At 41.9% G+C, this 72089-nt stretch overlaps 1 protein-coding gene across 4 annotated transcripts; it reads left to right on the top strand.

Moving 5' to 3' along the window:
• The first annotated feature begins 15921 nt into the window (after positions 1–15921).
• LOC147448158 (peptidyl-prolyl cis-trans isomerase FKBP13, chloroplastic-like) lies at positions 15922–49838 on the top strand. Of its 4 annotated transcripts, none has more exons than XR_015189690.1 (6): positions 15922–16331; positions 16447–16539; positions 16623–16683; positions 49208–49263; positions 49488–49554; positions 49647–49838. XR_015189690.1 is itself a non-coding variant. In XM_086524016.1 (6 exons), coding segments are annotated over exons 1-6 (639 nt in total). In that variant the 5' UTR covers positions 15922–15983; the 3' UTR covers positions 49648–49838. The 4 variants fall into 4 exon arrangements, 3 of the variants coding, with proteins under 3 accessions (XP_086380142.1, XP_086380144.1, XP_086380141.1); XM_086524016.1 differs by having other exon boundaries at positions 49195–49263; XM_086524018.1 differs by having other exon boundaries at positions 15923–16331; positions 49488–49838.
• Positions 49839–72089: the final 22251 nt, after the last annotated feature.

Raw genomic sequence — 72089 nt, 5'->3', positions numbered from 1 at the left:
CCTAATTTGTTTAAGTAGCATTGTTTCTCCACTGGCACACACACACACACACACGTATCATGCCAAGCACTAGATTTCATCCACCCTAGATTTAGATTGATCCTTGTTTTTAACACAAGTATATTTGGATTAAAAGCTTTATTAATGTACCCGTTTTCTCGGCTTGGAGAAGTTTTTGCCAAGTGCTCCTCTTAAAGCTATTAGAGAGTGAAACTTGGACCGAACTACTCAGATCTACAATCTCCTTTTGGTCCGCTTGTCTGCTTGGAGAACTATCTATTATTACAATGGGAGTCATGGCGAGCAAACCTACAGGGTGCTTTCCATAGCTCTTTGTATTTACGTGAAAATTTCTTATCTAATACATAGGTCCCTTCACCCAAGTGATAATTTTAATGTCCTCTCAAGAGGCACATACATTTTTACATCTCCTACTTCTATCACATCTCTTGTTGTAATTGCATTGGATGAACTTTCTCCATTAGGAAAGATTTAGATAATATTAATTTACCATTGTAAAAAGGATAGGTTAGCTTTCCATCAAGAAGCACCAAAGAGCAAGCCATAAGAAGAAGTTAAACAAAAAGATTAAGATTAACTAGATAAAACAATGAATTAACGTTACTTAAAACTTGTTTATGTATCCACACATAATAAACTAGCTGTTACAAATTTTATATTAATATTTAAAAAAATTATATATATATATATATACATACACACACACATACATAAATGATAAAATTTATCACAAATCCTATAAACTAATTTATGATTGTCATTTTAAAAATAAATGTGTGTGTGTGTGTGAATATGTATGTGTGTGTGATCACACCCTAGCATGTGGCCACATGCCACCCTTGTGGCCACTGGCGATTGCCACGTGTACCATCGATGGTCGGCAATACACATGGCCAAAAGCCATGGGCTACAGGGCCTCGTGGCCCTGGTGCCCAACACAGGCCTTGCGTGGCTACGGAGCCCACGGACCATGCGTGGCTACGTGGCCTCATGGCCACATGGCGGCCTACGTGCCACACGCCTTGGCCATGAGGCTCGTGGACATGTGTCCACGAGCCCCCTTCGCGGGCCTGCATGGGGGGACCAGTGCAGTGGACACACTCCCCGCCTTTATGGGGTGACGTGTGGCAAGCCAAGTGGTGTGTGGCACCCCATAAAGGTGGCAGTGGCCACCTGCCACCGTGCATGCGTCCTCGCACGTGCACGTGCACACACACACAAACATACACACACACACACACAAACACACACACACAAAATTGTAAAAATATATATTTATTAAAAATTATTTTTTAAAATAAAATTTTATAGAAGGGTTATAGATAGGGGGGACATAAATCATTTGCTCTTCATCTCTTTCTTAAGTTTTATCTTTCTCTCTGTCTCCTAATATCTCTCTTTTCTTTCAAGTTCTAACTCTCCTTCTTTCTCTCACTTTACTGTCAAGCTTAATCTCTCTCTCTCTCTCTCTCTCTCTCACGATATATTTAGTTCACATAAGCTCTCAACTTTCCCTCTTTCTCTAAAGCTTTCATTATCTATCAAGCTCTTTCTCTTTCACTATGAGGACTCGAAATCAATCCAAAGTGGTGTGCAGATGAGATTCCCATTAGTGGCACGCAAGAAGTGCCTACACAAACCACCCAAGAAAGTGATCAATCTCAAGTGGCTAGTTCTCTAGACCGTGTCATGTCCGTTGTGACAGGTAGAGCTGGAATTGAACGATCCAGTGAAGGGTTGGATACTCGAAAGGAAGCTGCATTTGAAGTATTGACACCGGCGATGAGTTCTTTGGAAATGTGGTCGACACTAACATTTCTTTAGGCTGGATAGATGCTCATAGATATTCTTACCATAGCAAACTACTACGTCGCTTACCTCTTTGTCACCTTCTTTCAAACCCTACCATTTGCACGCATGATAATCAGGTAATGGATTTGCAGCACTCCATTGCAGATAAAGGCACCAACCGACCATGGTAAGGTTTATTGTGAGTGAGCGGATTCCCGGCAAAGATTACAGTCGGTATGTTTGTCGTGGCCATTTAATAGAGATCTTGTGATGTCGTATGATTTAGATGAACGCGTTCATCTTATCCCCAAGATTAGTCATATGGCCAAGAGATATTTTGTGGTTTGGGATGAGAATCATAGACTGGACATCCCTGTGGAAGAGTGTGTGCTTGTAGACTTCAAACCGGACGAGAAATAAAAATTTCTACTTGTTTTAGGCATGATAAACATGTGTAATTGATTGGAGTTTATGAATTTGTTTGCATGTTAATTTATTGGGCATCTTGTTTTATTTTTTAGTGTTCAGTAGGGCTACGAGGATATGAGTCCCTCACACTACAATGCACAATATATTTATGATGCGAAAGTTAGGGACAACAGATCCAACGTCACTCCTTGGAAAATTTTCCAAAAGAGCAAGATTAGCGAAAAGGGCTTTTCACTTTTTGAAACCAAATAAATCAAAGTTGTTCAAGTTTCCCATGGCTCTCCTTGCTCAACTAATTTGGAAGGTATGTGATGAAAGCAATGGGAAATGAGACTGTGTGGATCTTGCCCATGTTTTGAGTGCATGTTTTTCGATTAACAAGAAGAATTTGATGCTTTCTACAATAACAAGATAGAAAGTCTTCCACAAAAAGGGAGCGTCAATTACAATTTGGCACTGGAAGCGAATGAGCAGGGTATTGCTTTATCGCTCTCTCAAACGGAGCAACATTTATTCCGTACAGGCGTTGAAATAGCGACAATTGCAAATCCGGAGAATGGAAATGAGTTCTTTCAAAAGTGCATATCATATACCGGTTGGGGGGAGAAGAACACAAAAATAACACCATCTAGAGTGGCAAAAGTCGCATGCGCACGAATCAACACAGAAGAATAAGTTGAGTGTTTTTTTTTTTTTGTGGAGTGATTAAGATTATGACCTCATAAACATTGTTTGATGACTCATTTTGCCAAAAAGTGTCGTTTAATTGACATGCTTCAAGGTTGTGATTAAACCTTAAAGGAAAATGGCATAGTGTCGATGGAGAAGGGTTGGATCCAATGGCTTTGGTACCATGTGTGTTGGTGGAAACTAGAGAGGTGGGAGTATGATTATGTTTTGGTAGTTAGCTTGTTAGAAGTCTTAGACCTGCATTGGTATTTTGTGCAGGTGAGTGCTTGAGATGCTGGAGAAAATGGAGGCTCAAAACCAACATGTTGCCGACCTGCACTTGAAGACTGAAGAGATGCATGGTTGCACACTTGAACATACGATGAAGGTTTATCATACAAAGCACTTTCACAAAGCTTTTAGGAAATGAAATGCGCGGATCAAGTCCACACACGAGCTGGAAGAGCAAACCCACTTTGCTTGCACATTACGATGCTTGTTTTCTAGGTGTGACTTTAGTGCTCATCTCTTTATGCATGTTTTTAAAGTTAACAATTTTTTCATATGTCTATTAGCATCTCACATTGTGTACCATTTTTCAAATGGTGGAGAGATGCTCTAGTCTTCCCCATTTCGAGCACCCTAGTGATGCATGGTGCTGGTCCGAGAGAGAGGAGACATGCTTATATCCAAATGCGTGGATATATGACCTGCGACCAACGATGACTTGGGGAAAGTGCCCCTGCTGGTTGGATTACCCCAACAAGGAATACCCACACAAAGAGGAAGAGTTGTACGCATGTATTGTCCAATATATATTTGGGCTTTGTCATGCCATGGTTAATGGGTTTGCTAAATTGGTTCCCTATTTTTACAGCGGAGCATAGAGGTTCATGGAAGAAGGTCGTTGAGCCAGAGGATGCGCTCTCTCGCAACGTAAGTAAGTGCCCAACTGCAAAGAAAGATACAAAGAAATGCTCCACAATGAACAAGCCATAACCCTTACCAACTGGGCAAAGAAAGAGAAAGAATAGAGCAATGATAGAGGTGGAGAGAGATTATGAAGAGGTGGAGAGTGATCATGTAGAGGTCAGCCATAGTGTTCCGAGTGAATGGGGATCACCATCACTCTTCTTCACCCCTCAGCCACAGCAGGCCACCCATGAGTCACCTTCATCTTCACCATCACATGGTATACATCTGCAAGAGCTCTTAGACATGGCCAACGTGGTTGTGGAGAACGTGGTCGTGGAAAACGCTCCAAGTGTGCTAAATCTCCTGCTATAATAATCTTCTCCTTAGTGTTTCATGCTTAATGAAATTAAATTTATGTGGACCATGTAGAAATACACGTAGCGCCATGCCACCTTGCAATGCATGCTAATCTCAAGAGGTTAAAGTCTTTGGCGGGTGGCCGATTTCTAGTCGAACTTGTCCTCTCAAGGGCGGGCACACATGGGCGCATGGGAGAATTCAACTTAGACTTGGCTACACAAGGGCGATGACACACAACTTCCTTTCATGAGAGAGGGTAGGCCTTTTGACCTATAAAAGGAGGCTTCTTCTACACACAAAAGGCATTGTGAAGTTAATGAAACAAGGTGTATGTGAGAGTGAAGCAAGGTGGGAACTCATTAAGGGTATAATCCCTTTGTAAGCTACTTTTAGTTTGAAGTACTAAAGCTATTGAGTGGCTGCTTTCTCGTGGACATAGCCCACATTGGGTGAACCACGTATATCGTGTGCTCTCTCTCTCTCTCTCTCTCTCTCTCTCTACCCTATAATCTCTCGTGTGTGAAAATTATCTCTATCCACTAAGTAAACTACTCTAATTCAGATCTGCCTTCTATCCCTGAAATCAATCCAGTTGTTTTGCACAACACTATTTCTAGTAGAGTACAAGGTCTCCTTAGGGCTTCAATCTCTAGAATTGAGAGTGATGACCCTTCTAACCATAGAATTTTTGCTTATAGAGATTTCAAACGGAGATTGATTTACCTATTTAGAGCCATGGAATTGGGTTCTTTTTCTTATAAAATATTTGAAAAGTATAATATAAGGATCCTATTTAAGCTCTTGTATACCCTTAAGAACTACTCTTATGAAGATTTGGAGCTACGAGAGTCTCATAGTACTCAACTTCGAGTACTGTTAGGCAAATATCTGAAGTCCAAATGTCCTCGTCTGAAAAATCCCTTGGTAGGAAAGAAAGATTTGTTGATAACTATCTTTACCTCCCCTGACTTAGACAAGATTGGATTAAACTCTATTTTGAGATCTCAAGAAGCTTTGGATGCTCTCCCTCCTTGTGTGAGAAAGGTATGGAACCATCATGTCGTAGCTTTCAAATATGGGAAAACTTTAGGACAAAAAGCTTTCAACTATAGTGACATAGGACGTAATCTTAAAAAGCAAGAGAGGCTAGCAATCTCAAGTATTGATTGTCCTTGTAGTAAAACTGCCTTTTCTTCTTACGTAAATGGAGCTTTGGGTCATGTAGTTACTGCCAATTGTTCTATCCTTCCTTCGGACTCCTTGAAAGACCTTTTCTCAAGAGGTACTAAATATAGGCTCCCTTCCTCAAACGACTCTTGCCTTCTCAAAGCCATAGAAAAAGGAATTTCTAGTTTCGTAGTAAAGTTTGAGGAGTCTTTAGGAGTTCAAGGTATTTTTACCCATTGGGAGTCTGTAATCCTCAAGAAAGCTTCTTTGAAATTAGCATCTTGCTCTCGAACGTTTCTTCAAGAAGGAATAGCTTATCTTCTTCTGATCGTGATGCTCTTAGGAAATTTCATCGTGATTTTGTAATCTCTTATGTAGATAAGTGCTCTAATAACTTTGTTGTTACGTGCAAAAAGTTCTATTTAGATTGCTTGTTAGGTGAAGTAAACTCTTAGACTTACAATGATTGTGATCTTTCAATGCAAGAGGTTATCTTGAAACATCGAGACTTTTGTAAGTCTTTTGGTTTCAAGTGCCATCCTAAATTACCTTTTTTATATACCGTTTGGAAGTTCCACAAGAACCTTATAAAGCCTAAAATTATAGCTGCTTCTTGTAACACCTCTTTGACCGAGGTTTTCAAATGGCTTAGTTATTGTTTCAAATCCATTTTACCTAGCATAAATGAATTGTGGAATAATATGTTAAAGGAAGCAGACGTACCTACCGATTCAAGTTGGATTTTAAATGATTCAGTAGGTGTGATTCCTGTTTTAAAGTTTTTGAACTCTTCAAGAAGCCTTAAGGAGAAATATTCTCCTTTATGTCTCCAAACTTTTGACTTTACACTCTATCCACGAGGCTAAATTTGGAGGACCTTAAATTTAGAGTCAAGTCTCTTATTCCAAAAGTTTTTGCGTAAAAGCTTGAGAAGGATAGGTACAAGGCATTGTTAGTAGAAAAGTCAGCCTTGAACTTTGACTTCTGATGGCTGAAAAATAAGTATGTAGATGTAGACAAAGGAAGAAAGAGATTCACCAGGATTGTAGATGACATTGACATCATATCTTTGGTTAGATTTTCTTTTGGACAATTTATATATAACCATCGGCGACTCTCTTTTCAAGCAAACAATTGGTATCCCTATGGGCACTAATTGTGTTGTTTTTCTCGCTAATTTCTAACTTTTTACTTATGAGTTTGATTTTATGGAGCGTCTTGTCCTTGCTAACACTTGCCCAATATTTTTGCACAAGTTATGCAATGTAAGACGCTTTGTAAATGATCTTTTTGTCCCTGACGTTCCTTCTTTTCAAGATTTTATGTACTTGAATTCGAGTTCTGTAGGCGGAGGAATTTATCCCAAGGAGTTTTGTGAACTTAATTGTACCACAAATAGTGATTGTTGTGCCTTTTTAGACCTTAAGATTTTTCAGACTCCCTTGGGATTAGAAGTAGATATCCATGATAAGCGCCTTGAACCAGAATATGCCAATCTAAAAATCATCCGTATGCCTCACATTTCTTCGAACATTTCTCTTTTAGCTAAGTACGGTGTCATTTGCTCTCAACTATTTAGATTTTCTCGTCTTTGTTCTAGTAATTCTACTTTTGTTGTTCAATCTTGCCATCTTATTTCTTTACTAGTTGAAAAAGGATACCCATTCAAAAGAATCATGAAAAAAGTTCGTTCATTTTTGCATCGTAGTAAATTTATTTTTAGTGTTTCTTCCTTTGGAATGTTCAAGATAATTAGTAGTGAATTCAATAGAAGTGGGGAGCTAAAAATCCCACTTATTGTTTGACTTAATAACACCTTATGTTGTTGTTTTGATCTTTAGCGCTTCTAGTATTTTCACTATAGCTTGACAATTGCTAGCCTTTATCATGGCTGAGTATGCCCATCACCTCCGGAGGGTGATAGAAACTCAGCTCGTTGGTTTTGTAGAGTACGTTCAAAGCGTGAATGACCTCTATATAAACCCGCACCTACTCTTGGGCACTAACGACGTGAGTAGGGATGTCATAGCTGTTGTCCAAGCTATGCATGATAAAGGTGATAATCTTATTCTTCCTGTTTGGACAAGCAATGAAGTTGAGATCACATATTGTCAAGTTTGGTTCTTTGCTCTTCGTAGGTTTGTAGTAGTATTCATTTTTCGATTTCATATTTAGCTTACCTAAGGACTTAAGAATGTGTTCCGTTAGAAGTTGTTGTGTGAAGTTTGATTTTTAGGATTAAGTTTTTAAGATGTCTTATCCTTTTTTTGCTTAAAGTTGAGTACTTGTTTTAAGCCAAGTAACTTGCGTCAACTTATTTTACACATGCCTTTTCTAAAAACATTTTTAACTTAATAATGTTTTGTTTTATCTAGTTTTGTTTCGTAGCAAACAAAGTGATTTAGTTTGTTTGTTTGTTTTTGTTTTTCTTTTCTTTTCTTGTGTCCCTTGCTTTTATAGTGTTATGAATGCTTTATTCCCTCTTATAATTCGTGAGTTCAAACTATTCTGAACTTATGAAGGTATACTCTAATATCTACTTAACTACACCCTTTTTCCTAACAATTGGTATCAACACAAGGTTTCCTCGTAGCTAGAGTATCTTAAGGAAAGGTACCAACACTAGAAGATGCAAATTGAAGACTATCTCTACCAGAAGGACCTTTATTTTCTACTAAGCGGTCTTGCAAAGAAGCCTACAAGAATGGCAGATCTTCATGGATTGTCCTCGACCAAAAGGCATTAGGAGCAATCTAGCTAAGCTTGTCATCAATGGTGGCCTTCTCAACGTTTTGGAGATGAAGACCACGGAGGACTTGATGACGTCACTCGACGGCCTCTACGAGAAATCATCGGCATCTAGTAAGATATTTCTCATGAAGAGCTTGTTCAATCTAAAAATGGTATAGAGAGTGGTTTAGTTTCAGAACACCTAAATGACTTTAACACCAACATAAGTCAACTTTGATCATTGAAGGTCAATTTCAACGACAAAGTGTGAGCCCTCCTTGTACTATCGTTTCTACCGGATAGTTGGGACAACCTTGTGATGGCTATAAGTAACTCTGTCTCTGACACAAAGACTCTTAAGTTTGATGATATCGTGGGTGTTCTCCTAAGCAAGGAAATGCGAAGGAGAAGCACAAGTGAATCATCAAGTGCTGCATTGTCAATGAAAATGAAGGGAAGATCAAAGGAGAGGTTCGAAAATCAAAAAGGTCATGATCGCTCAAGGCGGAGCAAGTCACGCACAAAATCAGTTCTCAAATGTTGGAAATGCGGTAAGGAGGGCCATGTCAAGAAGGATTGCTGGTCCAAGGAGAAAAAGGAGTCTGAGTCTCAAGACAACAAGCCAACATCGGAGGCCAATGTGGCAGGTAAAGTAGAGCAAGGTGCTCTAATTCTCATTAGACAATGTGTCTAATTCCTGGATAGTAGACTTGGGAGATGATGAAGCTTGTGAAATTTTTGGCAAAGATACAGTTTGTGTAAAAGCTGCAAATGGAAATGAATGGAAGCTTAAAGATGTTAGACATGTTCCTTCTCCTCGCAAAAAAATGATCTTTACAGGACATTTGGACGATGAAGGTAACAACATTGCATTCGGAAACAAGCGATGGAAGATCTCAAAGGCATCTTTGGTGGTTGCCAAAGGAGAAAAGATTGGTACACTTTACTTGTGTATTGTCAGCACACAATCTTCAACTTGTGCAACAACTATAGAAGTCGACAGTGCGATGTGGCACTACCAGCTTGGACATATGAGTGCCAAAGAAATGCAAATCCTTCAATCAAAGAAGCTTCTACCAGGTTTGAAAGAAGTGGATTTAGAGTTCTGTGAAGATTGTGTTTACGATAAACGAAAGAGGGTAATACTTCAAAAAGCAAGAAATGAAAGAAAAATAAAAAACTTGAATTGATTTATTCTTATGGTTGGGGTCTTGCAAGTACACCATCCCTTGGTGGCTCATTGTACTGTGTAACATCCATAGAGGATGCAACTAGGAAAACATGGATCCATGTAATGAAGAATAAATACGATGTGTTTTCCATATTTCAAAGGTGAAAATCCTTTGTGGAGAATGAAGCAGATACCAAGCTTACATGCCTCAGATCCGCCAATGGAGACAAATATAGAAGCCAAGCTTTTGAAAGCTTTTGTGCTAGCAATGGTATTTGGAGGCAAAGGACAACCCCAAGGACACCTCAACAAAATGGGATTTTAGAAAGGATGAACAGGACAATCATGGAGTGAGCACAAAGCATGCAACTACATGCAGGTCCACCGCTTCAACTTTGAACGAAATCAGTAAGTACGTTTGTGTACTTAATCAACGGTCACCCTCAACGGCATTGGTGGGGGAGTTCCAGAAGAGGCATGGACAGGTTAACCAATGAATTATGCATTTCTCAAAGTGTTCGGGTGCGAGGCATTTATGCATATAAATAGAAGCCTAAGGTCAAAGCTAGATGCAAAGTCCACAAAGTGTTTCTTCATTGGCTATGGAGTAGCTCAATTTGGGTATCGCCTATGGAATCCCGAAGATAGTAAAATCTTTAGAAGTAGGGATTTAATTTTCAACGAACAAAATATGTACAAAGATTACTTGGAAAGAAAACAAACAAAAGATACAGGTGATGAGTGCATGGAGCTTGAGGACGTGAAGACTCAAGGAGTGCAAGTGGTGACAATGTGCAATAACTTCAACCAAATGAGGAGCCTCAACCTATGCCCTGAAGATCTACAAGAGCAAGTAGACCTCTAGAAAGGTTCGTTCCGTTCTTCAACCATCTCTTGGTATCAGATTCTGGAGAGCTGGAATCATACGAAGAAGTTATGCAACACGAATCCAAAGAAGAACGGATGAAGAGCATGCAAGTGGAGATGGACTTATTATATTGCAACCAAACATGGGAGCTGGTTGAGTTGCCTAAAGGTAAGCATGAACTACAGAACAAATGGGTGTATAAGCTGACCCCGAAAGAAGAAGGCGGGAAGAAAAGGTACAAGTCCAAGCTTGTGGTAAAAGGGTTTTCTCCTGTTGTAAGAATGAACTCAATTAGTCTTGTCGTAAGCCTTGTGGCTGCTCATGACTTAAATATTGAGCAAATGGATGTCAATATGGCATTCCCTCATGGCAACTTGGAGGAGGAAATTTACATGCTTTAACCAAAGGGATATCAAGTAAAGGGTATGCAGATTAAAGAAGAGTTTAATGGTCTAAGCAAGCATCAAGAGAGTGATACTTGGAGTTCAATCGATGGATATTGGATCATGGATTCAAAAGATGCAACTCAAATCACTGTGTCTACACAAAGAATTTGGGAGATGGAAAGTTCATCATCCTAATGTTGTATGTTGATGATATGATGATTATAAGTGCTAACATACATGATATCAAAGACCTAAAAGAGGAGATGTCTAAATCTTTTTCAATGAAAGATTTAGGTGTTGCAAAGCTGATACTCGAAATGAAGATATCGAGGGATAGGACGAAGAAGACAATAAAGGTATCTCTAGAGGATTACATCAAGAAGGTACTAGAAAGGTTTGCAATGCAATATGCAAAATTGGTTTTCACACCTTTGGCTAGTCACTTTAAACTAATTAAGGATAAGTGTCCAAAGACACGAGAGGAGATAGCCTATATGTCTAAAGCTCCATATGCTGCAGTGGTAGGTTCTCTAATGTATGCTATGGTCTGGATAAGGCCAGACATTGCACATGCAGTGGGAGTTGTGAGTGATTCATGGAAAATCTAGGTAAAGAGCAATGGCGAGCTGTGAAGTGGATACTCAGGTATCTAAAAGGGACAACAACAAATGCTTTGCATTTTGGAGGCACTGATATTTTCTTGCAAGGGTATGCTGATGTAGATATGGCAGTGACAAAGATACTCGAAGGAGCACTACTGGCTATGTCTTCACAGTTGGAGGCACAACAATAAGTCGGGCTTCAAAGCTGCAGAAATTGGTCTCACTTTCTACCACGTAAGCATAATATGTAGCAATGACGGAGGCAAGCAAAGAGATTCTCTGGCTTCACAGATTCTTGGAGGAGCTTAGATACAAGCAAGACAATTGTGTCTTGTACAATGACAGTCAAAGCGTCATTCATCTTGCGAAGAATTCAGCCTTTCACTCAAGGACAAAGCACATTGATGTGAGATATCACTTCAATGTACTCTTTTGGGAGAGGGACAACTAAAGCTAGTAAAGGTGCACACAAGTGAAAATCCTGCGGACATGTTAACAAAGGTGGTTAACAAGGAGAAGTTGAGCTTTTTCTCATCTTCAATCGGCATTCAAGGATAAGAATCCGGGAGGAAAAGCAATCACAACTTTGGTGTGGAGATCAGTCTCAAAGTGGGAGATTGTTAAGTATGGAGCCCGATTGACCCTTATAATTTTTAGTCTTAAAAATGCACATTTATAAAACCGAAAAATAAAAAATTTACACGTTTGCAAGAATATTTCTTTTTGCCGAAAAGGGTATAATCCCTTTGTAGCCTACTTTTAGTTTGAAGTGCTAAAGCCATTGAGAGGCTGCTTTCCCATGGACGTAGCCCACATTGGGTGAATCACGTATATCGTTCTCTCTCTCTCTCTCTCTCTCTCTCTCTACTCTATAATCTCTCTTGTGTGAAAACTATATCTATCCATTAAGTAAACTCCTCTAATATCTACTTAGCTACGCCCTTTTTTCTAACACCCCTGAGGGTCCCCCTGGAGTTGATGTGGTTCCACCCACACACCACGCAGGCATCCTCACATTTGGTTTGTACCCTTACCCATACAGGGCACTTTCTCCTCCATTTGGAGCACCTCTTGTTGCTTTCGGTGCAGCCCCTATCCCACTTGTTGGACATTCCTCAACCGCGGATACAGCTTCTGGACGGCCATCATTGGGACCATCCTTGTTTCTAGCACGAGCATTTCTAGCTCCATCATCCTTCTATCGGTCACCTCACCTATGATGTATACATTGAATCACATGTACTTATTTTGAAGCCTTTAAATGTCATTTTAAATCAGTTGTTTCAATAATCTTTCAATGTTGTTCATCAATTGATTTAAAAGGTCCATGTTCAATTGGAGTATTTTGGAATGTAAACCCTTTAGTTTGGCTTCTTGAAAATGATTCAGGTGTATGTATCATTGTCCGCTTGGTTGCTAAACTTATTGCTCAACGTAGATCATGATGTTTGAAAAGAGTGTATTTTCGTACTTGCGTATGGGTGTGCATGTGTATGAGTTGAGGTCAGTGAAACGGGAATTTGACACACACACACACACACACACACACACACACACACACACACACACACACACACACACAGAGAGAGAGAGAGAGAGAGAGAATAAACAGGAAAATCCTAAACTATCAATGGTTAAGAGAGAGAGAGAGAGAGGGGGGGAATCTTTTGGAATCTGCTCACCCGATTCCAAAAAAGTGCTCGCCCAAAAATTATGTCCTACCATGGCTTGAGGCGGGAATGTATGCTAGATGTAGACCCTCGTCCACTTTTATGCATCCATAGCTTCATCCTTTCTCGTGTGGATTCTCGACAAGGCTTCAACTTTTGAGCATGATGCTTCTTCTAATTTGCTCTAAGAGCAACCAATGGAGATAATAAAAGATATACTGTCATCTAATTGAACTGAGATAATAGAGTGTGTATCTTTCATGGGTGTGAAAACAACCCCTAAATGAAAAAATAACCTTTAATAATGTTAAAGGATGCATTTTAAGCCTCCACAAATGCAGCCAGAAAACATTGAAGCTCAAGAAAATTCATGTGTGTGTGTGTATGTACACACATCGCATGCGTGAGTGCTTGAGGAGGCCCAATTGGTGGCAGGAATTGCAAGCGGTGGTAGCCATACCCTATAAGAGGAAGTCGATGCGGTTGGGGGTGGCGTGAGAGACTGGTGGTTGTTGTCGATGATGAGAAGTGGTGCTTCAAGCGGCTCTTGCCCTTGAAGGATGGCTATGGCCATTGATTCCCCCCTTGAGGTGGAGCTCCCACTTGGACTTGTGTAGAGCTTGGAGCTCAAGCGCTCAAAGGTCACGGTGATGGAAAATGATAGTGCTACTGTAAATTGAGAGAGAACATAATGCTATTTTTTGATGTAAGGCTTTAAAAATCTTTGAATTCCAAAGTTTGATGACATCACCGTTTTGATCTATGCATAATCCATGTTATTGAGAGTTCCACTGAATGTGGTTGTATGTATAAGTGAATAATAATTAGAACCCAATAAATTTAGCAAGCATGATTAAATTAAAATATGATCAAGCTTAAAGCACGTAGAAGGAGGACCTTTAATAAGAATCCAACTTTGAAACCATGTTGAGAGAGAGAGAGAGAGAGAGAGAGAGAGAGAGAGAGAGAGAGAGAGAGAGAGAGAGAGAGAAGACACAACAATAATTGGAACTCTAAGAATATATAATAGAAATCTTATAAAGCCAAATATGCAATGAAGAATGACATCATTGACTGAGCCAAGTGACAATGACCTCATTGATTAGGTCAAGCTTAAGAGCTAGTATAGGGGAGATTCCCATATACCTAACAATTTGAAATGTTATACCTTATAAGAGAAAAGCCGAACATGCAATGAAGAATGACATCATTGACTTTGCCGAGTGATAATGACCTCTTTGATTAGGTCAAGCTTAAGATACTAGTATAGGAGAGTTTCCCATATGCCTAACAATTTGAAATGTTATACCTTATAAGGGAAAAATCATATTCCAAGTTTACTATGGCAACAATGCTCTAAAAAGATTTGCCCCTTTATTTTTAAGAGAAGAAATTCAACACTTAAGTTATTGGCTATTCAATGCCTTATTTATCGACCATGAGCCATAATTATGCTACCCAAAATTTGACATTGGCAATAAAGGTCTAATGAACATACAACTAAAAAGTTTCCCTTTGCAATTGGAATAGCTACACTAAAAATATTGATTTTCGACAAAACATTTGGTCTCTATCATGTTATGGTTAGTTCAAAGCGACAAATGGCCTAGCGCTTCTCCATTCTCGATGCCATTGTTAGTGTAATTGGATCATACGTGCTCTAGACCATTTTAGTTTTAAGCAAGTGCTACACAAGGGATGAAGTGAACTATGTGTTCACCCTTCCCTCATATCGCATTTTACGTGTTTGTATCAAATTACATTGTGTGATAAATAGTTTTATATTTTCAAATGCAGAAATGCAGCCATGCTCTTACGTGACTATCAAAGGACGAATTCTCAAAGGGTGACGGAGGGAGTCCTCAATCCAACGGCCTTTAGCCCTTCAGCTTCGGACCTCACTGGCAAAGTTGTTGAACATACATAGAATGATAGTTTTCCGCAAAAGCTTCTCTCACAGAATGGTCGTTGTGTAGTGTGCAACGAAAATTATATTGCCGCAGTGGTGAATCCTCAGTCCTCCTACACTCAAAATCCGCCACACGTCTAGAATCTTGGAGCCACATGAACTTTTCTAGATGCATGTGTGACGAAACCCCTAATAATACTTAAGGGCTAGGTGGCATGCACAATGCTCTCCTCGCTTTCTCATGATAAAAAACCGGATATGCCGGTGATCTAATAATCATCATGTGCGATAAATGCATCGATTTGATGTTCCCAAGAAATTCTCCTGCTGCGAAAAGGGGAGGCTTTTAGCGTTGCGCTGAAAACTTCGCAAGATGACAAAAACACACGCAATGTAGACATTTAGAGAGAGAGCGTCCGGTGCGACGATGACCGAGCAAGAAGCACGATCGCAGGCCCATGCGACCTATAGCCCTAAGGGAAGCTTCACAAACGGCCATCGCGTGTCCCTTACATGGGCGCTCACAAAGTGAGTATCTTTTGCAGTTGGGCACTTATGAATTCACAAATAACTGGACATAAATTGTATTTCTCATTTGAAGGACAACGAAGGTGATTGGCTAGCTTGGTTAGTTCACTAAATTCATCGACACATGGAGAGAGTTCAAATCTATTGGTCCACTTCACTTTTAGAATAGCCTTGCTTTATGGGGGCGCCCATTCCTTAGGCGGGGGGGGGGAGGGTCCCCTTTCCAAAAGGTCTTCACATCCATGACTAGACTGCCACACCCGCACCAACATGCGCCCTTGAGCTTTGTGTGTGAAATACCTGTGGACGCCCATTCGAGTGTGGCTAACTCCTATTGGTTGCTTTTTTTGTCCGAGAAAGACGACAAATCCCTCCCGACACCTGAGCTGGATGGTGGGTCCACAACCAATGAGTTCTAACTTATTACATGGCTCAGATGTCTGGCATATGTTCCATGACCTCCTCCTTGTCTTGCCTCGTCTATAAAGCACAAGGGGTTGAGTGGAGGGATCGATGGCTCCGCTTTAATCCACCGTCGATTATAAATGAACGAGCACAAAAATATGGGGTTCCCAGCCGAGCGTCTAGCCTTGAACCTCAGACGTGCCCTCCCTGCTGCGTAAATCCGACGGCCTAGAAGCCACGCGACGCCGATCATGCGCCCCTTGCCGTAGATCCCACGAGTTGAGTGATGAGACTCGAGAGTCGAGAGTCCTGTGAAGTTGAGTGAGAGTCGAGAGGCCCACGGTAAACCTCGCCACCGATTAATGGCGGTGGCAGTGGGGCTGGGGTTGTCCAGCTTTGGCATTGCAGTACAGAGTGCAAGTATGGTTGTCAGCTGCTGCAGAGCGGCCGGTTCCCCTTCCTGTTCTGCTCAGACTCCATCCACGGTGTGTGTGAGGCCGCTTCCATGCGGTGAGGCTTGCGCTACATCGCGCCGTGACCTCCTCGGTCTCTTGGGTGCTTTCTCATTCACTGCTGGCACTGCAGCTGTGGAGAACTTGGCACTTGCATCGTCACCCTCTTGTGACTTCACCGTTGCACCATCTGGCCTTGGCTTTTGTGACACCTCTCCTGGAACTGGCTTGCCACCTTCTCAAGGAATGCTCATTAAGGTATGCTTAGCATCCGACCCTGTTTTCAGATACATTGTTATATCTCCTCAGAATCCAACGATTACAGGTGAAAGTGAAAATCTTCCTTGTTTTTTTCTTTTGGCTTGATGTGCAGGCCAACTATATAGGGAAGCTAGCAAATGGGAAGGTATTCGACAGCAGTTATGATAGAGGGAAACCACTGACTTTCAAAATAGGTGTTGGCCAGGTACACACGAAGCTACTTATTTCATGCATCCTTTTGAAACTAAACACCGAAAACAGCCCTTTCAAATCCTATCAGTTGTGTAGGTTATCAAAGGATGGGACGAGGGCATCTTGGGTGGTGAGGGGGTCCCGCCCATGCTTGCAGGTTAGCTCGGTATTTTGTGAAGTCTTTAAGGTTAAAAATGGCACATTTGTTGATCATTTAGTTTTGAAGAGTGAGTGTTAGCGCTTCAAATTTATTGTTTGTGATTTTTAAATGTTTTTAGCAGGTTTCATTCAGTTGTTTCCTGGGGCAAAGAATTAGCTTCATAGGCCACCTGGTTCTTGAGTGGGTTTAAAATTTTGTGTACATATGATGTACTTAAGTATGAAAACAGAGCACAAAAGGAAAATCCAAAAAGCTTATCCAATCAATCTTTTCAATATTACCTCAATGTCTTCCATGGTCAGCTTTCGAAAGGGGGGGGGGGGGGGGGGGATGTGCTTGATGTTCAATGATACTTCCTAGCCTCCAATGTAGACCTTGTCTACGGTTTGAAGACCGTCGCATCCTCAGGCGTCGTGAGTAGCCAAGCTGGATGGCTCGATCAAGAAGAATGCCCCAATGAGGGTGTGACTGTGTAACTTGTGGTGGGCCATCCCGAGTCTAAAAAATTTATTGATGTGGCTTTGTATGGATCCTCTATGTGTAGGTCCTCTGCTCCTAAGGGTAGTCTCTCTGAGTCTCCGGATCTGCAGTAAAAAGAGACCTAGGCACCTTTGACCATAGTAATCCATGACGTGGGATAAGGGGTATCACAAATTGTTGATGTGTCAAGCCATTGAAGACCCAACGTCCCCGGGCCTAACCCTAGCCAGCTTGCAAATATGGGCGGAGGGGCCTTAACCCTAACAGAAGCAGAAGAAACAAAAGGACTTACCAACTTATAAAATCTTGTCGAGTGGCCCAATTATTGAAAGAAGGGTTTTTAATCCTAACCCCTAGCGTACCTCGTTTGATGGGGCCTAAACAAAAATAAAGCAACCACACACACACACACACACACACACACACACACACACACACACAAAACTAGCCTTGCATAAAAACTGATGACATGGCGGGCTCTCTCTCTCTGGCATTCTATTGTGTGCAGATGCAGAGCTGAGCCACAAGTGTTGTACTGAGTTGAAGCAATATAAAGAAATACCGAAAGGGGCGCAAGGGTTTGGGGCCGGTGCTCTCGTGGGGTGGATCTCTGCCACTTCGTGTCTCTTGTGCTATGTTTCTCTTTCGGTCAGTTGTTTTGAATCGTCTAAAGTTTGTTTAGTTTGTTGTTTTCCATTGCCACGTGGTGCCCTCTCGTAACAGCGGTATCAGAGCTCCAGTCGTGTGCTTTTCTGAAAGCATACCGGTCCTTCAAAGAGAAGATAGAGAAAGATGTCGCTTCTAGATTTCACAAGAAATTCTTTTCCCTTTTCGGGAGAGAAAGATCCAAGGATCGCTTTACAGTTTTTGCAGCAGTTCAAAAAAGTCTATGCCATGGAGAACTACTCAGAAGAATCAAAGATCGTTCAAGCCACCGCTTTTCTATAGACAGTGCCATGCAATGGTGGATGTCTTTAGCTACCGAGCCGCACACTCCAAGGACTTGGCAAGCTTTCAAGAAATTTTTTGCCCAAAGTTAGATGACATTTGACATCTTCCTCCGAAGTGCAACTTCTGGCAAAGTGGTGTATCCTGAAATGCTTGCGACGGAAACCCTAGCTGATTACAACTTCAAATTTCTTGACATCCATCACCAAGTGTCTCTCCTCGAGCTGGTAACCTTGGAGGCCTAGTGTGATTGCTATATCATTGGATTGCCATCACTGCTATAAGAACACTGTCTGTCCTCGACTATCCAAGAGCATATGGACCATGCTACGATTGGCTACAACCTTATGGAAAGAATCTAACCTTAATTTTGGTGCAAGATGGAAAGCCAGTCGTCATTTTGAGCTCGTCTGACCAAGATACATCGAAAATGTTGTTTAAAGTCTGATTTATACACTTTTTGAACTTTGTTTGAGAATCTGTATGAGAAATTGTTTGAAAATATTGTGCGAAATTTATTTGAAATGGATGTTATCTGTTTTGAACTCGTCTTGGTGCGGATTTGAGATTGCTTGATTCTGGTTTCAATGATTTGTGACATTTGACGTCTTTCTTTGAGTGCAGCTTCTGGCAGAGTGGGGTATCTTGAAATGCTTGCCACGGAAACCACAATAGATTACAACTTCAAATTTCTTGACATCTATCATCAAGTGTCTCTTCTCAAGCTGATAACCTTGGAGGCCCAGTGTGATTGCTATATCATTGAATTGCTATCTCCGCTATAGAAACATTGTTTGTCCAAGCCAGTTTCGACCATTCAAGAGCAGTTCTGTCACGTGTACATGTAACCCTATGTGTACGTGGACAAGCTACTTCATGACAAGGGTTCAATGAGCTTAGCTTAGGAAGTGTTTTGGCACTCTTGTGAGTCTGGTCGCAGACTGTGCATGTCCAGACACTTAGAGTAGATGCATATCCTCTGGTTGCACACAGCATGATCATCAGAGTATAGTCAGTAGCCATCATGAGCATTTTTACAGTGCTCAAATCCTTTTTTCCTATTTTAGCCATTTTTCACTTATTATTAATAAGTGACTTTGTTGGGAAATTGGTTAGGGCAATTTGACCAAGCAGGTATATAAGAAAAGCTAGCGCTAGTGTTTTCTTGCAGAAGAGGCAGCAGAGACCACAAGTCTAACAATGCACCTTCTCAGCAAGACCCCTTGGCGGAACTCCTAGCATTTTCAGCCATGAGAATCAGCCTGGCGTTTTCATCAACTGTAGATCAGCCCCAGCGTTTTGCAAGTTGTAGATCAACATGGCGTTTGCAGATCTCCTAGCGTTTGCTGCAACAGATACCGATTCAGCCCTAGCGTTTTGGGAACAGCTGACCAACCCTAATGTTTGTAGTTTCCGGCGACATATCTTCTCATTTGCATCAGCGTTTTCAGTTTTCAGCAGTCCGATTCCGTACCGCAGCCCCCAAACCTCGAGATCTCACCTTCCCGCAGCAGATCCTCGCTGCACGGTCAGATCAGCCAGCGTTTGCAGCTTCAGCGCGCTATTCGCAGATCTGAGCATCTGCGCTTTTAGCGCATCGTCGATGCGTCGTCGTCACCGACATAAGTCAGAAGATTTGTAGAATTCAGCCCCTAGCATTTTCAGTTTTGAGTCCGTCTCGTCGCCGTCCTCAATGTGGCAAGTCCATTGCATTTAGACCATTGTACGAGATTTGTGCAATCAATAGCATAGACCTCTCTCGCCATAGAGAGTGGGGCCCTTGGAGGAGGGTTTGACAACATTTCGGTGTCGTATTCTTCTCTCTCTATCTCTCAGTCTTAGTACCTTCATGCACAGTGTTTACCCACTTCGTTTGTGATCATTGCACTCTCTCACTTAAGGAACGGAAGGCTCTCCCTTCCGTAAGTAAAAAGAACCCTTGAGCACAGTTCGGAGCACTCACCTTGAGCAAAGTTCAACATTCACTTACGTTGCACCTTACATTGGTATTAGAGCTTTGACAGTGTTCTGTATAACTCAAGGAAAGAACCACAAGAATTTTTTTTTGCTTGTTGCGGTCGCACGTAACCCAAGTCCACTTAGTCGTGTCGCTTCCTAATCGTGTTTATAAAGAGTGACAGGAAACCCAAGAAAGAAGGGCTTGTCCAGCCTCCCCTTGTTTCTCTTTTCACTCATTGAGAGCGGACTGTGCACTTAGCGGCGGGCCAATCGACGTGAGATGGGAAAAAGCAACCTTGGTGTGAGTGCCAGGTCGCCAAGGGTGCGGCCCGCAGGGAAGAGTAGAGCTCAGGTAAGAGAAGATCCTTCTCTAACACAGATTGCAAGCTAAAGAAGAACCTCAAGACCTGAAGAACCTGAAGCACTGAAGACCCTCAAGGACTCAAGAACCTCGAGAACCCAAGAACCCAAGAACCACAAGAACCCAAGTTCCTCGTGAGCTCAAGAACTCACGACTTCAAACCAGGAGGTTTTATCGACCCTCGCTCTTCCCCATCTACGAGGATTGCACCAAATCATATGGAGGCTTTGGTCCAGACCATGATGGACATGATGAGACAAGAAGCGCATCGCGCCGCCTTGGAGCGCGAGCACAAAGAAAGAACGGCAGCCTTAGAGTGTGAGGGCGAGCAAACGCGTTTGACGGCCAAAGAAAGAAAGGCAGAATCGGATTGCGAACACGAAGAAAGACGAGCAGTTAGAGCGTGAGGTGCAGAGAGACCAACGCATGCAAGAGTTGGTTCTACATGTACTCACCTCGAAACCCGAGGCGGTCAAAGATGTTGGTGGTTCATCAAGTGGCGCAAGCCGAGATTTGGATTCCAACAACCCCGTCACTGAGAAGTTGACATTTAGTAAGTATGATGGTAAGATGGATGCTAATGTTATTCATTCTTGGTTGCATCAATTTAATTCTTATTTTGCGACAACTCAGAAGACAGGAAATTGCAAAGTTTTGACGGTAGCCATGTATCTTGCCGGTGATGCCGTTAATTGGTACCAAGCATGGCAAAAGGAGCAATTGGCTGCGCACCTAGAGGAAGCCGAGGTAGGCGTGCCCCTTTTTATTAGTTGGGTTGACTTCCAAGACAAGCTCAAGGCGCGGTTCTTGCTACCTCAGTACCTAGTGCGGTTAAAAGAAGATTGGCGGAATCTCAAGTAGAATGGTACTCCAGTCGTGTCTGTTTCTAACCGTGTTTTGTAGCTTGGCACCCAATTACGCAAATCGGATGCGAAGCGCAAAGAGGCTTTTATGTTTGGGTTGGACGACTATATTAGGTTTGATGTCGAAGTCCTCGACCCCGTAGATCTCAACAAGGCGGTAGCGATTGCTCTCGCATAGGAGATGAAGCACAATAAGGGAAAGCCTAAGGAGAACAAGACTTCGCAAAGTTCCTCTCAGACTTCTCAGAACCCTCAGAACCGTAAGGACGGTAAAAATGGTAACTCTTCTAACCAATCTTCATCTAGTCTCTCAGAAAAGAACTCACAAAATGAATCTAAGGGTAAAGCTAACACAATTGCTAAACCTAAGCTCACTACAGATGAAAAAGGAGCACAAGGAATTTTAGGAGGATACATCACGTCAGAAGAACAAAGCATTTATTCTAAGGAAGGTCGATGTTGTCATTGTCATATCAAGGGTCACATAAAAAGAACACGTCCTAAGCTTGAATCTAACGAATCAAAGGAACCCACAGAACCCACATCCTCTATTAATGCCATAAATGAGAACACTCGTGAGTCCCAAGTTTCTCATGACCCTCCCATTGATGAGTCTCTCATTAAGTGTTATGGTCATGTGAATGGTCAACACATGGTGGTCTTGTTTGATTTTGGTAATATGCATGATGTGGTTAGTCTCTCTCTTGTCGAAAGAGCCCGCTTGGAGGTTAGCAAGAGTTCTCCTTTCGAGGTGTCGGGCTTCGCTCCCGAAATGGACTCTCTCATTACAAGAGAATGCCTTGGTGTGTTGTTCATTGTTCAACAAGCGTCCTTCCACAGGAAATTTGTAGTATCTCCTTTAGGATGTGATATGCTTTTGGGCATTCGATGGTTTTGTGAGCATAACCCTCTTGTTGATTGGGCGGATAATACGTTCACTTTCAATGCCAAAAGTGACTCTCTCATTGTCATTCGTGGAGAAGAAGTTGTTCATTCTTCATCTCTCATTTCTAATGTGCAGACGAAGATTGAAAAGAATCAGGAGAAGAAGACTCTCTCAGTCTTTTCTTCTCCAAAGCACGACACACATGATTTTCATGATAAAGATGTGATTATTCACAAACATGATGATTTGCATGATAATGATGTGATTGTTCACAAGGATGATGGTTTAGTTGATACTTTGTCTAGTGAAGCTAACCTCATTGCAGATTCGATCAATCACGAAGAACCGATCTTGGCTCTCGAGTCGAGGTTCCAAGAACCCCCACAGGAAGTATCATGTGTGCGCATGATTAGTCAGCACGCATTGTTCGAGTGTTTCATTCGTGATGGTTTCCTGTATTTTAATCACCGTCCTTATGTGATCCCTTTTCATAGGCATGACATATTGTACGATGAGCACGGTTGACTCATGAATGAGCATGGATATATGCTGATTACTCATGAAAAGATGAAATGTTTGTACCGAAGGAATTCACATTCCATGTCTCTTCCTTGGCATGACACAGTATCTGAAAGAGCACAAGAAGGATTGAGCATCAAGTATCGGCATTTCCATTGTGATTTGCCACAGTTGATCGATTTAGATAAGAAAGACAAGTTTCGATTCCATTGTTTGCGTGTGTTCGATGAATGGTTTGACACTCCGTCTATATGTTCATCTACATTGCATGCAGAGTCTTTAAAGAAGACTAGAATTTTTCCAGTCACTTTATATGGAATGGGTATATTCATGTTTTTGTGTTGGAAGTGGTTTCAGGAATTTTCATCCTCGGAGATTCTTAAAGAAGGTAGACACATGACTATAGACAAAGATGAAGCATTGAAGGAGCCACAGATGACTTTGTGTCGCTTTCGGCGTGGCCCAAAGAAGCAAGCGTTCTAGACCTTTATGAATTTCAAGTATCACATGACCCACGCACCGGAGTGGGCCGGCGAAGTGTCCTTCACAAGATTCCAGACACTGTTGGCAATCTCCCTTGACGCCATGCAGCTCGGTACCAGTACCTCACTTTAAAAAGGAGGGGATGTCACGTGCACATCTAACCCTATGTGTACATGGACAAGCTACTTCATGACAAGGGTTCAGTTAGCTTAGCTTAGGAAGTGTTCGGGCACTTTTGTGAGTCTATTCGCAGACCGTGCATGTCCATACACTTAAGAGTAGATGCATATCCTCTGGTTGTACACAACATGATCATCAGATTACAATCAATAGCCATCATGAGCATTTTTACAGTGTATAGATCCTTTTTCCCTATTTTAGCCATTTTTCACTTATTATTAATAACTGACTTTGTTGGGAAACTGGGTAGGGCAATTTGACCAAGCTGGTATATCAGAAAAGCTAGCGCTAGTGTTTTCTTGCAGAAGAGGCAGCAGAGACCACAAGTCTAACAATACACCTTCTCAGCAAGACCCCCCGACGGAACTCCTAGCATTTTCAGCCATCAAAATCAGCCTGGCGTTTTCATCAACTGGAGATCAGCCCCAGCGTTTTGCAAGTTGCAGATCAGCCTGGCGTATGCAGATCTCCTAATGTTTTCTTCATAGCAGATACCGGTTCAGCCCTAGCGTTTTGGGAACAACAAACCAGCTCTAGCGTTTGCAGTTTCCGGCGACAGATCTTCTCATTTGCATCAGTGTTTTCAGTTTTCAGCAGTTCGATTCCGTACCGCATCCCCCAAACCTCACAGATCTCACCTTCCCGCAGCAGATCCTCGCCGCACGGTTAGATCAGCCAGTGTTTGTAGATTCAGCCCGCTATTCGCAGATCGCAGCATTTGCGCTTTCAGCGCCTCGTCGTCATCGCCGTCGTCACAGACATAGAGTCAGAATTCAACAGATACAAGATTTGCAGATTTCAGCCCCTAGCGTTTTCAGTTTTCAGCCCGTCTCGCCGCCGTCCTCATCGTCGTCGACATCGTCGGCAAGTCCATTGCATTTAGACCATTGTACGAGATTTGTGCAATCAACAACATAGACCTCTCTTGCCATAGAGAGTGGGGCCCTTGGAGGAGGGTTTGACAACATTCTGGTGTCGTATTCTTCTCTCTCTATCTCTCAATCTCAGTACCTCCACATATGGGGGCCAAAACCCATAGCATGCAACAATTCTGCACTGAAAGATCAGCTAAGGTGACCAAAGGCTTTCTCTGAATCTACCTGAACCATGACGACCTATTGATTGGCCGCTTTGAACATTGAGAATATTATGCAAAATTTTGCACCCTTAAGAAATCCATGTTGTGCTTGGTAAATGACTTGTGTCAAAGTCCAATGCAAACAATTAGCAATGACTTTCATAAACATCTCATAGATGCCTCCCGTTAAGGAATAAAAATGTATTTTATAGGGTATAATAAGGGTGTGTTCACACCCTTATCATCAGTTCATACAAAGGGACGAAGGGACTTTACACCCAACAATCTCCCACTTAATGGCCCAAAGTGGTACCTTTGAGCTAACCAACTCCAACTAAACGAAGACAATGCTCGTGCTGAGCCTTTGCAAGACTCTTAGTGAGAACATCTGCGGGGTTATCTTGAGTTTTGATTTTGGTCAGAGTGACAAGACCATCATCCAAGACTTGTCAAATGAAATGGTACCGAACATATATGTGTTTGTTACATGTATGGAACATGGCATTCTTAGCCAGACATACTGCACTCTCGCTATGACAACCAAGCACTGGAACACATGCAGAAATACCAAAATCCCTACCCAAACAGCCAAGCCAAATAGCTTCCTTAGTACTCTGTGGTATATTCAACCTCTGTAATACTGTGTGCCACAATTTTCTGTAACCTTGAGTTGATAGCCCCACCAGCTAAAGTAAAAACATACCCATTGGTAGATTTCCTAGTGTCAAGATCTCCTGTCATGTCTCAATCACAAAATCCCTGCAACTCTAGTGTACCCTTTCCATAGCATATACACTCAGTATCCCTATGCAATAGATGACTTTCCCGACGCATACGGACACTTTACAAAACCTGGCGAGAATCTGCAGCACGCTGAATTCTCTGTTTTCTGCCCCGAAAATGCGCCAGATCACTTGTACAGCGGTGCCCCCTCGTCCCCGAACCTCCTGGGGGTATTAGGGACCGTTTAGGGCCGAAACCCTAAACCTGCAAAAATACACAGCAGGCTGTAATTCCCTGTTTTAGGCTCCGTTTCGCGTGCCGGTCGCATCTGTAGCAAGACCTCAAGCTCCCGCACTTGTAGGGCTACTTGCCCTTTGAATTAGACGAGATTTCTCACGTGAAACCTCTCCGAATTCACATGTACCTGTGGGGGATTAGCCACTAGCTAACCCAATACCTGTGCAAGAGGCTCTTGCGTTGGCAATCGCGTATGAACCCACATATCTGTACATTGGTCAAATGAAAAGCCCACTAGAGGGGCATAACATATACTGCTCATAGGGGAGAGAGAGAGCAGTGCGTAGCGCGTAGGGCATCACTCCTGGCACCGCACTATACATAAGAGGGAAAGGAAGCACTCCATAGCTCTTAACCTGTGTGACAGAGAAAAAAATGAGGCTCTTCCCAGCTTAAAAATTCAGCGCCAACTTTTTTGGAAGGGGCAAGTTCATGAAATTTTGCCACTTGGCACATTTACAAGCATTTTCCCGTTTCGGGTTTGCCGCCTAAAAATCTCTCGACTGGTTGCTCAGTTTACTTCGCGGCAGAGTTGTAAAACGTTCCCCTAATCATACCGGAGGTAATGACGCGAACACATTTCATGGCCCAAAATAGAAGTTTCCTAAATTTTAGGAAATGATTCCGTTGGGCTCCCTGTGGTCATCTGACCATCTATCCTCATTGGGACCGCATCCAAAAATGCAATGTGTCCCAACTGTCGGATACTTTCTGTTGGTAGTCACACCTTGACTTTAGGCCTTTATTGAGTTCACTTCCTAGTATCCACCAACTTGCTAAGTGCGACGAGGGGACCTATATGATCTTGCTCTGAGCCTAGACATCCTCTTACCATAGGAATTCCAGTGCCGACCACTACCTATCTGCGGGTGAAACTATCGTTCACATTGGCCATACAATGTCCGACCGTTTGCTACTTCAAGAAGAGGGTCTCAAAAATAAAACAAAACCCATTGGGAAGAAACCAACAACTAAAGTTAGCAGTTGCCACGTCCTTGTGACATAGTTAACAGTTGCCACGTCCTCGTGTCAGTAACTCGCCTAGCAGGCCTTCAAAGAAACAACCAGCATGTGTGTGAAGAAAATCTTGGCGTTCTTTGTCAAGTTCAGACATGTTCGTTCTATGCTCATCGTTCAACTCTTTCAAATAGATTGAGTGAACAAAGAGACTGGATTTCATTAATTTAGAAAATGGCCGAACACGATACAATAGGGACGGACTCGCCCTTCCGTTTTACATCAAGTACAATTTTTCGGCCCTTTTCATTTGTCAAAGTTGCTTTCTTAGCCCGATAGTCGACCACAATATTGTTCTTATGGTACCAAGGGACTCCTAGGAGGACGTCACACCCTTCCAAAGGCATGATTTAAAAGTCCTCGTGTCCTAAATACCCCTGACAATGCAAACGAAGTTTGCCAATGATAGGCGTAATGGCTATATCCCGTCTGGGAGCCGCTAGAACTGCCTCTGCTGGTGGTCCCATCCTTTCAGGTGTAATCTCGAACCGCATCGCCAATTCAAGTGAAATGAAATTGGCCTTGGCTCCTCCATCGAAAAAGATAAGGGCTTCTTGATCTTTCACTTTGTCCCAAGCTTGGCAAAGTTCTGTACTTTCATCGATCTGGCTTGGGTCAGTTCCCATGCAATCCAGTACTAGTGCTACTTTCATCTTGCCTTTTCTGCCACGTTCCTCTGTTGCTTTAGAACTCTCAGGCCTGTCTTCAGTCTATCCTTGCGGTGCCTTTTTGGGGCACTTGTCACAAGACGGGCTCCACGTGCCAATAGCAAAGAACAGATTGAGCAGACTTTTAGCACTTCAATAACAACTGAATTGAGAGAGAGAGAGAGAGAGAGAGAGAGAGAGAGAGAGAGAGAGAGAGAGAGAGAGAGAGAGAGAGAGAGACGAGTGGCGGAATTCCACCCTAGAGAGTATTGTCCCCAAACATAGGCGCCCCTTTCGGTGTTTCTTTATATTGCATCAACACAGTACAAGCCGGTACTTCAAACTCTGCACCTTTTCCAGGAAGCATGCCAAAGAATGAGCCCATGGCCTCATATTGAAAGGCCCTAGGCCCCAAATGCAGTTTTACATGAAAAGCCTTTAAACTCAAAAGCATCGATCCAAAAACAATGCCCAAAAGCTGTAAGCGTAATTTACGGAAATCCGTACAGCCTGCCATGTTAACATGTCAGCGCAAAACGCGAAAATCCGTATGACTTGCCACGTCAGCATTGTCATCATAATTTCCAGAGTGCTACCACGTCATCAATTGCGCGCGTGTGCGAGTGGGTTCTGCTTTATTTTAATTCCTTTATGTCACTAGGGCCCCATCGGACGGGGTCCCCATAAGGTAAGAGGACTTCTTCTTCTGTTACTTGTTCTTCTTACGGTTTAGGCCCCTCGGCCAAGATCTGCAAGTTGGCTCCATTCTTCAGGGCTTTGACACGTCAGCAGTTTGTGACAGCCCCCCTTCTTGAAAGAAAGTAATCGTCTGCGATTATAGCATATCTCCAAAACAACTCAAGTTAGCTCTAAAAATTTCCGAGGGGCAATCAATTTGCTCTTTTTTTTGTCAAGGAGTTGGCTTTTGCTCTCGGCTCTTTTGATCAAGGAGTTGGCTTCTCTTTTCGTCCAGTTCACAACTCTTGATATTCCGGCGTAGTAAAATTAGCCATCACAGCGAGACTGCACTGATCTTCCACGGGTGTCTTGATGCACTAAAATTACATACCCAGGCAATCTGATCCAATTAAAAATATTCAATTGTTGGCACATCACAATGCAGCACAAATGCTCACATATGCATGTTACAATACATGAAACATAAAGACATCGATGAACACTCCTCCCGCATAACCTAACAAGGTTCGGGCCGGGAGATATAGAGGCCTTTTACAACCAAACGCCCCCCAGACCGCAGTCTACGTCAGTTGGAGGTGCTAAGAGTAACCACTGTTCAGACTTCTTAATACTCCTCGCGCATAACCATCCAGGTTCGGGCTAGGAGTAACAACAATAATATTTTTCAAGCATACAACCAAACGCTCCCTAGACATCCCGTCTACGTCGTTTGGAGGTTCAAACAATACCAAAACAACATTTCTCACTACTCCACCCGAGAGTAAAATCACCAATCATTGAAACCAGGTATTAAAACGAGAGTCAAACATTTCAAATCGGCACCAAGACAAGTTCAAAACAGATACCATCCATTTTAGACAAATTTTAAACAAATTTTCAAACAATACTTTCTAGCTATAAAGAAAAACAAGTAGAGAGTTCATTCGAGGTTTTGGTCGGACAACCAAACTTTGAGGATGACTAGCTTGTCCTTCTGCATCACGGTGATGATTCGGTTCCGAACCTGGAGAGTCGCATCATTCTTGTTGTGCCAAGACATGCCCAAGAGAACGTCGCAATTGCCCATGCCCCGTGACTAGCTCAGCTTCAATTTCTCCACTCTCTGCATCATAATTAAAGTGCATCTGCTTTAAGAATTCTGTCACAAGACGGACACCACGTGCTAGTAGAAAAGAACAGATTGAATAGACTTTTAGTACTTCATTAAGAATTGAACTGAGAGAGAGAGAGACGACACGCGACACGGAGTGGTGGAATTCCACCCCAGAGAGTATTGGCCCCAAACCTTGGCGTCCCTTTCGGTATTTCTTTATATTGCATCAACACAGTACAAGCTGGTACTCCAAACTCTGCACCTTCTCTAAGAAGCATGCCAGAGAATGAGCCCTAGCCTCATATTTAAAGGCCCTTGGCCTGAAAAGCAGTTACAGTAAAAAGCCTTTAAAACTCAAAAGCTTCTGGTCCAAAAGCAAAGCCAAAAAGCTGCCAGCGCAATTTACGGGAATCCGTACAGCCTACCATGTCATCAACTAGTGCAAAACGCGGAAATCTGTACAGCTTGCCACGTCATCATGTCAGTGCAATTTTTGGAAATCTGCCACGTGATCAATTTTTGCGTGTGTGCGGGTCCTGCTTTATTTTAATCCCTTTATGTCGCTGGGTCCGATCGGACGATGTTAGGTGCAGCGGAATGAATGTTTGCGCTTTGCTCAAGATAAGTGCTCCGAACTGTGCTCAAGGTTCCTTTTGTTGTTATGGAAGGTAGAGCCTTCCGTTCTTAATGAGAGAAAGCTATGATCACAAACAAAGTGAATGGACACTGTGCGTGAAAGTGTATGAGACTGAGAGATAGAGAGAGAAGAGAGATACGACACCAGAGACGTTGTAAAACCCTCCTCCGAAGGCCCCACTCTCGTTGGCAAGAGTGGTCTACTTATGGTTGCACAATCTGGTACAAATGGTATGCATGGACTGATGCAAGTCTAGGCTATGTCGACGATGATGACGGGGATGACGAAGTCGACCTAAGGGCTGAAATCTGCAATCTATCTACTGCTGTCCAAAAACGCTATGGGCTGAAATTTGCGACTAGTCCAAAAACGCTGATTTTGGGGGCTGTTTCTGTGGGTCTTTGTCGCTGAAATTCTGCAGGGTTTAGGGCTGAAAATTGAGGTTTCTTTAGGCTGAAAACTGATGGTCTTTCCGGGTTGAATCTGCTACTCTTTTAGGGGCTGAACTTGCAGGTACTTCATGGCTGAAAAACGCTGCATTGCTGTGGCTGAAATGCTGCAAATCTGCAAACTCAGTGATCTGCAAAAACGCTAGGTTGCTGGGATCAAAAATGCTGGGTGCTGGGCTTCTGTGGCGATGAAGCTGATGCAAAACGCTAGGCGATGATGCTTTCCAAAAACGCTAGCTTGCCGAGGCTGTGGATGAAGAAATCGCTAGGGAAAAGGTTCTTCTTGCTTGGAGGGGGAAACCGCCAAGGGGTCTTGTTGAGAAGTTGCCTGCTGAGCTTGGCTCCTGTTGCCTCTTCTGCCATTTAGTGCTAGTCTATGTTTGCTTATATACAAACTTACTCAATTTGCTTTACCTACTTTCCAACAAAAGTCACTTAAAAATAACAAGTGAAAAACGTCAAAAACAGGTAAAATAGGCTAAATGCACTGGAAAATTCCCCTAACTGATTCTAATGGATTCTGATGGGAATGCTTATTATCCTGCTGTGTGCAACCAGAGGATATGCATCTACACTAAGTGACCGGGCATGCAAGGTCTACGAATAGACTCACAAAAGTATCAGATCACTTTTAATCTAGACTGATTGGACTGACTGAACCCTTGTCGTGCTGTAGCTTGTCCACGGACACACAGGGTTGGATGTGTCACGTGACAGACGGGGTCCCCATAAGTTGGTAGGACTTCTTCTTCTGCTACTTGTTCTTCTTAGGGTTTAGGCCCCTCGGCAACATCTGTAAGTTGGCTCCATTCTTTAGGCTTTGACACGTCATAAGTTTGTTACATCTTCCCTTCTTGAAAGAGAGTAATCGTCCGCAATTACACCATATCTGCAAAACAACTCAAGTTAGCTCAAAAATTTTCGAGAGACATTCTGAGGGACAATCAATTTGCTCTTTTTATTAAGGAGTTAGCTTCTCCTTTCTGCTCTTTTGATCAAGGAGTTAGCTTCTCCTTTCGGCTGTTTTGATTAAGGAGTTAGTCCTTTCGGTTGTTTTGATCAAGGAGTTAGCTTCTCCTTTCGTCCAGATCGGAACTCTTGATATTTTGGCGTAGTAAAATTAGCCATGACACCGAGACCGTACTGATCTTCCACGGGTGTCTTGATGCACTAAAAAATTACATATCCACGCAATTTCATCCAATTATGAATATTCAGTAATTGGCACATCACTATGCAACACAAATGCTCACATATGCATGTTACAAGACATAGAAACATAAATCCACCGATGAACACTCCCCCTGCAAATAACCATCTAGGTTCGGGCCATGAGTTGTTTAACGACTCACTCATCACTCCTCCCGCAAATAACCTAAAAAGGTCCGGGCCATGAGATATAGAGGCCTTTTACAACCAAACGCCCCCCAAACCGCAGCCTGCGTCGTTTTGAGGTGCTGAGAGTAACCACTGCTCAGACTTCTTAATACTCCCCCCGTGAATAACCATGCAGGTCCGGGCCATGAGTAACAACAACAATACTCCCCCCGTAAATAACCACAAGGGTCCGGGCCATGAGTAAAAACAACACTTTTCAATCATTCAATACTCCCCCCGCTAATAACCACAAGGGTCCGGGCCATGAGTATGAACAAGCATTTCCAAACATCTTTTCTCACTACTCCACCCGGGAGTAAATTCACCAATCATTGAAACTAGTATTAAAACCATAGTCAAAACAATTCAAATCGGCACTAAGACAGGTTTAAAACAAATAGCATCCATTTCAAACAAATTCCAAACAGGATCACCAAACAAGTTCTCAAACAGATTTGAAACTTAAAGAAAGCAATCTCGACATCAGTCGAGCTCGAAAAGTCGACCGACTTTTCATCCTAGAACTTGCACCCAAAATTAAGGTTAGGTTCATTCTGTAAGGTCGTAACCGAGCACAGCATGGGTCCATCAGCTCTTGGACAGATAGTGTTTCTTTCGCGGCGATGGTAGTCCCAAGATAGCAATGGCACTGAACTTCCAAGGTTATCAACTCGAGAAGAGACATCTATTGAGGGATGTCGAGAAATTTCAAGATATAATCTGCTAGGGTTTCATGGCAAGCATTTCAGGATGTCCCAATAAGCAAGAAGTTGCACTCCGAAGGAAGATGTCATAAACCATACAACTTCGGGCAAAAATTTTCTTGAAAGCTTGCCAAGTCCTTGGAGTATGCAGCTTGGTAGCTGTAGACATCAACATCTGCATGGCACCGCTTCTGAGAAAAACAGTGACTTGAAACAAATCTGGATCCTTCTCTTGCAAGTGATCTTAATTGGCTTATGCCCTGTAAGACATGAGCGGTGAAGACGGGAGCGCGCTCGATGCGCGATGAAGTAAGGGTGGAAGTGGCTAATAGGTCCGGGACACCGGAAGGTACACATCGAGAAACGTTTGGTTACAGTCGTCCATGGTTTCGATCGCAAGCATTTCAAGTTACCCCACTCTACGAAAATCCGGACTTCAAACATAGAAGTCATAAAACTGCGTGCAAAAACTGTCTTGAAAGCTTACTAGGTCCTTGGAGCATGCGGTTCTGTCGCGATTGAACTCCACCGTTGCATAGCATTATCTTTAAGAAATCCCGCTACTCGAGAAATCTTGGATTCTTCTGTATAGTTCCCCAAAGCATAGATGTTGTCGAATTGGTGTAGGAACTGCAATGCTTTCTTGTGATCTTTCACCCTGGAAAAAGTGAAAAATTTGATTGCGTGCCGTCATCTTTGAAATCTTTTGGTTGGTTAGACGCATATCCCGGGTATGGATAATAAGGGTATCCATATGGGCTCCAACCATTGTAGCCTGGTGGCGGTGGTGGTGGTGATGGAGGTAGGGGCAATGGCGGTGGCAAAGGCGGTTGCACTCGATCAGGGTCAGATGGCTGCACCATTTTCTTGAAAACTCCCCCGATCAGAACATATGGCTGAGAAGGTTGTCGGTTGGAAGCTCTCGTACTTTCTGATGCCAGAGGAGGAGGTACCACCTGGGGCATCAGAGGGGGTAACATGTAGTTCAAAAATTGTTGAAAACTTTGCAGCATCGAAAGATTCTGCTGAGGATGCCGCGAAAGAATGTCGTGAAGCTCGTTGAGCAAAAACTGCAAATATTTTACCGAATCCATAAATTTCATGTCTTCGGTTCTTTATGGCTTATGCCTTGTAAGACAGAGCGACGAAGACGGGAGCGCGCCTGATGTGCGATGAAGTAAGGGTGGGAGTCGCTAATAAGTCAGGGGTCGGGACCCGAAGATACTTCAAGTAAAATTCCAATAGCTCTGTCTGCTCTTTTGTAGGATCGGTATGCTTTCAGAAAAGCACACGCTTGATGCTTTGATACCACTGTCACAAGACGGGCTCCACGTGCCAATAGAAAGAACTGACTGAACAAACTTTCAACACTTTAATAACAACTGAACTGAGAGAGAGAGAGAGAGAGAGAGAGAGAGAGAGAGAGAGAGAGAGAGAGAGAGAGAGAGAGAGAGAGAGAGAGGACCGCGACACGGAGTGGCGGAATTTCTTTATATTGCATCAACACAGTACAAGCGGGTACTCCAAACTCTACACCTTCTCCAAGAAGCATGCGAGAGAATGAGCCCATGGCCTCATATTTAAAGGCCCTAGGCCCCAAAAGCAGTTCTACATGAAAAGCCTTCAAACTCAAAAGCATCTGGTCCCAAAGCTGCCAGCGTAATTTGTGGAAATCCGTACAGCTTGCACGTCAGCATGTCAACGCAAAACGCGGAAATCCGTTCGACCTGCCACATCATCACTGTTAGCGTAATTTTCGGAGCGTCCGTATTGATGCCACATCATCGCTGCAAGTGTGGGTGGATGGGTTCTGCTTTATTTTAATTCCTCTATGTCACTGGGGCCCCATCGGACGGGGTCCCCATAAGTTGGTAGGATTTATGCTACTTGTTCTTCTTAGGGTTTAGGCCCCTCGGCAAGGATCTGCAAGTTGGCTCTATTCTTCAGGGCTTTGACACGTCGGCAGTTTGTGACAGCACTTTGCAGAGATGTGCCCTTGTTCCCCGCAACCAAAACACTTCCCCTCTTTAAGATAGTTAGCCCTTTCTCGAAGAGTCAATCGGGGTCCTGTATCCTTCTTTTCCTGGGAACTCTTTTTCTTTCCAATTTCATTGTTGGAGTTTTGTCTGGTCCTTTGAGTCAAGATCTCATCAATGGGGTAAGTCAAATTCCCCAAATGTATCGAGAAACCCCGTTTCGCATGACCAATTAATTCTTGTATAGAATCCGACTTTTGTTCAAGGCAACAATCTCGGATCTCTGTAGGGAGTCCGCAACAAAACCGCTCAATCTGTTCTTTAAAGGTGACCTCCTTAAATGAAGAGGTTGGTAGAAAAGAGTCCCAAAACCTCTCGCAATAAGCATCCAAAGAATCTCCCTTGGTCACCGAAGATGGTTCCAAGCGGTTCTTACATCCCGTTCGTACTCCCGGATTAGCCAAGAAGAAATAAAGAGCCGTTATAATTTCAACCACTTGACTGGAGCTTCTTTCCTCAGAAGAAGAGTGGACCACCATGTTCGAGCATTTCCTTTTAGAAAAGATGCAACCCTCCTGATCTTGGAGTGCTTTGAGTAATGCCCTCCAGAGAAGGCTATGTCAAACTGTTGGATCAAGGCCAAAGCCCTCGGAGCATCTTGGAATCCAGAAAAGGATTCAAATTTTATGGATCGTCCACCTTCTTTAAATTCCTTTGTTTTCTTGCTCTTGTCTTCCAGGAAGTCATATTGGTTGGCTCTGTAGAAGTGGTTCTTCGCATAAAACATGTGGTCATCGGAGTCCGAACTGTCATACGATGACTCCTGCGTAGAGCTATTAGAAACTGGTCGGAATCTGACTTTTTCTTGCTCTTTCCGAAGCTTTGCTTTTTGCCCTTTCTGTCCTCCTCGCTCGAGTCGGCAGAGCTAGAAGAACTATCAAAAGAAGAGGAGGAAGAAGAATTGGATAGTCCTTCAAAGCGTACACGCTTCTTCTGCTTTCTTGCAGATGCAAAAGAAGATTGACGGCCCAAGTAACCAGGGTAGTCAATCCCCTTCTTGCGCTTCTTCAATTGCTTTTTGGATTGATTCTTCGTGTCCAAAAGGTGACTGATTTGAGTCTGAACCGCCTCTTGAAGTTCTTGTTCTGTAAACATCCTCAGAGAAGGAGGTTTCTTGATTGCCGGTTTGATCGGTGGTTCGGTGGCTTTCTGCCACAAAGTGTGCACTTCAGCGATGGATCACTGAGACAAAAAATTTGCAAACTCAGGATCTTAGCAAACTGAAGCACCTGCTTTGTGCACTAGTCAACCTGTTGTCGACGTTGCATCTCTTGGAGTTCATACTGTGTAGGCTGAGGTGGCCCGTACTCATCTTTTGTTAATTCGTTTAAATCTTTTGTGTTGTCTCCTCCCGCCTTAGCGATTGCAGAAGAAGTCAGATAATTCTTTTCGGAATCCATAAGTGTTGCGAGAAAAGGGATCGAATTTCCCGATAATAGAGAAATCGTGTAAGGTGCAGCGGAGGTGAATGTTCTGCTTTGCTCAAGACGAGTGCTCCGAACTGTGCTCAAGGGTTCCTTTTATCTACGGAAGGGAGAGCCTTCCGTTCCTTTAGTGAGAGTGCAAATGATCATAAACAAAGTGGGAAACACTTTGAATGAAGGTGTTGAGACTGAGAGATAGAGAGAGAAGAATACGACACCGGAAAAGTTGTCAAACCCTCCTCCAAGGGCCCCTCTCTCGATGGCGAGAGAAGTCTATGCTATTGGTTGCACAAATCTGATACAAGGTGCTGATGCAAGTTCTTGATGCAATGATGCAATGAGGATCTAAGTCGGAGATGACGGCGACGACGACGACGGCTGGAAAAACGTTGCTTCTGTAGCATGGCTGGAAACACTGCTATTCCTGGCTGGAAAATGCTGATTTTAACCTGCTGAAAACGCTGATTTCAGATTGTTAAAAACGCTGGTACAGCTGGCTAAAAATGCTGATTTGTCTTACTGAAAAAACGCTGGACAGCAGGGGCTGAAATCGCTAGTACTGCAGGCTGAAAACGCTGAAGTTGATATGCTGAAAACGCTGGTCTACTGGCAGAAAACGCTGAAGTTGAACTGCTGAAAACGCTGGTCTACTGGCAGGAAAACGCTAGGTTTGCTGAGGGTTCTTGCTTGAGAAGAAGTGCTAGAGGGCCTGCGGCAAGAGGTTGCCTGTGCTCTCCTTGCTTGTTCTGCTTCTAGTGAGTGATTGCTAGTTTCCTTATATATTAACTTAGCAAAATGGCCCTACCCAGTTTCCCAACAAAGTCACTTAATAATATTAAGTGAAAAATTGGCTAAAATAGGGAAAATAGGTTTTGTGCACTGTAAAATGCTCGTGATGGCTACTGACTGTAACACTGATGATCATGCTGTGTGCAACCTGAGGAAATGCAACTACTCTAAGCGTCTGGATATGCACGGCCTGCGCACAGGCTCACAAAGGTGCCAGAACACTTCCTAAGACGACATGAACCCTGGACTTGAAGTAGCTTGTCCACATGCACATAGGCTTAGATGTGCACGCGACAAATCAGTCGTGCTCTAATACCAGTGTAACAAACTTGGACACCCCAAGTCAAGATTCTACCATGACACAGTAGAGATTCACTTCAAAATACTTCACAGATCAAAAGAGAGTCGACATGGCCCGACGTAGTTTCGTGCCAAGAGATACTGGCCCCAAAGACTGGTGCCCCTTTCGGTATTTCTTTTATATTAATCTTTGAGCAAAGTACAACCAACCCACGGGTGCTCGCTCTCCAACTCTACGTCCAGATGCACTGCAGAGTGAGCCCCCCTTGGGTCCTTATGAACATTACAAGGGTTGCTAAAAGCAGAGCCCCAAAAGCATTAAAATCAAAAGTAAACTGTCCCAAAAGCTTTGACTTAAAAATCGGCCAGCCAAAAGCAGCCAGCGTAAGCTGCGAAAATCCGTACTGTCAGCCAGTGTAAAAAGCAAAAATCTGTACACATTGCCAAGTTAGCATCTAATCAACACGTATCACGGGATTCCGTACAATTGCCACGTCAGCCAGTCAGCACAAATCACGGGCTTCCGTACAACAGCCAATCAGTGTGTGTGTCCGTCGGGCACTGCCACGTCGTCAGTTTGTGACACCTACCTATTGACAGGACACCATCCGGTGGTGATCCGTGCGGTCTCTCGGTGATTGCCGCAGCTTACGGTAGCTTCTACAATGTAGATTCTTTAGTCTGGCTTTCCTTGTTTCAGAGGACGTTTACTGCACAGATTGCTACATATGGCCTTCTTGGAGTTTTTCACAGCTTAGCCACCTGGCCACACTGGGTTACAGGTTCATGCATTGATAGGCTTCCGGTCATTCTCATGACGGTTCCTAGGCTTCACCATTTTCTCCAGACGGTTTGACTACAGACACCACAGATCCTATTGGGCAGGACACTTGCAGGTCTATTGGCACTTCTTTTACAACAAGGAGTTGTTTTCACACTTAGTTGCTTAGCCACCTGGCGACACTGGGTAACAGGTTCATGCATTGACAAGCTTCCTGAAACCGGCCTGTATTTTCAAAAAGGGCGGTAGACTTTAGACTTAAACCTTATTTGCTTTCACCCATTTAATTTGTCGCCCACTTTACCTGTACTTTCAACACACAACAAAAGGGGAGAGGGATACAGGCTGCTAGATTGCACCTGTATGAGAAGACCGACACGAGATTGGCCCCTAACTTAGGCGCCCCTTTCGGTATTTCTTTATTGTTTAAAAGAGGGAATAAACGCTGTGGTTCCCTATAAGCTGCCCCACACAAGCTTGGCTGAATTTCAACTGTTCCGGCCCGATTTCGGCAGCATAACTGTACTAGGACACTTCATAGTCAGTATTCCCACGCATTGACTGACTTTCCCGACGCATACGGGCACTTTGCAAAACCTGGCGAGAATCTGCAGCACGCTGAATTCTCTGTTTTCAGCCCCGAAAATACGCCAGATCACCTGTACAGCGGTCCCCTCGCGTCCCCGAACCTCCTGGGGGTATTAGGGACCGTTTAGGACCAAAACCCTAAACCTGCAAAAATACACAGCAGGCTGTAATTTACTGTTTCGGGCTCCGTTTCGTGTGCCGGTCGCATCCGTAGCAAGTCCTCGAGCTCCCGCACTTGTAGGGCTACTTGCCCTTTGAATCGGACGAGATTTCTGGCGTGAAACCTCTCCGAACTCACCTGTACCTACGGGGGATTAGCCGCTTGCTAATCCAGTACCTGTGCAAGAGGCTCTTGCCTCGGCAATCGCGCATGAACCCACACAACTGTACATTGGTCAATTGAAAAGCCCACTAGTGGGGCATAGCATACTGCCATAGAGGAGAGAGAGGGCATTGCGTAGCGTGCAGGGCATCACTCCTGGCACCGCACTGTACATAGGTGTAACTAAGTCGGACTTTGTAAATAATTAATTTATTTACGAGAAAAGAATTATCTAATTAGTTGTGTGCACACCAGAATAGACCTAGCAGTTCTAAGGCCTCAGGTGAGCCTAAATGCGGGCCACAACACCTCAAAGGGACCTTAGCAGAAATTACCTTGAAGCCCTAATGATTGGGAAATCGGGTCTTCAGAAAGGGGTAAGCAGTAGCCTCAGGTTTTAGGCTCAGAAAAATACGCGCGTCAGTACAAGCACATGAATGAGATGGGGTCCTTAGAACAGTGACCCTAAGGCTAATAAAGCTAATAAAGCCTTAGGGTAAGTTTCGTGAAATTAAATTTAATGGTTCGTGCCCGGGCGGGCGGCCGGCCGGACAAGTGTGAACAGGTAAAGGCGGTGCAGTACCCGTGCGGCATTGCGCCGGCAGACCTTTGGTGTTCTCATAAAAGAATCATTGGTAGCAGTTGTTAGTTAGTTGCACATTTTTTTTTACTTAATGAGCTAGAAGTTTTTAAAGTCAAAAGTTGAATGGTTTTTAAGTTTTTAAAGTAAGTGTGCCAAGTGGCACACTTACCAATGCAAACTAACTCTCTCTCACTCTCACTCTCACCCTCTCTCTCTTCCGCTCCCCCTCTCCCTGATGGCTATTTAGGAGCCCCCCCTCCCCCATTTTCAAGGCTGGCAGTGCACCTACCCCCCCTAATGTGAGCGTGCTCTACGCGGTGGAGCCCTCCATTGAAGCTTGAGAGCAGCCCCTTGCGACATATGTGGTAGCCTTGTGCTCCCATTGTCAAGAACAAGGGATCTCACAGTCATAGACACCTTCTGGTGAAGTTTCATCGCGAGAAGCTGCCGTAGACGCTCTCTTAGCAGAGTGCGGCTGCTGTAATTCTCTGTTTTCAGCCCCTAATCACCTCGATTAGGGCTGTTTTCAGCAGATCAGCCATAGAAATTCTCTTCTCTCTCCTTATCCTAAGTCTACATCAAGTTTGGCGCGATTCCATCGCGAAGAAGACCTCTGTTTCGGCGTAGGGGTGTGCACAGGTAAGAATTTCAGGTTATGTGCAGAAAATTACAGCAAGCATGTGCGTGTGCATTTTGCTTGTTTCTCTTTTGTGTTCGATGCATGAATGAATGAGCATGAAGGCAACACATAACGGAAGATGGACTCTCCTCTGTGAGAGCTTTCGATGAGCTGTTTCGGAAGATAGACTCTCTTTTCGAGAGCTTCCAACCAGTCTCGCAGAAGAGGGGAAATCCCCTAAGCAGTAAGAAAGTGGAAACACTTTCTCAGTCAGTAGTCAGAACAGAACAGAACAGAAGAAAGAATAGAGGACGGGCGTATGCCCCGTTCTTGTGCTTGTAAAGATTCTCCCTTAGTAATAAAGAAATTCTCTTTATGGGGGGGGACCAGCCCATCTTCTGGTCCCCAATGAAGTGTCAAGTTTTCTCGCTCCCTCTAATTCTCTTGAGTATTTGAAGTGCAATTAAACTTCAGTTTACGCTTCCGTATTTTTGTGACAGTGGTATCAGAGCAAGGTCCTCTCTCTCTTCCTGAAGGGATTGACGACTCTTGGCAGACTGCAGAAATGGGAGGACGCGAGATAGAGATCTCTCTCCTTCAACAGCAGGTGGAAGAGTTGCAGAAAGCTCTCTCCCATCCAGAAGTCCAAAAGATTCTCCATACTCTTGAAAAAGGGAAGGAGAAAATGCCGATGGGGTCGGGAGAAATCCCGTAGAACCCAAAGGCGCCACAACCAAGAAAAGATCCTTTGATTGGAACTTCCCGCATGCACGAGAGGCAGAAGAAATCTCCAGAACGTCATGTGCGGTTTAATCCAAAAGTTCAAGAGCAGGATTCCCCTAATTCCCCTCAGTTCTCTTTCATGAAGGATCTTGAAGACATAGTTTCTCCGGAAGACATGTTTCTCGACGATCCGTCCAGCAAGAAATACATTCAAGGGAAAGGACTCCTGTCCCCAAGGAGTCTAAGCATCGAAAGAAGGAGCACCATAAGAAGAAGCACCACAGGTAGAAAACATTCAAGTCGGGAGATAAAGATGTGAAATTCGACGGCTACAATGGACGACGTGATAATGACCAAGCTTTGGCTTTCATCCGCCAATTTGAAGTTGCATTTGCTGAAGGGAATTTTAAAGAAAGATCCAAGCTTCGCCATGTTAGTTTGTACCTGAAAGGCACCGCCAGCAATTGGTGGTTAACCCTTATCCTGGAAGATCGCAAACCCCAAGATTGGACCGCTTTCAAAAAGGAGTTCTACGCACAGTTCCTTCCTCCAGACTATGAGGAAGAGGTAAAGAAAGAATGGGATCGACTTTCATAGTCAGAGAACGAAACTGTTCCACGCTATGTGGATAGGTTTTGGGACGTTCTCTTGAAAGTCACTCCATTCAAGAAGATTGACGATTCGGAGAAGATGCGCAAGTTTGAAGCAGGTTTGCATGAAGCCTTGCAAAAGGCTATGAAGCTTTACCCTCGAGGTAACTTGCAGATACTTATGGAATCAGCCTGCATAGCTGATGGAATACATGACAAGGGTACTCCCATGAAGATGGAGCAAAGCACTTACCATGCTAAGCAGAAGGCTCTCCATGAGCAGCCTATCTCTTCTACTTCTTCTCAAAAGAAGAAAAAAACCGCCTCCGAAGCAGAAGCAAAGCCAAATCAGCCCAAGAAAGGGAGATATCTCTCTCCTGCTGAGTTGCGAACATACATTAGTGAAGGAAGATGCTTCAAGTGCGGACAAGTTGGTCATATGAAGGGTGACTTTCCTACCAAACCTCCACAACCACCCTCTTCCAATGCAGTCCCAGATGTACAGGGAAATACAACCAAGGATGGAAAAGAAAGAGCTCTTCTCAAAGCATGGGGTAGTATCAACAACCAGCGGGCTCTTATTTTGTTTGAACCTGGTAGCACAGACAACTTCATCTCTATCAAGCTAGCGGACGACCTGAACTTGCAGCCCAATCGTTTCGGAGTCTCTATTCAAGCGCAATCTGCTTTCAAAGGGCAGAACTCAAACTCCACTCCAATCATAGGGAAGTTGAATCTAAAGGTCGTCGACTACAAGGATCAAGAGTCTTTCTTACTAGCTTCACTTGAAGGATGCGATGTTATCTTGGGAATGCCTTGGCACTACAAGATGCATCCCATTCCTGACTATGTTCAGAAAACCTTATCTTTTGCTCATAAAGGAAAGGAGTATCTTGTACTTGCAGATGGAGGTGATTGGCATATTCCTATCGCCAACCACATTGCCATCAAGAAAGAAATGAAAAAGTGTGTTTCAACGTACTTGATTTTTGCAAGAGAGAGAGAGATGTGTCTGTTTCACAACTTTCTTCCTCTTTAGAGCAAAAAAGACTTAAGTTAATAGAAAGATATAAAGATTGTTTTGCAGATGAACTTCCAAATGAACTCCCACCTTCGCGACCTGAGGATCATACCATTGATTTGATCCCAGGAAGTTCTCCTCCAAATCAGCCCCCTTATCGAGTTAGTCTAATGCAGTAAGAGGAAATTCTCAAGCAGGTTAACGAACTTTTGGAGAAGGGCTTAATAAGGCCTAGTACTTCTCCATATTGTTCACCTGTCTTGCTAGTACAGAAAAAGGATGGCACATTCCGCATGTGCATAGACTATAGATCTCTAAACAAGATCACAATCAAGTATCGATTTCCAATCCCTCGGATTGACGACATTCGTGATAAGTTACAAGGAGCCAGTGTTTTTAGTCGTATAGACTTGAAGAGCGGTTATCATCAAATCCGCATAGCTCCTCAGGATGTGCATAAGACTTCATTTAGAACAACCTTCGGGTTGTATGAATTCTTAGTGATGCCTTTTGGACTCACTAATGCACCAGCTACATTCAACAGAATGATGAGCTACATTCAACAGAATGATGGATAGAATCTTCCACTCATATAGAAGTTTTACAGGCGTTTTCTTTGATGACGTCTTAATCTTCTCAGAGTCGGAAGACGAACACTATAAGCATCTCGCCTTAGTGTTTGAAGAATTACGCAAACACAAATTATTTGTGAATGCTAAGAAGAGTGAATTCTTTTTAAAAGAAATCCACTATTTGGGCCATATAGTGTCTCACAATCAGGTGAGAATGGACCCTGATAAGATTCAAGCAGTTGTAGAATGGCCTACGCCAACTACAGTACATGATGTACGAAGTTTCCTCGGCCTCTGTTCTTATTATCGGCGTTTCATTCGAGCTTTTACCCCGATAGCAGGTCCCCTCCATGACCTGACAAAGAAGCGGATTCCATTCCATTGCGGGTCTGGACAAAAACAAGCTTTCGAAAAGCTTAAGTATCTACTCAGTCACGGACCTGTTCTCAACGTCCTTGATCTTCGCAAACCTTTCGAGGTATACTGCGATGCATCTGGAGATTGTGTAGGAGCAGTTTTGAACCAAGAGGGTCACGCGATAGCCTATGAAAGTCGGCGCCTTAAAGATGCAGAGTTGCATGTCTCCATATACGAGAAAGAGCTAATGGCAGTAATTCATGCTCTTTCCATTTGGAAACACTGTCTATTAGGAGCTGATTTTATTATCAAGACAGATCATCAAAGTCTTCGCTACTTCCTCACACAAAGAAAGTTATCAGAAAAGCAGATGAGATGGGCCAACTTTCTTTCAATGTTTCATTTTCAGATTTTACACACTTCTGGAACGAAGAATGCAGTTGCAGATGCTCTCTCCAGGCGTCCAAAGATCAATGCACTAACAACAATTTATCATGAGGAACTAGAATCTCTCAACGAGATGTATCCTCAAGATCCAGACTTCGCCACAATTTGGGCAGATCTTCAAGCTGGTCATTCAAAGCCACCTTATTGTATCAGGGATAATACACTCTATCGTCAACAAGCAATATGCATAGCTCAGCCCTTAGGACAAAAGGTGATGGATGAAGCACATAATTCTCCTTATGCCGGGCATCGGGGAATTGCTTCCACCACTAGTGCCCTCGAAAGGTATTTCTTTTGGCCAACACTCCGTGCGGACATTGAAAAACATGTACGTGAGTGTTTAGTATGCCAAAGAGTGAAATATGACAGACATAAAGTTTATGGCAAGCTTCAGCCGCTCCCTGTGCCTAACACGCCATGGGAAAGTATTGCCATGGATTTTATTACGGATCTTCCTAGATCCAAGAATGGAAATGATGCAATCTGGACTATAGTAAACAGGTTCAGTAAGCAAGCATATTTTCTTCCAGTAAAAAAGACGATCAAAGCTGATCACATGGCTAGAATATTTCTAGCTCAGATTTTTAAACACCATGGATTGCCCAAGACTATTGTCAGCGATAGAGATCCCCGCATGACGAGTCTATTTTGGCATGCATTGTTTGAAAACTTGGGAACTAAGCTTGATTTTTCATCAGCTTATCATCCTCAAACAGATGGTCAAAGCGAAATTGCTAATGCCACTGTTTTAGATCTCCTCAAGTGCTATGTTTCGGAACGACAATCCGAATGGGAACAGTACTTACCAATAGTTGAGTTTTTGTATAATAATACCATACATTCCTCAACTGGTAAAGCCCCCTTCGAAATTATTTACGGGAAGCCACTCTTACTTCCTATTATGGTGACCAAAGAAAACATCTTCGCCGCAGATGAATTTGTGCGCAATATTAATATTGCCCATCAACAAGTAAAGCAAGCGATTCTTCGTACTCAAGAGCAACAGAAGAGAAAAGCAGACAAGCACCGAAGGAATCTCAATCTTGAAAAAGGACAATATGTCCTGCTTCGGTTTGAGAAAGCTAGATTGAAAAAGCGAGTCGGCAAAGGGAAAGTTGTCAAACTTTCCCATAGATTCTACGGCCCTTTCAAAATTACAGATAAAGTCAATGATGTGACTTTCAGATTGGATTTACCTTATAATTGGCGAATCCATAATGCTTTTCATGTCAGTCTCCTCCGACCCTATGTTGAAGATCCTCCTGAAGTCGAAGAGACTGAGGAAATCCTTCAACCTGAACAGATAATCCACCACTCGGAGAGACAACTCAAGTCGGGGAGTCTACATCGAAAGTATTTAGTCAAGTTCAAGAATTACACTCCTTTAGATGCAAAGTGGATGACCGAGTCTGATCTCAAGGACTACCCTAACATCTTGCACAGTTATGTTGACGCTCTACAGTTGAGGTCAACTGTTTAGAACCAAGAGGGATGTAACTAAGTCAGACTTCGTAAATAATTAATTTATTTACGAGAAAAGAATTATCTAATTAGTTGTGTGCACACCAGAATAGACCTAGCAGTTCTAAGGCCTCAGGTGAGCCTAATTGCGGGCCACAACACCTCAGAGGGACCTTAGCAGAAATTACCTTGAAGCCCTAGTGATTGGGAAATCGGGTCTTCAGAAAGGGGTAAGCAGTAGCCTCAGGTTTTAGGCTCAGAAAAATACGCGCGTCAGTACAAGCACATGAATGAGATGGGGTCCTTAGAACAGTGACCCTAAGGCTAATAAAGCTAATAAAGCCTTAGGGTAAGTTTCGTGAAATTAAATTTAATGGTTCGTGCCCGGGCGGGCGGCCGGCCGGACAAGTGTGAACAGGTAAAGGCGGTGCAGTACCCGTGCGGCATTGCGCCGGCAGACCTTTGGTGTTCTCATAAAAGAATCATTGGTAGCAGTTGTTAGTTAGTTGCACATTTTTTTTTACTTAATGAGCTAGAAGTTTTTAAAGTCAAAAGTTGAATGGTTTTTAAGTTTTTAAAGTAAGTGTGCCAAGTGGCACACTTACCAATGCAAACTAACTCTCTCTCACTCTCACTCTCACCCTCTCTCTCTTCCTAGCGCCCCCTCTCCCTGATGGCTATTTAGGAGCCCCCCCTCCCCCATTTTCAAGGCTGGCAGTGCACCTACCCCCCCTAATGTGAGCGTGCTCTACGCGGTGGAGCCCTCCATTGAAGCTTGAGAGCAGCCCCTTGCGACATATGTGGTAGCCTTGTGCTCCCATTGTCAAGAACAAGGGATCTCACAGTCATAGACACCTTCTGGTGAAGTTTCATCGCGAGAAGCTGCCGTAGACGCTCTCTTAGCAGAGTGCGGCTGTTGTAATTCTCTGTTTTCAGCCCCTAATCACCTCGATTAGGGCTGTTTTCAGCAGATCAGCCATAGAAATTCTCTTCTCTCTCCTTATCCTAAGTCTACATCAAGTTTGGCGCGATTCCATCGCGAAGAAGACCTCTGTTTCGGCGTAGGGGTGTGCACAGGTAAGAATTTCAGGTTATGTGCAGAAAATTACAGCAAGCATGTGCGTGTGCATTTTGCTTGTTTCTCTTTTGTGTTCGATGCATGAATGAATGAGCATGAAGGCAACACATAACGGAAGATGGACTCTCCTCTGTGAGAGCTTTCGATGAGCTGTTTCGGAAGATAGACTCTCTTTTCGAGAGCTTCCAACCAGTCTCGCAGAAGAGGGGAAATCCCCTAAGCAGTAAGAAAGTGGAAACACTTTCTCAGTCAGTAGTCAGAACAGAACAGAACAGAAGAAAGAATAGAGGACGGGCGTATGCCCCGTTCCTGTGCTTGTAAAGATTCTCCCTTAGTAATAAAGAAATTCTCTTTATGGGGGGGGACCAGCCCATCTTCTGGTCCCCAATGAAGTGTCAAGTTTTCTCGCTCCCTCTAATTCTCTTGAGTATTTGAAGTGCAATTAAACGTCAGTTTATGCTTTCGTATTTTTGTGACAATAGGAGGGAAAGGAAGCACTCCATAGCTCTTAACCTGTGACAAAAATCTGCAAATGAGCCCCTTCTCCCTTAAAATTCAGCGCCACTTCTTCATGCATGAGGAAAGTGCACAGAAATGTGCCACTTGGCACATTTACAGCCTATTTCCCGTTTCGGGGTTGCCGCCTAAAAATCTTCCAACCGGTTGCCCAGTTGACTTCACGGCAGAGTAAGAAAATGTTCCCCTTGTCATTCCGGAGGTAATGACGCAAACACATTTTCAGGTCCCAAAATAGCAGTTCCCTAAATTTTAGGAGATGCTGCCATTGTATCTTTCTAGGTCATCTGACTCCCTTTGTACATTGCAGCCACACCCATAATTGAAATGTAGCCTCTGTAGCAAAGGATTCCACTTTGGCTAGTCAATGACCCCACTTTGGCTAACCATAGTCCTTGTCCAACCTTAGTGCTCTCTTGCCCTCAGGCCTGGACTCCCTCTGGACAGTTCCACACTAGCTATGCAATGCAGGGCAGTTAAATTTCCCGAGGGGTGTTTCCAAAAAGTGAAAGTAAATAAATAATAAGAAAGAAATCAACAAAGAGGATAGATAGTAGTCACACGTTGGTGACTCTTCCGGTCATTATCATGACGGTTCCTGGGCTTCACCGTTTTCTCCAGACGATCTGACTACAGACACCACAAATCCTATTGGGCAAGACACTTGCAGGTCTATTGGCACTTCTTTTACGACAAGGAGTTGTTTTCCCACTCAGTTCGGAACCTTCACGTTATATCTTCACTTTGTACTGGCGGAGTACAGCATTTTGCTACACTGCTCGTGACGGCACTTTACCATGGAGATCTCTCGGCGGTTGAGACACCCCAGACTGTTGCTACACTCATGGAGTATCCTTCAACAGACATCTTTATCATTTGCCTCACATCTTCGGCTTCACGCGGTTTGTTCAACATCCAGTGTTGAGAGGGGGTGTTAAGACTTACACCACTCTGTTGCTTCACTCATGTCTAGGGCAGACATGTACGGCTAGTATGTGACCGAGGTGCCCCCCCATAGTCTAGGTTCTACTCGGTCCGACCGCTTGAGTTTGGAGCCAGACGTCCACTTTGTCCGGGCGCCATCTCAGATTTCATTTATTTCTTGTTGGGTCGTGGGGGATTTTTCTAGGCTTTGCCCTACCTTCCCTTGGGCACCTATTTATGGGGCCAAGGGGATACCCACTTCCACAGATCACAGATCTCATCTTGTTATTGTGTATTGGGTCTTCTGCTCAAAATAGTCATGGGGGGCTGATCACCTCCTCTTCCACCATACCTTGCGTTTGTGATCCTGTCTCGCTCTCTCCTCTCTCACGCTTCCGCACCATAGTTATCCGGAATGGGAATCCGGGACGCGGAACGGGGAACGTCAACGGGTGTGAAATGCCATTCCCTGTTACGAATACTCACGTCTAAAACACGGAATGGGGATTCAGAACGGGAAGTTAGAATGGGAATGGGGAATGGAGACTTGAAAATGGCCATTCCCTGTAACTATGTTCCGCACACGCGCACTCACAGTTATCGACCCGCACTGGTAGAGTGCCAGTAATTAGCCTGTGAGGATAGGAGTGCGCAAGGTCACCTCGAGGAGGTGAGGCCGGGTGATATGGGTTGCTCGGTCTTACAGGTCCACGCCTACATCCTCGGACATTGGCCCAGCGCGGGGAGCTACCGGGTGGTGGCTATAGTCGGGTGGTTCATCTGATGCATGTCTGTAGGCGGTCCGTGTACGCGGGAGATCCACTCCGCATGTTCGTTTCAGTCCGTGCCATGACTATGTGCGGCATTATCATGCATCCATTCTCTTTAGTACTCCTCCCGGGAGTAAATCACAAATCTTTGAAACCAGAATCGAACCAAAATCAAGCAATCTCAAATCGGCACCAAGACAAGTTCAAAACAGATAACATCCATTTCAAACAAATTTCACACAATATTTTCAAACAATTTCTCAAATAGATTCTCAAGCAAAGTTCAAAAAGTGTGTAAATAAGAATTTTAAAAACATTCTGGTGTATCTTGGTCAAGCCAGCTCAAAAAGACAGCTCGCTTTTCATCTTGCATCAAAATTAAGACTAGGTTCCTTCCATAAGGTTGTAGCCGACCGCAGCATAGTCCATATGCTCTTGAATAGTCATAACTTGTAAGGTGTAGCATAAGTGAATGTTGAACTTTGCTCAAGATGAGTGCTCCGAACTGTGCTCAAGGGTTCCTTTTACTTACGGAAGGGAGAGCCTCCTGTTCCTCTAGTGAGAGAGCGCAATGATCACAAACAAAGTGTGTAAACACTGTGCATGATATATGCACCATCTCTCGTGTCATGATGACTGTTGGTGTCATTGACAACATAACATTGACTTGTTTCATTAGGCAAAATTGTTTTCTCAGCCCTTTTCTTTTTGCCATTACTACACACCTCATATTAATGCGTCACTCTCTCTTGGTGAGATTTCATGAGACTTTTCTTACCTTAAGGCAACTGATTCTTTTATGGTCCTTAAAAGCTGACAAGCAAATTTGATGTAAACATGATCTAACTGGATCACACTGATTGTCTTTTTCTTAAACTGTGCAAGTGGTGCTCAACAAGATGTATTCAGGTAATTTGCTTTGGAATGTTTCTTCATTGCTGGGGTCATTTCTGTGGAAAATGCACAGATCTGGAAGGATGGTATCTTGGCGGCAACATGCATTGCCTGATCCTCTAGCTTGACTACTTTGCCATCTTGGCTATGATCTTTTCATGTTCATGTCCAATATCGGACTTCTAGCCTTTGTACATAGTTGTTTGATTGGTCATTTGACCACGTACATTTCTTTTAGGTGATTACCCATGAGAGAGAGAGAGAGAGAGAGAGAGAGAGAGAGAGAGAGAGAGAGAGAGAGAGATTTTTGCAGGTGGAATACGCAGGCTCAGAATTCCACCACAGTTAGGGTACGGTGATCGAGGAGCTGGGTGCCGGGCAGGTAAATTATGTTTCCTCTAGATTCTAGGACGTGCGTGCGAGTGGTGTCTATAATTGTGTGTGTGAGAGAGAGAGAGAAGAGAGAGAGAAGAGAAGAGAAGAGAAGAGAAGAGAATTTTAACGTAGTAGGAAACTATCCCAAGAGACCTTAAAGATCTATCCAACGAGAGAGAGAGAGAGAGAGAGAGAGAGAGAGAGAGAGAGAGAGAGAGAGCTTATATACAGGTTCTTGTCTCATCCCTCCCAACTCTGTGCTGCTGTTTGATGTGGAGTTCGTCGGGAAAGCATTTTAGTATGCTCTTTGGAAACTGATATGTATATTTATTCTTTAAATGGAGATGGAATGTTATTTTAAGAACCAGTTTGGACCACCTTTGTTATCAGGGGTAGCGAAGTCACGAATGCAGTGAAAAGCAAGAAACAAACAAAAGCATGTGAAGCTTCTGGCAATGGCAATGAATGCCAGTCTGCTGTCAATAATCATTTTTGCCTGAGCTATGAAATGTACAATACATTAAGAAACTGGTTACTGGAGCACATATAGCGGAATGAGAAGCACAATAGTTGAAGTCAGAATATGGCAAAGGGAGAAAGGTAAGTAATTATTGTGATCAACTCCTTGGCAAAGCTCCTAAGATTTTGAAGTTAGATTTGCTTTGTGCATGTACTGAGATTCATTATTCCTCTCTCCTACAACATTCTGTCAATGAGTAGGATCTAGATTTAGTAAGTGACTCAGGGATTGAGCTAGTTTTTCATTAATCGTATTATTCAACCATGTATTCCGCTTGCCTTTACGAAAGGAAAAGATACGGAGTATACTTTGGAAATTTAAGACTAGTCATGGTCTGCAGTAACGTAAGCTCCTTGAAATTTTTGTTTGACACTGACCAAGAACCTAAACCAATACCCAGATGTGATGGCTCCTTCCAAAAAAGATCTTCTTGGAAATGTAGATTGCATATGCACTTTGCACCCTGGCTGTAAGCTTTATTGATGACCTTTTTAGCAAACAACTTTGGCATATGAGGCTGGGAAAAGAATGGGGAGTCGATGTGAGAGACACAATCAAACAACTACTTCGGATTTGGTGAATTAGCTGGTGTCGTGAAGTTTCAATGAAAGGGATGGAAGTGACTCTAGGAGGATCATACGACATCGTGGCTTTTGTAGGGGTGTTCTCAGAACGCTAACCCTACGACGGATTGCCACACGCACAAGAGGCTGATGGAGTGGATGCCTTACCACTCAAACAATGTGTCGAGGATACCAAGCGATAGGTTACCAAGCAATAGGCACATAAAATCCTAGAATGTATCATCAGCAAGGCATAGAAAATGAATGGTATCTCAATGGCAAGCAAAAGTATAGAGTTCATCAACATGAACTTGTATGATAGAGGAATCGTGTTTATTGGCAGAAGAAACTAATTCCCATGGCTCATGGGTGTTGGTGATATTGGTGTCTTCTATCACATGACTATGAAGACAATTCTCTTTAATTTTATAATAAAGCTTTTATGGTCTCCTTTATTGTGAGGGCTAAAATGAGTGCAAATTGGTCCACTAATGCACATACCTACGCTTTTCTTTGCTAATACTTGTGGAGGATTCAGAAATGCCTTGTATGTTTCACATTTAAGAGGACTCTACTTTTCTGTAGCTAGCAACGTCATGAAGCATGCTTCCTTCAACATGGTTTTAGTGTTAGTAATAGCTATAGCTAGTCATGTCATGGAGTGCCCTTCCTTCATGCCAAAGCTATCATAATATTGAGTGTTGGCAATATGATTTGAGGTGACGCTGGAAGGAATAATCTTCAGAGCCTAAGTGCTCGCATGGCTAGTTCTAGAGTGTGCAAAGGCACACAATGAGATCGAAGGATTAAGCCATACTCTAATTTTGCAGGCTTAGGACATGAGTTAGCAAAATATATATGTTTACCTACCTCCAATATTAGAAATGGTGTTGCCATATGAGCTCGTATGATGTGTAAGCAATGGAGAAAGACATTCTGGGAAAGTGATAATGGAGCAAATGTTGTCTAGACTTTCTGCATATTGACTTGTGTGGTAAGATGCCTACACAACTTGTATGTGGATCTTCATATTTCATAGTGATAGTTGTTGACTACGGTAGGAAGTTGTGTATGGAATAAGGCTTTAGCTTTCGGTAAGAAATAAGAATGGCTTTTTTTTTTGACACATCAAGAAGAGAATCCATAAGCATGGTAGCATTCTATCGTCTATGAATATTTCTACAAAAGTAGAGGGTCAAGTGGCAATCAAAACATTTGCAAGGCCCCTACACTAAGCAAAACAATACAGGTAATTGATAAAAATGGAGCAGGATCGATATAATAAGGGGTTGCTGAATAAGTTTTGGTCAAAGGCTATCAACACATCAATCTACGAAAAGGTCCAGGAAATTGGCCAACTTGCATGGATGCGGAAGGAATCAGTGCTTTGAAAGCATGGGGAGTAGATTGGAGGTTGTTGAAAATCACTCTACAAGTTTAGGCGATAGCTTTAATGGGAGTTAGTGGGAGTGTCATGATCTAAGAAGCCTCATGCAGAGTGTTGTTTTGCAACGATATCATGATGGAGAGGGACATTGATGGAAATTGTGCGTCTCAGTAGTGATGGAAAGTCATGCATCGCCATAGGAGCCTTTTTTTTCACGTTATGGATGATGCTCAAGTCGTGTGGGGCGACAAAATGGAGTGCACTATGCCTAAAGCAAGTGCATGCAGTTTCATTGCAGGATATGTTAATCATGGTGACCTTTGTAATTGTGTCGTTGTCGTCAACATTCTAATCGACTTTGTTGAAGATGCTTGATGTTAAAACATTTGATGAGGCCTCCAATAGTTCCCCCCCCCCCCCCCCCCCCCCTTCCTTTTGGAGGGCATGGATGTAAGTAGCGCATGAGTTTCTTTCCTTTTGGAGAGCATGGATGTAAGTAGTGCATGTTCGAGAAGTAGTGCATGTTTGAAAAGCGCCAAAGGTATCTTTGTTGCTTTAGTGAAGTATACGACTTAAGAGGTTAAGGTCATACAGTGTCGTCATTTGATGTTCAAGGACTAGCGTCTTCATGCTGTGGACAAAGAGTAAAGGTCTTCCACTTATCTTCAAGCAAAGAAGTAATCACTATGAACATTCCTCAAGAGCTATCCCCACCATAAATGAGAAGGATGCTTCAAAGGTGATTATGGAGAGTAGAGGAGCAAAGGAGGGCTTTGCCCAAGTAGTGAACACAACTCTGATGGCAAAGAGTAAAGGATCCATTGAGTGGGGAAAAAGCACTCAAAGACCTAGGATCAGAAGTTGGCACCACAAAGAAGGCGTTGGCACCAAGTATGGAACTAAGTGTTAGTTTGATAGTACAAAAAATTGTCCTTGAATGGAGACCCAATTACAAAAGGTCTTTGAACATCCGCCAATCCCAATTGTTTAGATGTTTCAGCTAGCCTTATTGTTTTAAGGGAAAATTACCAAAATACTCGTAAACTTTGTGGAAGTTCCCGAAATAAACTTGTACTTTGTTTACCTAGATTGCTTTCATTTGCACATATTTGATTCGTTCCAATATCAAGAATACATCCATAAACTATATTAGAAAATTTATAACCATTGGACCAAGAAATATGGCATTTGCATGTGAAAATCATGAGTTATCTCGTATGTTCTGTCCAACAGACCCTTAAGTCATTCTAATGTGCCAACAAATCACTTGAGCGCAATTGTTTTTTTCTCGAAAGTTCTACAATGTAATGTTTTGAGAGAGGATTTTCAAAAATTCGAGAAGTATTTTGGGACTTTTTGTTCGTAAAATTGAAGGGGCATATCAAGAATTTTGTTATAATTCAAGGGCATATTGGGAATTTTTAAAACTACATGGCTATTTTGGAAATTTCCATAAATTTGAGGGGAATTTGCATAATATGCTCTTGTTTTAATAATCTTTCCTTTGTTTTAGCTAGTCGGGCACATAACTTAGCCTTGTCCTTTTATATTCCCCTCCCTTTCTTCTACTTTGCACATGTCCCTTACCTTTTCACCTACATTCACTCAATTTTCCTTCCTCTATGCAAGCAAACAAAATTGGGCTAGGCAAGAAGAATGGCAGGCATAGATGAGGATAGGAAGTGTTTTAGTGAACATGCCTTTAAGGATACTTCTTATGCATTTGCATCTTCGTGCAATATTTAATGTGAGTTGTTGGCTCACTTCATATTGTTGGAATTGATTTGTGGATTCTTTGTGCAAGGATTTTTGTTAACCTTAATATTGTGCCTTTAAGGCATGGTAAAATCCCTGTACTCTCAAAGTTGCTTTTGTTGCTTCAACATCCCAAGACAACCATGACTAAAGTCTAAGTCATGCTCCACTCCTTAGTTTCTATAAGCACGTGGATATACACGACAAAGATAAGCAACAAAGGTTGGAAGTAAATGTTGATGATGTTAATTTTGTACATGATGAGGAGAAGAGGTTTACTTCAATTTTAAAATTATTGATTGAACCTCAAGTGAAGTAGAATCTAGAAGTCAATATTGCTTGCAAACAAAGGAAGAAGCCAATCCCTCAATATGAAGAGAGATACCTTGATGAAAACTTAACTATCTTTAAATTGTGGATCAAATATAAAAGAGACAAGATCTAAGTCAAATTATGTGAGAGAATCCAAATGACACGTGAATTGGAGGATATTAGAAAAGGAGTACCACCATGTAATCATTTCATAAGAAAATGTTTGCAAAAGAGGGAAGAAGCCTTGGCATTTTCTAGCATCAACACAATTTAGCACATGTGTGTCTTACAAAACAAAAACCTAGTTGCTTGAGTAGATCATCGTCTTAAGCACAAGGTCATTGAAGTGTATAATAAAGATGACTACCTATTAAGATCGTTGTTTCTCTATTATACAAGAGTCTATTGGAGACCCTTGTTCCTTGGGAATAGTGGCATGATTGTAGTGAAGAGAAAGATGATGATCATCACACTCCATTTTGGAATCCCCTTTATAGCAAACAGAGTCATGTTCAACAACTCATCTTCAATTATTGTGGGTTCTTCTCCACCTGTAATACATGTTCAATTATTCTGGGTTTTCTCCACTTGTAATACATGATAGTTGATCTCCTCGTTGATACCTTTTGCCTTGGCACACTGCAAGGAGAGTGCAACCTTAGAATCAAGTTCCAAGAGGCTCACAAACCATTGTGTTGTACATCTTTTTTCACTTGGGGTTTTTGACCATATAGAGAAGAGCTAGATGTCCACAAACAATATGAATGTGTTTGGAGTGTGTTTTCTAGAAGGTAGTACCAGATTTCTTGATTGGATACATCATGGAGAAATGCCTCTCTTTCCATCATGTTAACTTTAATTTATTTGATCTCATCACTAACTTTGGTAAGAAATCAGAAAGTTGAGGTACTTCTCCATTGGTTGAGGCAAGATACATCCAATGGCAAATCCAGTTGCATTGACATGCACTTGAGGTATCTTGTTTATCAATATTGGTGGATTAATATTCACAATAATAAGACTTGGACAACCTAGGGGTCTCTAGGTATGGAAAAGATTCAATATAACCTTTATCTCGTCTAATTGGTAATATTGCCATGCTTTGAGAGTATATGGCCTAGTTTCTTACCTTAGGCATTGCTTAGACACATCAACACATGAGCCTTTAGAATGTTTATTGGAGCCTTTGTAAAGATAAAAGGCATGACAATGTAGGTAAAAATACCCCATTCAATAGAAAATTTCAGGTAATCTTGATCCCTGAATGATATTTGATCACAGATACAGAGTTCCTCTAAAAATATGTTCATTCTAACATGTGATTAGTTAAGCGATCAATAGTTTGCTTTGATTGCATAACATTCCACATCCCTTAGGTTGATGTAGACCCTTAGCTTTTCTATAGGGACCGCCTCAATGAGAGAGAGGCATTTTTTGTGCTCTAGAGCTATCTTGGGGTTAACTCCCTTCAAACCCTAGTAGGATGAGGTAAAATCCCACAATTGCTTTTGGATTTTAATAAGTGCAATTATCTTACCTAAGTCAAAGTCGCCATCCCACCTTATTTGGTTCATCTCTAGGGTTAGCCAAGTCAATATGCTTAGATAGTTTTTGACCCCATCTTGCAAAGTGGTGTGAGCTTAGGACTCTCTAGAACTACCTCTTGGTTCTATAGTGTGAATCTTTTGTAATGGAGATGTTTCTCTTTTGAAGGTCCTTTCTCTTCATTCAAACTAGTGAAATTTGTCCAAGATTGTTATAGCATTTGCTTGCATTGCATGTAATATTCTTTAGCCTCAAGCTTCTATATCTTAGGTTTTCCTTTCTTGTTTGTGCTAGGTTTTTGTTTATTTCTACTTGGTTTTGTTGGACTTTTCACTAGATTTTTATTTGTCATCACCAAACCGTACTTTTATTTCCCCTTCTTAGGTTTTTCTTCTTGTTCCCCTTCTTGGAGTATTGTTCAACTATCGAATACAACTTCCAAATTGAAAAGAAATTGTTCACTCCAATGGAAAAATGGGCTATTGAAATATAGCGTTTGATTATTACTTCTTTGATCTTCCCAATAGAGAAAAAAATCTAGAGATGTCTTCATCTTGGCAGAGTTTCTTCACTATAATTTTGCATCTTTGGTGAGATGGAACATTGTTAGCATGGTCCTATTCTTGGGGTTGACCTTAGCTATGTCAACATATTCTTTTGTGGTCTCATTCAAGAACTTGGGATCATGCACTATCTTCAAACCTTCTCCTTTAAACATAGGAGTTTGGGCCTGCTTGAGAATTAGCCTATGCTATTGGATGATGATATACAATCTACCAGAGTTATTGTGTTGCAAATTGTGTATTCCATCAAATAATATGTAAAGTGAAAGTGGTTTAACTCCATAAAGTTTTAAAGATAAGACATACAACATTTGAAGACGACGACGTATAATTTTAATTTATATCAAGTAATCTACAATGGTTTGTTGCTTACAAGGTTTGATATATCAAAGGGACTTACACAATGTTGGGGATGAGCTTTGTCTCATATGCCAATGGTGCCTAGTTTTAAAGCTTGCGTAAATTTCTAGGCTGGAGATCTTTAACACCTTAAGGTTTTGAGGTATGGTGGCTAGACCAAATTGTGGGAACCTTCCACTTAAGCATGCATATGTTGGAATAGTACTATTATGGAGGCATGTGAAGAAGTCACTCCCCATGTAGCTTCAATTTGAATTAGAGGCATGGTGTGAGTGTTGTGGTCCCATGCATTGAGGTCTATTCATCCAAGGGGGCACAATGGCCTAGGCCTACCATTTGCACACCCATCCTTGAAGCCTAAAAATGGAATCTAAGAGAGCCACAACCAATGTATCATTATAGTAGAACCCCTTGCAAGGTCGTGATCCAAAAGTTCAAGGGAAGGGTTGTTGGGGATGAGCTTTTTTTCATACTCCAATGGTGCCTAATTATAAGTCTTAGGTCGTGGATTTGGCCTGAGAGTGTCTCTAGGCCCAATCCATGACCTGAGCTATATGAGTGTTTAAATGTCTCGTCAATATACTCAATTTTTTGGTGCTTCATTCTTGGCCTATAGTTCTTCTCTTGTGTACGTGAATGTTCATTGAGCGTGGTTTTGTTTTGTGGTGTTGCTTGGAGGTTATCTACCTTGGGTGAGATTCTAGTGCATATTGCACCCAAGGCACACCAACGACACCATTTCTAGTTTTTGTGCTATAGTTGCTCTCATTTTCAGTAAGTCCAATGGGACTTCCACTTTGAAAGTCTCACAATTTTTATTAGTCATCTTGAGGTCTCACTAGGCAATCACAGTGAAGATACTCTAGGTTAGTGAGTGAGAGCTTAGTCTCACAATTTTCAGTAGTCATCTTGAAGTCACTAGACCATCATAGTGAAGATAGATACTCTAGGTTAGTGAGAGGTTAGTCTGACAATTTTCATTAGTCACCTTGAAGTCACTAGACCATCATAGTGAAGATACTCTAGGTTAGTGAGAGGTTAGTCCATTCTAGTGGTTTTGGTGTGATTTCTGGGGAATGGGAGAAGAACAAGGCCTAGGAGAGCATTGTCGCTTGCACTTGTATGTTTCTTGGATTGATTTCTCACTCATTAGTATAACATTACATGAGACATAGGCATTAAAATCCTCATTATGATTTAAGGAAGGTTCCAAAACCCTCACAACTTTGTGGTTGAGACATTCTTTTGCCAATTAGTAGTCAGAGTGTGAGTTAGTTCAGATTCATACTGCTCACTTATACTATGTGAAGAAGACTATCGAAAAAAATTTGAAAATGAAAAACCAATAGGCTCAAATTTTTTATCAGAGTTTTGTTATTATCTACAAGTTAGTAACAAAAATCCATTATGCCAAGTCCATATCAAAGTCACAAAGGAGCTCAATAGTATTGCTCCATACTACATGCTAATATTCAGTGAGTTAGAAAAACCTTTAAAAAATTTATGCATTTCAAAAACTAGTGGCTTGAACATACTATGTAGGATTTTAATCACCATATTAGGACCGAAAATCACATCCTAGATCAGAGCCTCAAGATAAATAGGTTTGCAATTCCAATCTTGCAAATTTTGTAAAATAACCAACAAGAAATTGTATATGAGTAGTAAAAAACAATCCCATCAAAGTTACCACCACTAATAAAAAAAAGTAACAAAAACAGTTTCAAAAACCTCGAACAAATTTAAATTAGCAACCATGGATGAGGAGGCTCCCATCTAACCTTTGTAAGTCAAGACAGTATCAACCAACCAACATTTTGAAAGACACCCAAAAAACATAATCTCTGTATGTTCCAAGCTGCCCATGCCATCCGTCTCATTGGTATGCAAGTGAGCATCATGTGCAATACTATCTTATACGGGAAGGAACTCACCAGCTGTAGCAACGACAAGAGAGAATGATACCTCCTACATGCAAAGTGGTTGTGACAAGAGTAGGTCCCTGTCATAAAATCTAATATCTAACCAACCCAAATGATTTTCTCATATTAAATTGATCACTTAATGTGGGAGAATAAACGGGAACAAGTGTTAAGATATAGATATGTGCTTATAGATCTATCTCAACACAGGGCCAATAGTAAAGGGGCCCAAATGGGAGATGGTCTATCAAGAGCAAGGCTAACCAATGGAGCATAAGACCTTAGGGTTAGCTTCATTGAAGACCTCCAATAATGTGTGAAAAAGTCCCTTGAACTTAGGTAAGCTAGGGCTGAGCTTGAGGTGGGAACCCGGCCCAAGCTCGAGGTGCTTGACCTGCTTGAGGTGCTTGTCGTGCTTGAGGTGTTTGTCCTGCTTGAGGTTCTTGATTAAGGTGCTTGAGGTGCTTGACTTACTCCATGCTTGAGGTGCTTGACTTGCCGCTTGATTAAGGTGCTTGAGGTGCCTTGACATGCTTGCCTGAGATGCTTGTGGGAATACCCCCTAGTCCAAGTGCTTTGTCATGCTTGATGACTAAGGTGCTTGAGCTCCTAAAGTCAAAAATATCCCTACAAGGAGGGGGGCGAGCCTACAAGGGGGGGGGATGAGAGAGAACACACACACACACACACACACACACACACACACACACACACACACACACACACACACACACACACACACACACACACACACACAAGGGAAGCCCCAGCTTGAAGAGGCAGCAAGGACACTTGTCAAGTTCCTCCTCATGTTGCCCTCATGGTGTGCCTGAAGCCTATTGGTTGGCCACCCAAGGGGTCCAATGATAATTTAGGATATTTAATTAATTGATTTTGCATTTATCAAGTCCTCTCTCTCAAAGGGGAAAGGGGGACACTTGTCCCAAGGGTACCCCTGTTGCTTGTAATGGCTCCTGCTTGTGATTGGCTAAGCCTGGAGGGGTCCAATGAGCTTCAAGCATGAGCTACAAGGGGGGGTCGACCCAAGCAAGCTAGGGGGGTGCTTAGGGGGTATAATCACCCACACACACTCACAAACACTCTCATTGTGTGCTATGCAAAGTGCAAGAGCTCCCTCTCCAAGCAAGTAGAGGTTGAGAGCCTACACCAACACTCTTGGCTATGGAGTGCAAATCCAACCAAGAGCCATGCTTCAATGCTTGAGCTTGTCATCTCCTTCTTCTTCATTACTATGCTATTATGTATGCTAGCTCAAGAGTTATGATAAGTGAGGAACTAGCTCTTTCTCGTATGAAATGTTTCTTCTTCCTCTTCCCTACCCTCATTCCCTGCTAGCTCTCTCCACCTTCGAAGGTGTTTGAGGTCTTGGGACTGAGGCTTGGTATAGTTAAAGCTTTCTTCAAGTTTAGGTTATGCTATGATGGTGATGCATGAAGCTTTCCATCTTCATTGCTTCACCTAGGTCACAAGGAACACAAAGAATGTATTGTAACAAGTCTCTCTTTATGGGAGAAATCATAATACAAATGCCTATTGGAGGGGGGACCGGCTCCACATAAATCCGGTCCTCAACTGTTGTCATGTTCTCTAAATTCTCTCTCTTGTAAAAGTATTGTCTATGCCAAGTTAACTAATTGCTATGATTATGTTGCTATCTTCAATTATGTCTACCCGCTATGCTCACAAAATCATTTCTTGAAAGTATTCTCATTAAATTCCGCTACTCTCAAATTGAATAGGCAAATTCCATTACATCCCAATAGAAAGATACTTGCAGTGTAGTTCATTAGAGAGAGATTTAGTATAGCACCCTAAAATGGGTAGTTATTGATATAATTAGTATTCTCAATGAAGGTAGGTAGCCACATGGCCCAAGGCTAGAGGTGTGTACATATGAGTTGAGTGCAAATTTTTTTAAGGGTTGTTGTCCCATAGTGGGATTCAAAAAAGGTAACCCTGCATTTCATAAAAGAAAAGTTTTCAATGCCCAATGTAAGGTATAGTGTTTCAAAAGGTTAATGAAGAATAAGATTAGATAATGCACATTTTTTATTTTTAGGAGAAGCATATCAGGGTAATGAACCTCATTACACAAGTTCAAGGGGATAAGTTTTCTAGGAAAATTAGAAGCTCCCCACAAAACAATTAAGGAGAAGTACCTGTTGAAGTCTCAAAGTAGTCTTAGGATTAAGGGTAGGAACCCTAGTATTGGAGAGAAAAGCTCTACTAATCTAATAAAATATGGTAGCTCCATAGTATACCCAATCATTTAATTGTTTTGAGAGAAGAGACTAGATGTTGACAAAGTTAAACACGTAGAGTAAGACTTTACGTATTGTTGTAAACAAGTGAGGTCAAGGTTAGTGAGAAGTTAGCTCTTTTGATAGGTAAACAAGATATGTAATACAAGTGTGTGTCTCTGTATAAAAGATAATACTTATACACAAAAGAACGTTATGTTCAAAGAACAACTTATTTCAGGCGACAAGAATGTGTTTGTACATAAACTCTTTTGCATTCAAAACATTTATGTACAATATGGTTAGAATAAAGCAACATTCCAATTATCCTATTAAATTTAAAGAAATAATGAATCTAAAGATGAAATAGGTCTTCATCTTCAAGGTTGAATCGCAACAAACCTAATCCTCTTTAAGCAAATATAGAATTCTCACCTACATCCATATAAACAAGATAACATATATTACTACCATTGTGAAATGAAAGAAGTTTCTGAAGTAAAGATTAGCCCCCTTTTCTCATTATTTTATCATACTAGTACGTCATACCACATGACATGGTAAAGTACAAGGACGCCTCATAAAATGTTTATAGTAGTGCACCAAACTACTTAAGCCCCAAGGAGCCCTATACACCAAATCCTTTTTAAAAGGGGGATTTTATATTTGCGAGATTTTGTTTTCAAGCTTTTGAAATTGAAACATTATTTTTGAGATTTTTAATGCTCATATTATACTAACGATATCTTCAAATATTAGAGTGGGGGCATGAGAAAAGTCTACATTAGATCGTGCAATCCTTCAATCATCACAAAAGCAAAAGTAACAATATGCATATCTTTGTTGTGGGAATGTGTGCTCATGCACATCTCTTATTATCTTAAGATGTAACTTTAAAAAAAGCACCATTCTAAGTAGTTTTGATTCAATAGCATGTTCTGAAGTATTAATAGTAAATAACATATATGGCATAGTCTCAAAGTAACCTAGCAAGTCAGCTCAAAAAACCTCAAAGTCATATTAGATTCCAAGTAGCAATATGATATGCATGTCATACCACATTGCAGACCTCCAATCACATAATCAATCACACAACCACCATTATGCCGTGTTCAAGTCACGTGGTTACCATGTACATAAAACACGCAAATCAAAACATCAAAATGAAATGTTGAAAGAGAGTATACGTACCTATTCATGCTCAACTTTATGGAGACTATCATTGTCCCTTAATATTGATGATACTCACCTTACACTTAACGTGTTGATAGACAAGAATGTTCTCATGGAGCATTTGTTCAAAACACTCAAGAGCTTGTCATCCTTGCCTAGCTTGAGTACACTTTGTTTTCAAAGAATTATAGAAGAATGTTTGGAGGAGGAAGATTCTCTAGGACACTTGCCATTGATGGACTTCAATTTGCATGCTATTCAAAAGCATTATACCTTCTATTAAAGCTTCTATAGGAAGCTTATGAACAATATACATGTTGTAAGTGTGGCATTCTAAACTTGGTCATCTTGCATGGAGGTTATTATAGTATTTGCTTTGGCTAGCCTTTGCTGATTGAATCGACAATTCAAGGCCACGATAGAGAGGATGATGATTATATGACGAGAAGAAGGAATGCAAGCAAATGGAGATTGATGGCAACGAGTTCTTTCGAGTATTTCGACTGTATATCATGCTTAGTAATTTTTCTCAAAAAGAGGGGATGTCAATCAACTAAGAGTTCAAAGTTGCAGGGGAAGAGAGGTCGAGAATGAAGAGAGAGAAGAGAGTTGGTACAAGGTGGAGGTATGAGTGCCAAAAGGTCACTGTTCAGAGAAGCCCTGGATCAACTTTACTCATGTGTATATGGTCAAGGATCAATATCGAATGTTTATGTGAATTATTAGGTGTAACATATGCATCAGTAGATGTTTCAAAGGGATAGTATGAATGCATGGAAACATTTTAAGCAGAAGCTGCTAGCTATGATATTTTTGACATGAAGCATTTCTCTTGTGGTTTATTGAAAGATGAATGTCACGAGCAGCGTGTTTTGGAGATGGCCATATGGTATGAAAAGGGGTTGTTAACAGATGGAGGGAAAAGGGTGGTTGCCTATAGAGGTTGTTGGTCTTTTATGCCCTAGTAGTCAAGGGAGAGCAAAAGAAAAACAATATTTAGCTCTCTAGAAGCAGCATGTCCACAACTCATGTACAAATTAGATAAGCGTTTATGTGATGTAAGTTTTCACTTTTATATTCTTATATGGTGTTTGCCAAAAACGTTTTCTACACCAATCATGTTGAGGTGTCTCAAAGGCATAGGGAGTTATACACAAGGCCTACTTGGAAGCGATGTACAATTGGGCACTTTTGTCAATTGATATGTACGTCAATTTCCATGCCCTTGGCAAAGCACCTAAAGCTTTTGGTGACAAAGCTCCCTTAATGCAATTACCTTTGAGTCACCTTTAGAAGCTTGTTCTAGCATTCAACCACTTGAAAAAGGAGAGAAAATATGTGATGATATGATGAAACAAGCTCTGTTGGGGGAGGGAATGGTGCTTGGCAATGCTTTAGCGAATATGTATGTCAAATGCAATGCTCTAGTGAAGACAACACAAGTCCTCGGTGATGAGCTATCTACTGAAGAGATTTTGTTTTGGTCCTCACCTGTAGCTAATGTGGTTGACCAAGCGTAGATTCCAGACTCTAAGATGTTTTGAGAGCAGTACTACTTTCTGAAACACCCCATACCTAGTTGAGCACTCCAAGAAAGGATGATACACGAAGGTAGGTGAGATTGTAGCTCACCAAAAACTTTGCCTTTCATGTGAATAACCCAACTCCAATAAACATAAGCATTGGTTGACTAATTTACAAGAAAGACGAAGAGCTTTTTGGCCTCAACTAGCTTCAAATGTAGTCATGCCTAGCAAAGGGCACAATAGTCAACGTACATGTCTAGAGAGAGAGAGAGAGAGAGAGAGAGAGAGAGAGAGAGAGAGAGAGAGAGAGAGAGAGAGAGAGAGAGAGAGAGAGAGAGAGAGAGAGAGAGAGAGAGGCAAATTCTATGTGCAGATTGGTGGTTTTTAGAAGTGAAATAGAAGGGGAAAGTGAGAATTTGCATATATTTTTTCTCAAAATGACTACTACTACTACAACTACTACTACTACTACTATTACTACTGCCTATTTGGTTCTACTTAAAAAAAATTCAATAATTTCGAGATTCCTTTGAAAATTTCTTTGGTAACTTTATCTTTGCCTACAAGCAGAATTCTCTCCATTGCGCTCCATGCCTCCATCGCCAAACCTAAACCTGCACTCTCTCTCTCTCTCTCTCTCTCACACACACACACACACACACACACACACACACACACACACACACACACACACACACACACACACACACACACACACACACACACACACACACACACACACACACACACACACACACACACACACACACACACACACACACACACACACACACATGGCTGATTACAACAAGTTGCTATTTCCTTGGTATAAACTTGCTGGGACTGTTGGCCTGGGGTACCTTTAGTGAATAGCTCGCTTAAATTCACTAAGTACTGTATATACTGGTACTAGTATTGGTACTGAGTGGTACTATTGATTTATACTGGTACTGGTACTGACACTCTACACTACTGATATTGATACTGCTATACTAGTACTGGTTGTTATAGTGTACCGATACTGTATATATTGGTACATGTACTAGTACTTACTGATACTGCTGGACTATACTGGTACTGGTACTGGTACAAACATACACACATGTGGCTGGTTATTGCTTGTTGCCATTTCCCTGATATAATTCACTGGAACTATTGACCTGGGGTACCTTTGGTACTGAATGGTACTACTGGACTATACTGATACTGGTAATGGCACTATATACTACTGATGCTGCCACTTGTGTACTACTATTGAGCTCATACTGGTATTGGTACTGGTTTATACTGAACTGGTACTGATGCTACTTGGGTACTGGGGATACTGGTATTGGTGTTAAAAAATGGCTGGACCTGTTGCCAGCCTAGGATAGTATAAGGATAGTGTGTTGGGCATTATTTACTTGGGCGAGTTTCCCTAGGGAGTCCTTGGTGTCTTATAGTAACTAGTACTATAATTGGTGCTGTTTGGGTATATTATTATACTGGACTGGTACTGGTGTTACTTGTAAAACTGGTATTGGTATTGTATTGTATTGAACATTCACACACACACACACACACTCACACACACACACACACACACACACACACACACACACACACACACACACACACACACACACACACACACACACACACACACACACACACACACACACACACACACACACACACACACACACACACACACACACAAATACATGAGTCATTACTCAAGCTTCACCACTTAAATTAGTTTGGAAAAACCTGGTTTTTACAAATAACCCCTCCCGGTCTTCACCTTTACATGTCTACTAAACCATCCATTACATGATCGCACAAACAGCTGTCACAGTAAAAACAAGTGTTTGGACGCTCTGACAAAGGTAGGATACGGGTAGATAAGATTACACCATACTCCATGGTGTGTGGCGTGCTGTTAAAATATCCTCTGAGTGGCTGGCGATAGCTGCGATACAAAAAAATCTTTTGTGATGGAACAAACTGTGCTAGCAGATATAATCATTCTGAAAAACCTCGCTTCATTGAATATTCTACATAATAGTATTGTGACCATATGCCCATTGCTTCAGTTACCATCGCCAGACGAATATTATTCCTAAAATGCTCTCGACCCCAAAGAGTCACCCGCGTCACTCTGTCCTGATATGTCCACCACTTCGTCTGAGTAACAGATGTTCCTAATTGCAAAAATAAATAACGTTCCTGAGTAGTGTCGTTCTCTTAGTAGACTCACTTGACTGCTGAAGATGTGCAATAGATATAGCTAAAACCTGATCTCCATTATGAGTCATAGCAAATAAATATGTAGTACACACCCGATGACAAATTTAGATGTCTGTTGTAAACTCTCAGATAGCTACTCAAGACAGTTACTATGCACTGGTTTGATAAAAATATGCCCGTCTTTTATAGACCTATGTTGATAACTGAACCCAATGGTTTTGTGTTAACAAAAAGCCCTAACTAATTTACTTCGTGTGCCTCACCTAGTAGGGATTAGCATATGTCTACTCTCAAAATTTGTCCTAGTGGACTGTTCTTTGAACATAGGCTCATGTGTGATGTCAATTTTATGGTTTACCATCGGATTATATCCACCTAGGGTTGGGAGCAATGGTTCGTATGTAGACCAAGTATCGATATTTCGACAGATGGCAAAAAAACCATGGCTGTCTACTGCCACGTTTACTTAAGCACATAGGACACATAATATGTGTTTTTTTTAAAAAAAGCTTCTTTTTACATAAGCAAAAAAAAGATCTTTTTTAACCTAATACCTCTATTAGGTTACGTATTGGTACTCCTCTGCAGTACTCTCTCTCGTAGTTCCTGTCGCACGCTTTCGTTCTGCCGCTAGATAGGAGTGCTTTAGCTTACTAGTGCTGGTATGTTTTGGATCTCTGCACTTGCTTCAAACTCCCTGATCTCTGGCTGAGTGTAATCCCAGAATAGAGGGTCTTGAAGGCCGGCCTCGATGGCGGGGGAACCTTGCAAATTTCGGGGCCCTTCTAAAGACTGACAGTATCATCACCTATAAATACATCATAAGGTGAGCTCCTATGCTCACTTAGCATTGTGTTCATTGTGCTCACTTAGCATTCAATTCTGCTTTGCTGTGGTGACTTCATCATGCTGAAAAAAACTGAGAAAGCTGTGATGGAAGCATCTTCATCAAGTCTACAGGTTATCTATGTCTGCTGTTTTCTAAATGTTGATAAAAAAGGAAATTGTGAATCTGGACTGCCTTGTGCTACATTGAAGATGATGCTTCAAATGGATGATTGGCGGTATTTCTTAACATTGGTTAACTTAACTGTTTTTTTCAATTTAATCTATGGCTTGAGAAGTGGATTCGACTGGTTACTTGATGAAATTTGGGTATCATGACTGGGGCATATTGCTACCAGAATTAGAGACTAAAGAGTGGTGTCTCGGGTTGATGACTACGGTACAGCCATGTTGGATTTGATTTGCCGAGGTTTTTGAAGATGTTCATATCAATATAAAGTAGCATTTCTGATTAGATGCTTATAAAATTGAAAGTTTTTGCAGACATGTTTTTGCCAGGGTTGTTGCTTACTAGATGTAACTTGGGATGCTAAATGTATTTTTGTCTTAAAGAATTGAGTCACCAACTGTAAGAAGTCCTAAACATGGCTATTTTGATTTTGACTTGTACCTTCTCTCTTTGATCTGTACTTGGGAGTATGGGTACATACCTGCAGGATGGTATATATATATATTTTTTTGATTTCTCCAACTTACTATATAAAATTTGACTGAAGGTAAAATTTCGACTCAATTTTATGCGTAAAGGACACTTTCACTAAGCCAAGATATGTCTTGGTGTATGTCTTTGGCTGGATTACTATTTGCGGGGAGTAGACCTTCCTTGTAGGTCTTACTGAGATTGGCTCAGATCCTACCTAATGAACTACTCATAGAAAAGAGTTGGCATGGTTCTATGCTTTCGGTCGCGTACGAACTTGGATATTGTGAAGCCTGATCTTACGACTTGGCCAGCTGATTTGCTTCATCTCCTGGTCTATTGGGTTAGTTTTGTTTCAGCTATCTTGAAGCTTTAAAAGAGGTTATGCTGGAAGATTTAGCAAAAAAGAAATTGCTGAAATTTTATATTTTGTTAATGAGAAAGGAAATTATTTTAGTTCTGGAGATGTGATCCCATTTGGTTTACCTAAAAAAATTAAGGGACTTTTTTTGATGTTGAGAGATGCCAAAATCTCGAAACTATTTCAACATTAAGTTGATGCGTAACAGCCAGATAAGAAACATTTGATGAACTGTTTATAAGCATGTGAATGGGGTTTTGATTGAAGAAAATAGAATGCTGTTTTGCATGCAGATATTTATGGCCAGACGGTTCACATCTTAAAGTGTATAACATGTGTAGGCTATAATGTCATACCGACGATATAGTTCGTACTCTCTAATATGTGCTGATGTTTTTTTAGCTTATGATGATCTCTGTCACCTGGTTTTGGCGGATTGCCTATCTCATGCTTGTAGCATGGTCTCTAAGTGTTGTAGTTGTACTAACTTGGCTAGTTGTAGCCAATTAAAAGTTGGGGGGCACTTCTAGGAAGAGTGGGAGCATGGTCTCTAAGTGTTCTAGCTGTACTAACTTGGCTAGTTGTAGCCTATTAAAAGACCTTCCCTGGTTAGCATGACTTCGGATAAAGGCAAGGCAAGAGTGCAACAAAAAACGCAATTATTTAGCTGATCCTGGCTGGTTAGTCTTACTTCAATTTTTTCTCGGGCTATGTCTGAGCTGGCTCTGTGACTGAGTCATCTATGGTATTATGGTATGAAAAGTAGTTTATAGCTGGCTTTGGCAAAGTATGTTAGACTTGACATAATAACCGAGGTATTTTTTGATAAAGGCAGTAAATATAACTGAACCAACAAAAAAGGTTCTGGTTTGTATTTTGAAATCGGTAATTTACTTATGTGTTTTTGGGATATCTCAGCTTTTTTATAAAACTTTTTTGAAGTAGGAACTGTTCCAAAGGATTGCTTTTTCTATACTTCAAATTACAAGGGAGGGGGTAGTCCTTAAAAAACTGATATCTGGCTTGAGATTTCTTGTGCCTACTTCTATAGAGTGAAATTCTCTCCAATCTGATTAATTTTTTTTTTAGTTTTGATAATCTCCTTAAAACTCCTTAAAACTAAGATTAGGCAAAGAAAACTTTATAAATTAAATCGGGAACTAAACTAGATATGTAGCTGCTATGTGGGAATTTCACTTTCCTTTATCAGATTGGCAAAAAGCCAAGGAACTTTTTTCAAAAAAGAACAAAATACATGTTAAAGAACTGTGTGTTTTTTTTATCGTGACATGGATAACAACTGGGATGCCCAACATCACCTACGTACAGTCACGTGCTCACGAATTGTTTTCTTGTGGCTATGGGTGCAAGTGAGGGCTACTTTCTTTGATAAAAGCATTCAATTCTATGTTATTGATGACTGGTGGATGTTCGCTTACCTTGAAGCAACATCACTCCAGAATCGGGGATGTCTGCTTCCCATGTTTTACTTTGATATCTTTACTGCCTTGTACAAAAATTAATTTTCAACTGCAAATAAATTATTATACATAACCATTGTATTGTCCTAGAGCTATTGGTCTATGAACTGTAGTGTTCATTTGTCTATATATAATTAGAACTGCTACACACACAATAAACGCATAAGAGAGACTGACATTTATGTTTTTCTCTCTCAGACCTTAGTTCTAGTTCTAAACGCCTTTTACTATATAATTTATTATATGCTAATAGGTAGGGGTGCTATCACACAGTCTCTGTGGTCCCCATTGACCTGACTGGTGAAAGGTTGCTAGCAGGACCATTCCACTCTATATTCTCACTTTCTAGAAAATTCCCCGTGTTTTTTACTTATCATTTCACTAGTTTATTACGTCTGTCTACCAGGTTATTGGAAAGCTCATTGCAAGAATAATTGTCTGTTCTGACCCCGAAAAAAGAGCTCTGATTTCGAAAAACTTACGACTTGCTAAAGAAATTGAAAGCATCTTTCCTTATATCTCTCGTAGGATTCGGCCTTATCTGCACAGGGCTGTAAAATTCAAAAAGAAGTTAAAATCTGTATAAGATTTTTAGGTCTACTCAACTCTTCCAAAAAGATGTAATGTAACTAATGTTCTTGAAAATCTATGCAGATTGTTTCCCTATCCAAAGGGCTCTCTCTTCCTATGGAACCCCTTTCCTTTGCTTCATTACTTGTGTTGAAGTGTATACAAGATAGTGAGGCTTCAACCTTAATTTGTGATGCGTCGAAGGATTCTAGTTTGTCTCTTATCTAGCTTATTTCTTTTGACCAATGGATGAAGGTTCTTGCTCTCCTTGTTAAGAATAAATCTGATGGTATCAACTTACTCCTGGAATTTACCTCTAATCTGGCTAGTATTTCCAAAGTCCATATGCAGGACTTAGCTTCCTTCTAGTCTAAAGGATCTGAACTATCCAATCTCCTAAAAAAATTTTGTGGGCTTAGTCCCATCTTTATTACGGCTCCCTCTACTCCTATAGTCCCTCCACCTAACAGTCTATTTTGTAGAGATGCTGCTGCTTTGGAAGCAGTAAAAGAGTTTCAGAAGGACCTTTGTTCACTTAGTGAAGCTTCCCTGTTGCATATGGTGCCGAAAGTATCAAGGGCCTTTCCTTTTTTACCTTCACGACAGATTGAGGTGGAATCCTTGGGTGCAGAGCACCAACTTTGGTTGTTCCCAAATAAAGGGTTTCTTGCACCTATTTCTATGGAAACTTGGGTCTTCCTTGCCAACTTGGTGCCTGCCACTATTGAGAAATGCAAACTTAAAGTTCTCAAAGGAATTCAACTTTTGGATAAAGGTGATCTGATTAAAGCTCCGATCAATATGAATTTCCTTGATGATAAAAAATGCGGTTCGAATACTGGTTTATATGCAAGAACCAAAGGTGTGACGACCTTTAGTAAAAACAATGCGGATTATTACACTGAAACAATATGGAATGTATTCAGGCCTTACCTTAAGTGTGCATGCATATTTTTAGACCCTAAATCTACTTGGGAGTCAAGCATCATTTGGTTTGACCATGCAATTTGGTATGCCCTTAACAATCTACCGAGTATCTTTCCTGACAAAGCTGAAGAATTCCATCTCTCCCTCTTTTGCTCGTGGCTTGGTGGTCAAGCTAAGGAGCTGGTCCTAGGTCAGATCGCCTTTATTCAATAAAGATCAATTATGTGTGACACCCTCCATGAGCTTGGGTCAGATGAGTGTGGCACACTACTAACCACATATGGAAGTTCTAAAGGAATAAAGAGTATGGTGGGGCAAATCAAGCCTAATATTGATGACAATGAAACTCAAGTCTCCAAACGCCCTAACACTCTCGTCTCTCCGTCTGCTTCTTACACCTCTTTCTTGTCTCCCTCCTCGAGTGATGCTGGTTTTGGGAGAGGGAGGGGTAGAAGTTATGTTAGGGGTTGGGGAAGAAACCTACCAATCAGAAATATTTTGGATATGTAATGTGCAGGTACAGAGGAACGCCTGTGGGCAGACTTTACCTACCTCCGAAGGAAGAAGCTTGTAATAGAGTATTTTCACATTGCTTGTTTACTAGCAAGATTTTGGATTTCTTTACTCCCCAAGCTATCTTTTCAAAATGTTTTAGACATGTTTTTGGATCAACTCTGTTACTAAATGATGTGATGTTTGGATGGAAATACTTGCCACCTATTAAGAATCTATTTTATTCGAATGATTTCCTCCGTAATGAAAAAGTTCCTATCTGCTCTTGTCACCTTTTTCCGAAGTTTTGTAAGACTTTTGCTAACTTTGCCTCACATGTTTGTACTACTAATGTTGAAATCATATCTGATATTCCTGTAAGGAACCTCCTTACAGGAAAAGGATTGAATCATATTCCTCCTTTTCCACTAAATCCTCAGCTTGCCTTATTGGCTCTACTTGAATGCCTGGCCGACTTGGCCTTAAAACTCCAACTAGAGGTAGAAGCTCACATTCTACTTACCTCAATATTCAAAGAATTTTTCTGGAATAAGATTAGTCTTATTCCACAAGTATGGCTTTGAACTGATACTACCTGGCTTACCCCTAAAATTAAGACTTCCATTTCTGATGTTAAGGAGAAATGGTTCATTGTTGGCCTTGATAAAGCCTCGAATACTGCTTCCTTTATTTGTAAAAGGTTAGCATTTGAGTCCACATATTCTAGGCTCAACGGTTTGGAATTTGTAAAAATTGATACATCTGTGCTAGATACTGCGACACTTTTAAATAATAAACTTTCTGGACTAGGTTATTGTCCCAACTCTCTGAAAATTCTTGTTCTCTTCCCAACTTATAAAAATCATAAGCATAAATGTAAATGGATTTTCGACGCATCCAATAGTCTTTTTTCCATGATTACGAATGATATCACCGACTGCTTAAATTTTATTCTGGAAGAAATTGAAGCTATTTGCGCCATCAAACGCAATGATCTCAAATGATTCAGAAATATAGATTGTTGCCCTTTTTGGATCATAAAAAACGATGCTGAGGTTTCTATTAACCTCCCATAAAACATTTTCTCTATCTTTACTGGAGACATAACACAATGTTATGAGAATATTCCTCTAAGAGGACCTGATGGTCTGTTTAATACTCTATCTACTCTTATAAAGTTAGCCTTTTCTCACAGAGAAAAATTCGGATTTACATGTATCTCAACAAAAATGCATAAAGGTTGGGTAAAAAAATCGAATAAATCCACACCTTTCATCTTTAAAGAGGACGATTTGTATAAATATATCTCTTGGCTCCTTAATAATTGTTGTATCCAAGTAGGTGCTACTTGCTACAAACAAATTTTAGGAATCCCGATGGGATTTTCGTGCTCTTCGATT

The sequence above is a fragment of the Adiantum capillus-veneris genome, chromosome 11, assembly GCF_014529385.1.
Source record: "Adiantum capillus-veneris isolate H3 chromosome 11, ASM1452938v2, whole genome shotgun sequence".
Classification (NCBI taxonomy): domain Eukaryota; kingdom Viridiplantae; phylum Streptophyta; class Polypodiopsida; order Polypodiales; family Pteridaceae; genus Adiantum; species Adiantum capillus-veneris.
The sequence above is the reverse complement of the archived record's forward strand: the minus strand, read 5'-3'. Positions and strand labels throughout refer to the sequence as shown.

Coding starts and splice junctions, on each gene's coding strand:
- LOC147448158 (XM_086524016.1), top strand. CDS start 15,984: ATGGCGGTGGCAGTGGGGCTGGGGTTGTCCAGCTTTGGCATTGCAGTA. Junction 16,684..49,194: donor GGTCCCGCCCATGCTTGCAG/GTTAGCTCGGTA, acceptor AGATTTTTGCAG/GTGGAATACGCAGGCTCAGA. Junction 49,264..49,487: donor AGGAGCTGGGTGCCGGGCAG/GTAAATTATGTT, acceptor GCTTATATACAG/GTTCTTGTCTCATCCCTCCC.